Here is a 72,089-nt window from a genome sequence, read left to right as displayed (position 1 = left end):
AAAAGAAAGATGAAATGAACCTGATTATGCAGCAAGTTCTCCTCAAGCTTCTCAGAGCCTGTTGGAACATCGTCGATGTTCCGAACCACAAGTTTGATGAAATGTTGTCTATTCTTAAGGACCTGTTTAATCATATCAAAGCTCAGGCCCCCACTACTGAATGACACCTTAACCCTTCAACTCAACACCAGCTTTCAGAAGGTGTTTGATAAATTTTCTAATTTGAAGGAATCTCTAGTGCTTGCACCGGTTGCCAGGTTCACTGTTGCAAGAGGGGGAGAAGGTCCAAGTCAACCCTGGAAAATTGCCTCAGAATATAAGCTCCGAGATGAAGATGAAAATTTCGATGATGAAGTCCAAGTCCTTTCCGGACTTCTAGGAAATGATGATGATGATGATGGAAGTGATGAAGAGGAAGTGGAGTACGTCACCAGTGCTATAGTTGGACTCCAAGCTCCAACGAAATTTCCTGCCAAGGTGCTTACGGAGGAATAGCAACGAATTTGGTCTGCAGTCTCATGGCCATCCATTTTGCCGGATGTGTTTCAAAGAAGTATTCAAATGGCCAAAGCCAAAACCAAGAAAAACGGTTGACGCTTTACGGGCCACTCCATCCATGTTGCCACCAATTCCTGCTCCAAGGATTGCTCTGATTGATGAAGGTTCTCCCCTCCAGACTCCAGACGACATTTCGGAAGAACCTCGTCAAACTTCTCCTCCAAAATTCTCCATTGATGAGAATATGAAGCATGTCATCTCGGTTCTCAACAAAGACAAGGTCAAGAAGCCCATCACTGAAAGTCACCAAGCTCACTACTCCAGACCTCCACCAAAGCCTAAATTAGGATCGTCTCGGGAGGAAATCAATCAAGCTTTAAAGGATATCATCCGGATCCAAGCGCTTAAAGATAATCCCGATCTGATGTGTGGCATCTCTCCTCTATGCCAAAAAGGAATCCTCCATGATTCGGATATAGTACCCTTCATGTATTATGACATTCCCACAAACGATTCGGAACAACTCGATCTGCCTCTCTCTCTCCGACAACAAGTTCTACATCAAGTTTTCTCCTCTCCACCCCAATGACAATCCGGAGCTGATCATCCGGGCTGAGCGTGAAAGACTGAAAACATTATATTCCAAGAATGCACAACCTCAAAAGGAAGTGTGGACAACGAAGAGGATAACAAAGATCTCTGGATTCGGAAGGAAGATCTTGACAAAATTTGAACTTAACTGCACGATGTTCCGGTATCACATCATACGAAACAAACCAGCATACCCCACCATTACTGATGCTGATTTTCCTGCAATCAATCCAAACGACATTCTAACCATTGTTGCTCATCTCCGGAGCCGCCAAAAAGATGATATCAGCATGGGTGCTTATCATGCAGCCTTAGGTTTCCTTAAGGATTATGTTGCTGAATTTTGTCGATGCGACTATGAGCTGACACACCTGTTCGGAACTGAAAGCTTTATTGCCAAAATTGACTACGTTCTACCAGAAGTCGAACTGCTAGCAGAAGGACCCATTGATGATCCGGTTCTAGGGTTTGTTTAAAAAAAAAGGAAGACAAACAAGGACTTCTTTCGAGTCCTTGACAAACACCTAGTTCCTACTAGGGCTCTTCAAAAGTTCATCAGCCGCGCATCCAGTTCTGATGCTCCTGAACATGTGAAAGCAAAGTTCGCAAGTCAATTGCGGTGGTATATCGAAGTCATAGATTTGTTGTTCAGATCTTACATGTTTATCAATGAAGAATCAAACTGAGATGACCTGATTCTAAGTTCACTTAGGGGGAATTGTTGGAACCTGAAAGTGAACCTCTAGTAATCTCTAACCTTTTGCAGTTCTGAAGTCAGTCTCAGTTCCGAAATAGAAGTTGGTGCGAAGTAAGTGTGCAATCCGGAATAATAGATTATGTCCGGAAGAGAAGTGAAGATTGTGTGAATGTGTTCCGAACCAAATGAAGGCATTCCGGAATGGGTGTTATGTCCGGAATGTTAGCTTATCTGAATCAGTATTTTGTCTTGTTGTATTAATTGTATTTGTCACTTAGCTTGATTTAACTTGTCATAGGACTTAGTCTCTTTTGTCAAACACGGATAATCAGAGTGTTAGAAGTAACTCTATTATCCAATCCTATGTATGTAATCAATTAGTACGATGTATCTTGTTCTCCTATTTATAGGAGCATTCAATGTTGAATTAAGTGACGGATTATTCAAACATATTTAGCAATATTCTAGTTTACTTCACTTTCTAAATTATTCTCTCAAACATTCTCATTGTTCTTCATTTATTATCTTTACCTTCATCATTATCTTCTCTCTTCATCAATATCTTGAATACTTTGTTGATTGCATTAAATCAGACTTGATTGTTCTTGCCAGACTTGACTGGAACATTCCTTAGCAAGCAGACATTGATCTTAAGCATTAACTCAAGGTTTGAGTTTTCAAACCTTGTCCCTGTGCATCAGATCTTTTGTTCTCTCAATCACCATAATGTACTGCAATACCATAAAACATAATGATCAGGATGTCTATAGAGGGGATCCTCCCACACTGGTCCTCCTTAGAGCTTCCAGGTCTAGCATTGGTTCGGGTACAGATCATGTTCTTTCAGTAGTACGGGCCCAATACTACCTTCCACACCTACCTGTACCTTCCCCAGGGCTCTACCTGATAGCTCCAATTCATGCAAAAAAATCATATCCTACAGACTACCACATATCTCAAACCCTAGGCGACCCTAAGATTTGCTCTACCCATATCAATCATACCAATCATAACAGGTTGCCTTTATGCATGCAAATTATACACATAAAAGGATCAAATAGACTTTAGAATAATAGATTCTACCCTAGGACAACAACCAGACGAGGAATAGGAAATAAGGCCAAATCAATCATTCTAAGGCTATAAGCTCCTAACCGTATACAATTTTAAAAGCATACACACAGCAAGATCCATAAGATTATCATAGCTCAAGCATTAGTATAACATGGCTAACATATTGGGGAACGACTTACTTGGCTCGGCCGATCACGCGTGTTGCACTCTCCTCTTTTCCATTCTTTAAAAGTTTTAACTTTCATTTTTATTTTTGAAAGCAGTTTTACCATTTCCTTAGTTTGAGTCCCGCCACACCCGAGGGTGTGCCTGAATCCCTCAAACCAAGGCTCTGATACCAACTTGTAACAACCCAATTTTTCAAAAGAATTTTTTTTCATTTTTAAATAGTTAAACACTTTTCGATAAACCATGAAATCCCAATACAATTGTTTTCAAATTCATATCCTTAACAATATTATTTCCAAACATCAGAGTGTCCCATAAGAATGCCTGAGAGAGTGCACGCCGCACCATCAAGTCTTGCCGTTGCCCTTGGGCTCAGATGTACCTGAAACAAATCCAAAAATTGTAAGCTAATGCTTAGTGAGTCCCCAGAGCATATCCCCACACACAATCCACATAACACATATCATATTAGCTATAAAAGCTACATATATCACATAAGCCATGCATAATAACATATAAGGATGTCGTGGGCTCCTCCCACGGTCTTATACCTGCATGCCATGGGCTCCCCCATGGTCTTTACCTAGGAATGCCATGGGCTCCCCCGCATGTTCTTATATCCAACTGCCATGGGCTCCCACCGGGGTCTTCCATACAACAACATAATAATCAACTAGCATATAATATCGCAGAAGTATCTATCATACTACATAATGTTGGATTAGTGTCTAAGGCTGTAACTATATTTGGTAAGTACTTGACCCGATTGTGCATGGTCCTTTTGGGTTGCCTTCACCATAGCAACTTGACAGGATGATGTGTTAAGAGAGAAGAGATATTATTGTTAATATATTATGAGAATAATATATTAAAGAAATAGTAATGTTATTTAATTAATATAAGTCATATATTAATTGAGAATTAATTTGGTGACTTAAAGAGGTTAATTGAATAAAGGGGCATAAACTGTCAAATGTGTGATAGTTGTATTTTGGGCTATGTATCCTTATGGATATGAGGGTGGACGAATTTTAGGGTTTGGATACCATAAAATCGTCCAAGCCTATTATCTAGAAGGATCTTGGATTGCTTAGGGCCTAAGTCATTCAATTAGGGTTAAAGGTGAAACCCTAGTAGCTCATAGTATAAAATAGATCCCTTGGGGTGGGGAAATCGGCACTCATGCAAGGCAAGAAACCCTAGGGCCGATTTCTCTCCCTCTTATCTCTCTCAAGATCATCTTCTTGCTATTTAGTGTTTGTAAGCCATTAGAGGAGTGACAATTGTGACTCTAAGCTCCAAGAAGAAGAAGTATCAAGCAAGTAATTCAAGGTATTCTTTTAGATCTGATTTCATATGATTAGATTCAATTGTTTACATTAGATCTAGTATTGTAAGTCTTGGATACAATGCATGTTCAATTAGAGAAACCTAGATCCAAGCATTAGGGTTTGCATGTGCACATAGGAAAGTTCTTATGGCTCAAACCTATCAGTGGTATCAGAGCTTTGATTGATTTCTATTGAATTGTTGCATTGGTTGATTGCTTGTTGCTTGAAAAATTCGATTTTTGTGAGACTGCCTGATGAACTCGGCGAGTTCCACTGTGGACTCGGCGAGTAGCTCCAACTCGGCGAGTCCATAGAGGTACTCGGCGAGTTCGAGCGTCAGAAGGAGGAAGTTTCGGGATGTCTTGCTGTTTTACTTGAGGATACTTGCCTTAACTGTTTTGGGTCATTAAAATCCGATTTTAATCATATATATGAGTATATTCTTGACCAAATAAAAGGTAATCGTCAATTAGTTGAATAATAATTTCCTTATATGATTATAATTGATTATTTGAATTGAATTGGTAAATTGTCTTGCAAGTAATTCTAAATAAGATCAAATTGAGATAATCTAATTAGTTGATTTATATTATTTGCTATTTGATCTTTATGTTTTGAAAAGTTCTAAACTTGTCCTCAAGCTTTGAAATTTTATATTTTATGATTAAATGTTTAATTTGGATAATTTAAATTTCAATCCCTAGAATTTTACAAGTTTAAAATTCAACTCTATACTATTATATTATTACAAGCTTAATATATATATGTATAATTTAAAATGCTGGTCTTACCGTTAGTAGGCCTCATTCACGAAGCCGGTCTATAAGGTGGGTATAAGGTTGCTGCCTATAAAATGGCGCTTAATGGGTGTACATTCATACCCACCGCTTGCTTGACTGGTGGAGGGTCGTTAGCCGAACGGGTAGGATAGGGCAAACCTCCTCTCATTAATAAGTATAATGAATCTATATAAAGTAACTAAACATGTTTTATAAAATTCCCAATCTTAGTTACTTTAGGAAAAGTGAATTGATGCAATCCCATGAAATTACACTTTGTACCCTTGCTAAGACATTAATGGAGCGCGTGTGGTTAACCGGCACATTAATTGGGTTCTAAGCAAAGGTGGCAAAGGGTGACTCATTGTTTGTTATAGTTCAATGGAGCGTGTGTGGTTAACCAGCACATTGAATAGGTAACTGTAACAGCGGGGGCACCTTGTACATTTGCATGGTTATTCACACCCACTTTGTGATCCTCGGCATCCCAGTCACAAACGAGAGGGGCATATCGAGATTTAAACATGTCATTGAAAGGTTCAATGAATCTCAATGAAATCTAGGAATTCTCAATACATTTAAAACTTAAAGCTTATGTTTTTTCATGGTGAAGAATTAGTGAATCGTCATTCACTTACCTCCACATTATTTGCATGTTGGATTACGGCATCCCTTTTCTAATGTGTAAATAATGTTGTTGGGTCCTAGCCCTAATTTTCTTTTTGGGTGTTAATTAGGGGCTTAATTCTAATCAAACTTTGTTCCTTTCTATTTGTAGATGTCTAACGCAAACAACGCTACTGCTAGCTCATTCCCGCTAATGAGCCTTTGTCAAAAAGTGACTTTCGATGGAACGAACTTTAGCGAATGGATAAGATACATTCGCACGATCGCGCGTTACGAGGACAAAGAGTATGTTCTCGATGAGAAGCTCGAGAAGGTCAATCCGGAAACTGCTACTCCTGAAGAAATGGCTGTCTTTGAGAACCATGAGCGTGATGCAACGAAGGTCCATTGCATCATGATAGCCACAATGAACTCAGAATTCCAAAAATCCTATGAGGACATGTATCCTTATGAGATGCATCTAGACTTGATGGAGAGATATCACCAAAGCGCGAGGCAAGAACGCTATGAGATCATAACGAATATGATCACTGCTAAAATGGGAAGTGGAGAGTCTCTAACTGTGCATTTGCAAAAGATGCAAAGGTATGTTGATCGTCTTCGCAAGTTGAATGTCAACTTTGGGGAAGATTTGGCTATCGACATTGTTCTTCACTCCTTACCCTCATGCTACAACCAATTTAGGATGACCTATCACATGAACAAGGAAGAGGTCACCCTAAGCAAACTCCAAGGGCTCCTGAGGACTTCTGAGAGCAACCTCAAGGACAAGTCTGTTGCACCAACTCCCAATCCACCCGTTGCTCCTGTTTTGGCTATTGGACAGGGAAGGGGCAAGAAGAGGAAGGCTTTTTCAAAGAACCACCGCAAAGGAAAGTCCCAAGATGGTTCCTCTTCTATTGGGACCAAGGTTATCCTGCTAAGCCCAACCCAAACCTAAAGGAGGCAGAGTGCCACCATTGCCACAAAATAGGACATTGGAAGAGAAGCTGCCCGTAATATCTGCAAGCCATCAAGGATGGGAAGATCAAGCCATCTTTCGCAGGTATTTACACAATTAAATCTAATGATTCATCTCATGCTATTTCTTGGGTTCTTGATACAGGGTGTGGTTACCACATTTGTTCTGATTTGCAGGGACTAGGAAGAAATAGGGATGTGGAGCTTGGAAGAATAAATCTAATCATGGGAAACAGAAGAACGTCGCCTGTCACCAAGATTGGTGTGTATTCTTTAGTGCTTAGAAATGGATTAAATTTAGATTTAAATAATTGTTGCTACTCGCCAGATATGGCAAGAAACATCATTTCTTTTCATGGTTTATTTAGACAAGGATTTAGATATTCATTTAATAATGAGAATGGTTCGATTTATGCTTATCTAAATGGTGTTTTATATTTTGAAGAAATGCCTTGTAATGGAATTTATGAAACTGTTGTGGTTGTAGATAACCTAGGAAATGATGTGTTGTGTATGGATTCTTCCAATAGTATGGATAAAGCATCCTTGTGGCATTGTCGTCTTGGACATGTCAACAAGAAGCGCATAGCCCAACTCCAAAAGGATGGAGTGTTGGAGTCGTTCGACCTTAGGGAAGATGACACGTGCGAATCTTGTTTACTTGGAAAGATGACCAAGTCACCCTTCACTGGCACTTGTGCGAGGGGTGAGGGTTTATTAGATCTCATACATACAGATGTATGTGGACCCTTTAGATCCACCACAAGGGATGCAAATCGCTTCTATGTGACTTTCACAGATGATTATAGCAGATATGGGTATATCTACTTGATCAAGCACAAGTCAGAAACCTTTGAAAAATTCAAAGAGTTTAAACAAGAAGTGGAGAATCAATTGGGCAGGAAAATCAAGATGCTTCGATCTGATCGAGGTGGAGAGTACCTAAGTCTTGAATTCCACGACTACCTCAAGGAATGTGGAATAGTTTCACAATTGACGCCACCTAGGACACCACAACTGAATGGTGTAGCTGAGAGGCATAATCGAACCTTGCTAGACATGGTTCGTTCCATGATGAGTCGTGCTTCACTACCTATCTCATTCTGGGGGTATGCCTTAGAGACTGCCGCCCATATCCTCAATTTAGTACCTACAAAGAAGGTTGCCAAAACACCTCACGAGATGTGGACAGGGAAAGCTCCCTCGTTGGCACATATCAAGGTTTGGGGCTGTGAAGTTTTCGTAAGACGAGAAACTCACGACATGCTCGAACCTCATAGTGAGCGATGTATATTCATCGGCTGCCCACAGAAATCCTTTGTATATCTCTTTTATAGACCGAGTGACAATGTTGTCTTCGTTGCGAGGAGAGGGGTTTTCCGAGAGCGGGAACTCATAAGCCAAGGAGACAGTGGGAGGCAAGTCGATCTTGAAGAGATTCAAGAGTCGAGCGATGAAGGAACCTCTAACGCTGGCACTCAACCCGAGGAGGAAACTCCGGTTGAACCAATTGACGAGTCCTTACCTCTTAGACGTTCCGAAAGAGTTAGAGTTCATCCCCAGTTTTATGGTTTTCATATTACTACCAAAGGGGACACGTATATTAGTGATGGTACACTAATAAATCTAGATGAACCTAATAGCTATAAGGAAGCCATGGTAGGCCCAGAGTCTGTAAAATGGAAAGAGGCGATGGACAGCGAGATTCAGTCCATGTATGATAACCAAGTTTGGAATTTGGTTGATAATGTACCAGGTCGTAAGACGGTCGGGTGCAAGTGGATCTTCAAGAAGAAGACCGATGTGGATGGGAACGTGCACACTTATAAGGCGCGATTGGTTGCGAAGGGTTTCACTCAGACTCCTGGAGTTGACTACGACGAAACCTTCTCACCAGTTGTGAAGATAAAGTCTATTAGGGTGATGCTAGCCATTGCTGCATTTCATGACTATGAAATATGGCAAATGGATGTAACAACCGCTTTCCTTAATGGGAAGTTGACTGAGGATGTTTACATGGCTCAGGCAGAGGGTTTTGTCGATCCAAAGCATCCCAATAGAGTGTGTAGGCTTGAGAAGTCCATTTATGGGCTTAAGCAAGCGTCTCGCAGATGGAATCTTTGCTTCGATAAGAAAGTCAAAGAGTTTGGATTTGTACGAAGTAAAGATGAATCATGTGTATATGTCAAGGCCAGTGGGAGTATAGTTAGCTTTCTCGTTTTGTATGTCGATGACATACTGCTCATAGGAAACAATGTCCCGACTCTGCAGGAGGTTAAGTCCTGGCTCGGGAAGTGTTTCGCTATGAAGGACCTCGGAGAGGCTTCCTATATTTTAGGAATAAGGATAGTGAGAGAACGAAGTAAGAGACTAATAGGACTTAGTCAGAAACTTACTTGGATAAGGTACTAAAACGTTTTAGTATGGAAAACTCGAAAAAGGGAGAACTACCGATACAGAGTAATGCCAAATTGAGTAAGACTCAAAGCCCGAGTACAGAAGCTGAGATAGCTGAGATGAGCCGAATACTCTATGCTTCCGCAGTTGGCTCTATCATGTAAGCTATGACTTGTACTCGCCCTGATGTGGCCTTTGCTTTGAGCATGGTCAGTAGATATCAAGGGAACCCGGGCAGAGCTCATTGGATTGCGGTCAAGAATATACTTAAGTACCTTCGGAGGACCAAGGAATGGTTTTTAGTCCTCGGAGGGAGTGATGACTTAAAGGTGCGAGGGTATAGTGATGCCAGTTTTCAGACCGACAGGGACAACTACCGTTCGCAGTCGGGCTGGGTCTTTACCCTCAATGGAGGAGCAGTGACTTGGAAAAGTTCCAAGCAAGAAACTGTAGCTGATTCAACATGTGAATCAGAGTACATTGCAGCAAGCGAAGCGTCAAAAGAGGCAATGTGGCTGAAGAACTTCATTGGTGATCTTGGAGTTGTGCCTGCCATAAAGGAGCCTATGGAAATCTTCTGTGATAATGAAGGAGCGGTTGCCTTGACCAAGGAACCAAGGGATCATGGTAGATCTCGGCATATCGACAGAAAATATCACTTTATTAGACGTCGAGTAGAAGAAGGACACCTCGTGGTGAAGAGGGTATCGTCAGAGGATAACCCAGCAGATCCGCTTACGAAGGGACTGAGTAGGGTTAAGCATTTGCAGCACGCTAGGAGCATTGGGCTGAAGGACGATATTAGTTTAGATTAGATAGTTTGGAAACATGTAATAGATAAATGTATTTGACATTTGATGATTAAATAAAGGAGTATTATTTATAAGTAAAGCTACTGTCTTATGTTAATTGTTTAACTATTGTTTCATTTTGCATGTTTTGACTTCCTGAATAATTAAGTTATTTGATAATAATCGAATTATTCGAATAGTCCATAGTCGTTCATATGTTGGAAGTAGATATGAATGAAGACTGTCATGAATTGGTGTGTAGATTGTCTAAAGTGTATTAGACATAACAAAGGTTTGCTACAACGTTCATGAGTGCTTATGAACTTGATTTGAGCATTGGAATAAACCCACACTTGTTGGAATCACTTCATGGAATTTATCACGAGTGATCACAAGATGGTAATATCATATGGTCTTAAAACCTAGATATATGGTTTATTGTTTGTTAATTGGTTATGCATTGATAATGCGCAAACGCATCAGTAACTTGATGTTATAAAACGTATTGTTCTGTGTAATTTGATTAGTGGATAGTAAATGCATATAAGTCGAAGTTTATCTGTTCCTTTTATCCTAAGAGGGTAAAAGCGATATCAGGGCCCCTCGATGATTTGATTTGACTTATGTGTCGGGCCCGGTCAGGACTGAATTGATGTGTTCAATTAAGTTCTAAGTCAAGTAAATCTGAGATCGAGAAACAAATTGCAGGACAATAAGTATGACCATGTTCCATGTAATTGTCCGCACGGTATCTAGAACAGAGGATTATACGATCCCTTATCTGAAGGACAGGATACTGATAAGATCAGAGTTTGACAGCGTCTTTGAGAGCTACGATTGCTAATCGGATTATATTTGCATATATAGTTACTAGACTTATCCAAGTGGGAGACTGTTGGATTAGTGTCTAAGGCTGTAACTATATTTGGTAAGTACTTGACCCGATTGTGCATGGTCCTTTTGGGTTGCCTTCATCATAGCAACTTGACAGGATGATGTGTTAAGAGAGAAGAGATATTATTGTTAATATATTATGAGAATAATATATTAAAGAAATAGTAATGTTATTTAATTAATATAAGTCATATATTAATTGAGAATTAATTTGGTGACTTAAAGAGGTTAATTGAATAAAGGGGCATAAACTGTCAAATGTGTGATAGTTGTATTTTGGGCTATGTATCCTTATGGATATGAGGGTGGACGAATTTTAGGGTTTGGATACCATAAAATCGTCCAAGCCTATTATCTAGAAGGATCTTGGATTGCTTAGGGCCTAAGTCATTCAATTAGGGTTAAAGGTGAAACCCTAGTAGCTCATAGTATAAAATAGATCCCTTGGGGTGGGGAAATCGGCACTTATGCAAGGCAAGAAACCCTAGGGCCGATTTCTCTCCCTCCTATCTCTCTCAAGATCATCTTCTTGCTATTTGGTGTTTGTAAGCCATTAGATGAGTGACAATTGTGACTCTAAGCTCCAAGAAGAAGAAGTATCAAGCAAGTAATTCAAGGTATTCTTTTAGATCTGATTTCATATGATTAGATTCAATTGTTTACATTAGATCTAGTATTGTAAGTCTTGGATACAATGCATGTTCAATTAGAGAAACCTAGATCCAAGCATTAGGGTTTGCATGTGCACATAGGAAAGTTCTTATGGCTCAAACCCATCACATAACTCATACATAAACATATAGGGATACCGTAGGCTCCCCCCCCACGGTCTTATACCTTCATGCCATGGGCTCCCCCCATGGTCTTTACCTAGGAATGCCATGGGCTTCCCAACATGGTCTTATATCTGACTGCCACAGGCTCCCCCCGGGGTCTTCCATGCAAATATCATATAATCACTAGCATACCACTTAGCATATAGCTAACTATAATACCACATATCTCTACTTCAGCTAGTGTACCACATATCATAAAATGGGTCGGCCTTGGTGCCTTAGACCCATTGGTATGGTGAGGAGACTCACCTCTCGAATGCTGAGCTGAATAGCTAAGATCAGATGTATCCCACACACTGCTCCTCCTCAACTGCCTATAACCAACATGTGATTAACTTGTCATATTCCCATAATTACCCTCAAAGTCAACACTGGTCAACCCTGGTCAAAGTCAAGGTCAACAGTCCATGTTGACCTCAACTCGTCGAGTGCATCCCAGCAACTCGTCAAGTTCCTCCCGATTTCATTCCACTGAATCCCGCATCAACTCGCCGAGTCACCCTAGTATCTTGTCGAGTTCATCAAATGTCCAGAAAACTAAAGTCCGTTCAGACTAAAACCCTAATCCTTCATTGCACCTATCCAGAAACTCAAAAACGGGCAAACCCTACCCCGACTCGTCGAGTCAGCTAAGGGACTCAACGAGTTCCTTCAGTCTCTTTCAAATTCATCCCTTTCAGTGGGATCTAAGATCCCAAACTCCAGATCCAAACTCTCCTAGTGCAGATACCACGTAAAGTTGCAAACTTTACGTGCATGCAAGGCCCTTCAAGGCCATAACATCGAAACTAGGCTTCTTACAAGGTTTTTGTGCATGGAAAGGGGCTAAGCTATATAAAGTGAGCAACTTTATGTCATTGGGGACCTAAAGAGGTCTAGATCTGGAACCATATCCTTGTGATAAGTCCAGATCCAAGTTTGACTCCATTTTGCACCAAAAATGGTCATTTACTTCCAAGAAAAGGGATCTAATCAACTAGAGATCAAAGTGACAACTTTATACCTCAAGATGATGGCCAATACAGAGTATATGTCGGATCTACTGCTTCTCTCCTTGTTCCTTCCTCTTCAAGCTCTAGAGTCCTTCAAAAATACCCCAAAATTGCTAAAAAAATCTCTTACTCTCACTCAAGAAGGTACAAGGTCGAATTAGGGTTTTCTATGGCTAATAGGGTGATAAGGGAGGCCACAAGAGGCAGATTATGTTCTTTAAATAGAGTGCAAACCCTAAAAATTAGGGTTTCTCTTTACAACTCCTACTCGTCGAGTCGGGGCCTCCCGACTCGTCGAGGAGAACCCGAATCACGCGTCCTCATAATAGTCTCTACTCGACGAGTTGGAGTACCCCAACTTGCCGAGTCCATGCACAAAACCTTAAAAATCATATAAATTAATCAGTACCTGGAACAAGTGTTACATTTTATCAAAAAGAGCAACCACCATCTGAAAAGAAGGTCGATTTAGAGTCCATGCTTAATAGATTTATGGAGGCTTCGGAGAAACGACATGATGAGACCGATGCAGTGATAAGAGACCAACAAATTCTCATGAGAGACCAGCAAGCTTTTCTAAGGAATCATCAAGCATCGATTAGAAACATCGAATCTCAACTTGGACAATTAACTACATTGGTTAATGAGCGACTCTCTCCATAAATTCCTGATAAAAAGCCACAACCACATGTCATGGTCATCGATACTAAAGAAGATACTATCTCTGAGTTTCTAGAAGCCCTAGAAGTAGAGCCACGTCTGCCCAGAACACAATCGAAGAAGTCGAAGATCGAAGAAAAAATGGTTGATGAATCATCGATCTCACATCGTGAGGATCCCATTTTCACAACGTGGGGCCAGTCTGAACAGAAAAATTTGGCAAATATTAAAGCTTATCGTCCTCCGCTGCCGTTTCCTTCTCGAGCTAAGATTCATGCACTGGAGAAAGAACATTTAAAGTTCATGAAGCAAGTCAAGGGTATCCCTATAAATACTCATTTTATTGAATATTTGACACAAGTACCTGAATATGTGAAGTTTCTTCAAGACTTACTCGATACTCACCAACAACTAGAGAAGACTTCCAAAGTGATCCTTAGTGAGCAAAGTTCCTGGGTGATATTAGGAGAAATACCAAAGAAGATGGGATATCATGGACGCCTTACACTTCCTTGTGAATTCGAGAATCATATGAAGACTTATGCTTTAGCCGATTCTGGAACAAGCATAAATTTAATGCCTTATTCGTTCTATCAGAAGCTAAATCTTCCAGATTTGAAGGCTACAAGAATGACGATTCACATGGCTAATCGTTTAGTGACTCATCCTCGAGGTATAGTTAAGGAAATATTGGTGAAAATTGGGATATTTGTTTTTCCAATTGACATTGTCGTATTGGATATGAAAGAAGATAAAAATGTCCCAATAATCCTTGGACGACCTTTACTCAATACCGATCGAGCTTTGGTGGATATATGGGAGTCAAAACTTACATTGCGAGTGGGAGATGAAGAAATGCGTTTGGAGTGGGAGTTGGATTTAAAGAAGATTGTAACGACCCAAAAATCTCCTTGTTAACGATGTTAGTCTTCTATTATATTCAGGATTAAGTTGTTCGTGTGTTTTGCGTGGTATTATATACTTAATATATAATGAGATGAATAAAAAGAAGACTAATTAGAATTTTAAGGATTTAATTGAGATTTAAATTATTTATAGAATTTAATTAATAATCAAAATGTATTAAACATGTTTAATTAATTTTAGAATTTAATTAAGATAATAAATTAATGTTGATTATAGAAACTAAAATTGAAAGGATATAAGAGACGGGGGTTGTAATGAAGTTGGAGAACTTGTCAAGGACCAAAACAATAAATTTATCTTTAATCAATTCCAAGCGGTTAAGGAAACTGCCGCGTCTTTCCATCTCCTTCGTTTCTGTTACACACGACCCGTATACCAACCGCCTGCCCTAATTACTTTCGCATACGTTTCTCTAAGGATATATGATAGGGTTACACTAGACCTATGAGAAAAGATAAGAGGGATATAGAGAGAAATAGAGCGATAGAAGTACGCGAGAAAGAGTGTTGTACCTTCTGAAATCAAAGGAGGAAGAAACAGGGCCTTCTTTGCACCTGGTAAGTTTCCTTCATGAACTTGAAAGATCGTACACTTGCTAATGATTGTGAATGTATTAATCCGATATAGCAGTTGTCTAGTAAACGTTAGTTTCTGAAGCATATATTTGGCACCTTGTTGCTTTGCTGCCAAGTTGTAGCCCTTCCTTTCCTTCCCTGTTCTTGGAACTTTCTATCAACTCAATGCTCTTAATCCTTAAACGAGGTATGTATGACTTTCCTTTTGTTACCTGCTCATGGAAAAAATCCATATGGGATAATAGCCCAGGCGTGTACTGGTGTGTTTAGGATGTTCTTCATGAGCAACTGCTATTGAAGAAGGCTGATGTCAAAGCGTATATTTCTCTTTTTCTTCATTTTCTTCTGATTTCATGATGAGGGGCAGCCAATAAAGGATCTTGTTATTTTCTTCTTTTGCTTAAGGATCTTGTTACCTGAATTTAGCAGCCATGTGAAGTGGTAATCCTTCTTATTTTACTAATCTACTAATCTTGAAACTACAGACCAATCATATCCCTTTGTTTCTAGCCATAAAAAAAATAGTGTAGTCGTGGTATATATATATATATATATATATATATATATATATATATATATATATATATATATATATGGGAAAAGTCAATATACATTACAGCCCCACCTAAGTTTAGGTACTAAACCTCATGAAAATACATTGTTTTTTATATAAAGATTGAGATTAGGGGATTCGCGATTAACACTTCAAGATCTAAATTCATGATCTACGCAATACTTTTGATAAGGAAGCAAGAACATTGATTATCTATGACCTTCATGACGGTGGAAAACAATACTCTTCACTGGATTGAAATAATAAAGATAATGGAGGAAAGAAAACAACGGTGGTAAAACAATAATGTAGGAAAGAAATGTTATCAGGGACGATATATTTACCAAGTGAAAACCAAATCAAGTATAATTACTAAGTTAAAACGAAATATTTTAGAGGTTTAGTACCTAAGCTTAGGTGAGACTGTAATGTATATATATATATATATATATATATATATATATATATATATATATATATATATATATATATATATATATATATATATATACTAGCAGCATACCCGCGCGATGCAGCGGATGGCGAATAGTTCATTCGGTGATTAGTTAATTTTTCCTGGCTATCGAAATGTTAGTTTTTGATATATTTTTGGCGTTCTAGGCCACTCTTTTCTTGTACTGTTCTTTTTTACTCGTCTTTTATTTTCGATTTGGATTCCTTCTTGACCAGTTTGGATATCATCAGGGATCTCATCGTCGTCGGCGTTTAGGTCGATGTTAGTCCGTGCGTCCGACACGTTGATCGAGCTAGAATTGCGAGACCTTTTGGATTGAACCTCCGACGATGTAGGCGTTTTATTCCACTTTGGATCCGCTCGCAACAATTCCCATGATTTTTCAAAGTCGAAAACATGACCCATTTCAACCCGATATTGTTCCTTAGCAGATTTGAACAAATCGAATTCGTTGGTTCCGCTTTGTTGTTGCGCCTCAAGCCGGTTGTAAATACCGTTGAATTTGCTGCACCGCTTAGTTATTTGACCCCATTTGCTGCTCAACATGTCATTGTTGCGATACAGATTTTTCTTTAAAATAGCGTGAAACTTGTCGAGCACCGCCCCCCCCCAATAAGCTCTTTTTTTCATTCCATTTCCGCGAAGTTCGTTTTTTGAAGTACCACACCAAGCCGCCGTCAAAGCGTATTCCTCCTCCGGTGTCCACCATTGTGGAATGTCTGCATTTTCTGTTTCTACCACTATTGATTTCCCTTTCGATTTTTCTTTTCCTTTCCCTTTCCCTCTCATACTACCTCCCGCTTCCACTTCACCGGATTGTTGTGTCGTAGGCGATGGTTGGTTGGTTGTTTGTTGCATCGAAGCAAAAGAAGGGAAAAGATTTTGTTGTAAATTTGGGTTTTGACCAAATTGATTTTGTTGAAGGTAAGGTGAGTTGGGAAACTGTAGTGGCGGTGAAGCGGGATTGAAAGATGCGCCTTGGTATGGGATTTGTGGTGAGCCTTGAGACGATAAAATGTTGAAATAACTTTCATAACCTGCAAATCCGAGAGGCAAGGTTGTGTTTGGGTTTGATGATGGATGGGGGGTGTTTGGGTTTTGTTCCATTTTATAAAATTTTAAGAAAATATGTGTATAAGATATAGAGAGATTGAGAGAAAGGTTTAAAAAAATTGTTTAAAAGTAATATTTATAGGTAAAAAGATAAATTTTTTTTTGTTTGAATACTGACCGTTGCAAACGGTCATAAGTAACAAACGGTAACTTTTTTCCCGTTTCAATACGTCGCAACGCCCACAAGATTCGCCTCGACGAGATGCAACGAGTAAGGGGGGGGGGGGGGGGGGCGGTGTTCCCCCGTTAAGACGGCGTTGCGCCTTGCCACGTAAGTCGCGTCTCTTCTCGTTGAGGCCCATACCGAGTCGTCTTAACTTTTCACCTAGGCTGGAGCTTATTTAAATAACAATGGTGCAGCTACATAATAGACTTTAATTTTAAAAAGTTCTAGTATTTGGATCAATAATAACCCGTAAAAGATTTTTGAATAGCTACATAATAGACTTTAATTTTAAAAAGTTCTAGTATTTGGATCAATAATAACCCGTAAAAGATTTTTGAATAACTTTTTAAATTCTCTAAAAAAACCCTTGTTATATTTTTGAATAACTTTTTAAATTCTCCAAAAGGAACTCTTGTTATATCTAATTGACAGCAATATTCCAGATAAATTTTATATGGAAAAAATAATTTATGATGTTAGCATCTTTCACAATTTATAAAAGACATCAAAATACCATTATTCATTAAAACTATAAAAATAAAAAAAATAAATAAATATATCCCTTTAATTTGACGTTTATAGCAATTACTATATATATATATATATATATATATATATATATATATATATATATATATATATATATATATATATATATATATATATATATTATCGATTCCTAGAAGCATCTAGAAAATTGTGAAAGTTTACTGCGGTTCATAATTACCTTAGTTAATTTAATTTCTGTGGCTGTATATTCAAAGAATATTTGGTTCTTTCTATTATGAATTATTTTAAATTTTTGTCTTTATCAAAAATAAAAATAAAAAACTACATTTTCACCCTTACTAAATAATTTAACGAAATAGAAAGTCGCAACCTTTAAGTTTTGAAAAAAAATCAAACACTCTATTTAAATGTTGAATGAGACATGACATACAATTATGGAATAATCAATAATATAAAATTTAGTTAACAAAAAAATATTATTTAAAATTTTCTATAAATAAAAGCAAGTAAAACACTGATGTACCTACAAGTTGAAGCATGAGAATCACATACATATTTTAATTTCAGATGATGTAAACAGTTTTTACTTGCTAGATGCCAGCAACATACAAATCAGATCTAGTACGCAAAGTAAATAGACTGAAAATCAAATAAAAAAAGACTAATAAGAAATAGATATGTTGATTTTATTCGATATCTGTACAACACATTTCCTTTGTTACTTCGTTTTCTTCTATAGTCTTCATTGTAAGAGTTCTGCAAACCAAAGCAAAATAAGAACATAGTTGGTTAACATGCACATTTAAGACAAACAGTTTCTCGAGAGAGAGGCCTCGATAGTGGTTAGGCTAGAAGCGGCAACGGTGGTGGGTTACAGATATATCGGTGGCGTTAGTGTGTTTCAATAAATATGCTAGTGGATGTGAGTGGTGAGGTTAGAAGCAACAATGGTTAGCAGAGATTGTTTGGGTGTTTAGATCTTAGTTGTGGAGGCTGTAAACAGTGTTGTTCAACGTCAGGGCAATGCTGGTGGCGGCGGGTCTTGCGGGCGGTGGTTGGCCGAGATAGTGTTGGTGGCAACTAATAAAAGAGGCAAAGGTGCATTGGAAGATGGGGCTGACATTAGGTTTTTCAGAAAATGGAGATATTTTGGTTCTTAAATGTTCATTACAAAAGATATGTAAAAGACTTAAATAGTGGAGCAACAATTCAACAATTTCAAACAGTTTGTAAACGTGTGAGAGGGCTTTGTGTTTATTTAAGCATTAAAAGTGGTACATTAAGATGTAAAATTTATAAACTTAAGCTACTAATTTGATTAGCTAATTTTTTTTCACATGGATCACAGTCGATTGATCCATACCATCTAAAATTGATTCAAATGTTTTTATCTATTCTTCTTGTTTTTAAGACTTTGGTTTTAAAAACAATGGATGTATGCATTATAAATTAGTAAAATAATATATATATATATATATATATATATATATATATGAGAACGTTCAATCGAGAACATTTCTTATCGCGAGAACATTTGAGAACAAATTTGAAAAACACAATTTTTTTAATTAAAATTATAAAATAATATTCATATAAATCAAAAAAATAGTTACAAACAATTAAAAAACCCACTAACTAACACCACTCACCAACCAACCAACACCACCCACCACCACCACCGGCCACCACCACCAACTACCACCCACCACCCGCCACCACCACCACCCGCCACCACCATCACCACCCACCACCATCACCACCCAACCACCACCACCTGCCACCACCACCCACCTCCACCACCTGCCACCACCACCCACAACCCCTACCTACCACCCATCACCACCACCCGCCACCACCACCTATCACTACCCACCACCACCCACCACCACCACCCGCCACCACCACCCATCACTAACCAACACCACCAACCACCACTCACCACCCATTACTACCCACCACCACCAACCACCACCCGCCACCACCATCACCACCCAACGACAACCACCCGCCTCTACCTACCACCCATCACCACCACCCACCACCCATCACTACCCACCACCACCAACCACCGCCCACCACCACCACCCGCCACCGCACCCATCACTAACCACCACCACCAACTACCACCCACCACCCATCACTACCCACCACCATCCACCACCAACCACCAACCACCACCACTCGCCACCACCATCACCACCCACCTCTACCGCCTGCCACCACCACCCACAACCCCTACCTACCACCCATCACCACCACCCGCCACCACCACCCATCACTACCCACCACCACCAACCACCACCCACCACCACCACCAACAACCACTACCTACCACCCATCACCATCACCCCCCACCACCACCCACCTCCACCACCACCAACCACCACCTGCCACCACCACCCATCACTACCCACCACCACCAACCACCACCCACCACCCATCACTACCTACCACCAACCACCACCCGCCACCACCACCACCCATCACTACCCACCACTCACCACCAACCCCTACCCACCACCCACCACCCATCACTACCCACCACCACTAACCACCACCCATCACTAACCACCACCACCAACCACCACCCACCACCCATCACTACCCACCACCACCAACCACCACTCGCCACCACCATCACCACCCACCACCATCACCACCCAACCACCACCACTCGTCACTACCCACCACCCACCACCACCCGCCACCACCATCCCCAACCAATCACCACACACCATCACCACCAATCACCACCACCCCACCTCCACCACCACCCGCCGCCACCACCCCCACCCCCACCTATAAAGATTTGTTATTGCGTTTTTGATTCATTAGGTTTTCTCTTGTATATAATCACATGTGATTATATGTATCGAGTCACATGTGGTTATATATATATCGAATCATATATGATTTATATGTTATTAAATACATATAATCACATGTGATTAAATACACGTGAAAAACTAGTGAATCGAGAATGCAAAAATGAATATTGTCCACGTAAATCATATGTGATTAGATACATATAGCTACATGTGATTATATGTATTTAATAAAATATTATTTACGTGGGCCGTATTTATTTTCGTGTTTTCGATTTAATAATTGGCATCGTGTATTAAATCACATGTGATTATATGTATTTAATCACATATGATTTACATGGACAATATTTGTTTTCATGTGTTGATTCAATAGTTGTTCTTGTGTATTTAATCGCATGTGATTATATATATTTAATCACATATGATTCGTATGGAAAATATTTATTCTTGCGTCGATTCAATAATTGTTCTAATATATTTAATCACATGTGATTATATGTATTTAATCACATATGATTTATGTGGACAAGATTCATTATTTCTTTATCAATTCAATAGTTGTACTTATGTACTTAAGCACATGTGATTATATGCATCAAATCGCATATGATTTATATTGATAATATTCATGAGTCAATATTTTTTCTTATGTATTTAATCATATGTGATTGTATGTATTAATCACATATGATTAATGTGGAAAAAGAAAAACTATTTAATCAAAAACGCGAAAATGAATCTTGTGTACAGAAATCATATGTGACTAAATGTACAAGAACAACTATTGAACAAGAATGTGAAAATGAATATTGTCCATAATTAGATACATATAATATCATGTAATTAAGCACACAAGAACAACAACTGAATCGAGAACGCGAAAATAAACATTTTCCACATAAATTCTTTGTGATTAGATACGTATAATCACATGTAATTATATGCATTTAATCACATATTATATATGTGGACAATATTTATCTTTGTCTTCTCGATTCAATAGTTTTTCTTGTGTGTATAATCATATGTGATGATATGTATCTAATCACATATGATTTATATAGACATCATTATTTTTTGTCTGTATAAATCATATGTGATTAGATACATATAATCACATATGATTATATGTATTTAATCACATATGATTACAGTGGACAAAGAACAATTATTGAATCGAGAATGTGACAATGAATCTCATCTACATAAATCATATATGATTGGATACATATAATCACATGTGATTATATGTATATAAACATATATGATTTGAGGTGGACAAGATGCATTTTTTCCTTCTCGACTCAATAGTTGTGCTCATGTACTTAATCACATACGATTATACATATAATCACATGTGATAAAATACATGAGAACAACTATTGAATCGACAAAGCAAAAATGAATTATGTCCACATAAATCATATGTGATTAGATTCATATAATCACATGTGATTATATGTATTTAATCATATGTGATTAGATTCATATAATAACAAAGCAAAAATGAATTACCTCCACCACCCACACCCACCCACCACCCACCAAAACCACCACCCGTCACTATCACCACCACTTGCAACCACCCACCCACCACAACTGTCACCCACCACCCACCACCACCACTCGTTACTACCATCACCACCCACCATCATCACCACCAAACCACCCCCACCCGCCACCCCCACCCAACTCCACCACCCATCACCACCACCACCTACATCCACCCACTACCCACCAAAACCACCACCCATCACTATCACCACCACTCGCAACCACACACCCACCACCACCACCCGTCACCACCTATCACCACCACCCTGCCTCCACCACCCGCCGCCACCACCCCCACCCCCACCTACAAAAACCACCACCAACCACCGCCTTCCACCACCACCACCAAACATCACCACACGCCACTACTACCCATCACCACCACCCTTCACCATCACCCCATTCACCATCCACTACCATCACCACTATCCGCCACCACCATCTCTACCACCAACTAAAACCCACCACCACCCACCAACATCATCCCCACCTACCATAATCACCTACCACCACCGTCACCACCAAGCATTACCGCACACCACCACCACGCGCTATCACCCATCCATCAACACCACCACCACCCACCATAACGACCACCCAACACCCCACTTATCACCCCCACCACCTTTTACCACTACCACCCATCACCACCTACCACCCCACCTGTCACCACCACCACCTTTTACCACTACCACCCACCACTCACAACCACCTCAAACCAATTATCACCCACGACCCTCATCATCCATGACCTACCACCACCACTACACTCCTACCTTCACTACCCATCGCCACCACACGACCACCACCCACTACCTATAACCACTAACATTGTATGTGATTAAATACATATAATGACATAAATAATGTATGATTATATGTACTTTTTTATATGTATTTAATCACATAAATCACATGTGATTAAATACATATAATCACGTGTGATTGTATGTGTCTAATCACATATGATTCATATAAAGAAGATTCGTGAAAACAAATCTTTTCCAGATAAATCACATATGATTAAATACATATAATCACATTCGATTAAATCATATGTGATTAGATACACATGATCACATGTGATTAGATTTATTTAGTCACATATGATTCAATTTAACAAAGAACAATTATTGAATCACATATGACTAAATATATATAATAACATTCGATTTAATCATATGTGATTAGATACATATAATTACAAGTGATTAGATTTATTTAGTCACATATGATTAAATTTGAGAAAAAAACATTTATTGAATCGAAAACGTGACAATGAATCTTCTCCACAAAAATCATATGTGATTGGATGCATATAACCACATGTAATTATATGTATAATCACATGTGATTATATGCATTTAATCACATATGATTATATGTATTTAATCACATATGATTTTTCGCTTCAAAACATTTTATGTGATTAAATCATATAAGATATATGATTAAATACATATAATGGCATAAATCATGTATGATTATATCTACTATTTTTATATGTATTTAATCACATAAATCACAAATAATTAAATACATATACTTACATGTGATTATATGTGTCTAATCACATATGATTTATATAAAGAAGATTCGTTAAAACAAATCTTTTCCAAATAAATCACATATGATTAGATATATATAATCACATTCGATTAAATCATATGTGATTATATTTATTTAATCTCATATGATTAAATTTGACAAAGAACAATTATTGATTCGAGAACGTGACAATGAATCTTCTCCACAAGAATCATATGTGATTGGATGTATATAACAACATTTGATTATATGTATTTAATCACATATGATTATATGTATTTAATCACATATGATTTTTCACTTCAAAAAAAAATCATATTAATTTTCCTCATAATCATAACAGATTTTTGAAGTATTTCTAGATTTGAGACTAGAATAAAACAATGATTCAAATCGGTTCCCAGATGAAATATTTGCGAGATTGAAGCTTGAATATCAAAAAAAAAATTCAATCTCATGTTCAAATTATCAAATCAAGCAAGCTCTGATAAGAATCGTTATCTCCGAGTTTTCAGAAATTGAAAAAATGACAGTCAAGTAAATCGATATAATCGAAGAAAATCATACCAAATCATATAGAAATTTCACAAATATGTTCGAGATTAACATTTCTCCCACACTGTATGAGTAGATGAGAGAGAGAGAGAATGAGAGAGAGAGAGAGACAGGATTTACTTTCTTAGGGCATCCGATGATTTGGGAGACGACTTTGGCGGCTTCGCAGAAGATCCGATCGATGTTAACGTCGTCAAGGCAAACGTCGCTGGAGATCTGGACACAGGGCGTCTTACGTGAGTGTATATGGTTCTTCTATCTTTCTCTCAACTATGGTTCTTATCGGAAGAAATACACAAAACCAGTAATCGAAATGAAGAAATTAACAGAAGCAAAAATCGATCGAGCTTTAGAGAATCTATTTACAATCAGAAATTTCGGACTCGACAATATTTGCTCTCGAGAAAGGGAGAAGGTCGATCGACTTGATTTGGTTCTTCTGGGGAAGCAATCGGCGTTGGTTTCTATAATTGCTAAATCTACTAAAAACCAGATCTGAGAAAGTGGAGAGGAAATGTTTAGTGATTCCGACGCCATTCTGGTTATTCCGACGGCACTGCTGTGCTCCGACGGTGGTGCGGTAGTCTGAGTGGTGGTGCAGCTTCAAACAAGAAAGGGACATTCAACAATTGATTTCATATGGTAGGGTGGGGCACGTGGGGGTGGTAGTGGGTTGGGTTTTTTTTTTGTAAATATGTAAGATTGAAAATTAGCGTTTTGTTCTCAAATGTTCTCATTTTAGAAAATGTTCTCATTTGAACATACCTCTATATATATATATATATATATATATATATATATATATATATATATATATATATATATATATATATATATATATATATATATATATATATATATATATATATATATATATATATATATATTGATTAATTAACTTATAGACAAGTTACGGCTACCAAAGCTTCACTGGATAAGGTCTTTAATTAGATTATGTGTGTATATTATTATTAGAATATGACCAGTGATCGTAAGGCATGAAATTTTGAATTTGTTAGGTCAAGATGAAGTTTATGTCGTGGCTTATAATTTTGGCAATATCATGAGCTTTGTTAGTAAAGATAAAAAAAAATTGCATGCTAATTTTAAAGTGTTAAAAATAATCTAATTTGTTAGCACGTATTAAAAGTTATGCTTATAAACTTGTGATTCACATAATGATATGATGGTATATGTGTTAATAAGGAATTTTGTAAATGAACGTGTATAATTCATAAAAGAGTTTTAATCTAATCACAAATTATATGTTAAGGTGCATGACATGGAATAGTTAATGAAAAGCACAAGTTGATTCCAGATTAGTGTCAACGACTTTGTAATATAAGCTTCATTGTGGTTAGTTAACATTGAAGGATACTAACATATAGTTTAATTAAATAATAAACCAAATCGAGGTAATCGTAATTTATAAACAACAATAGACTAGTCTAAAAAAGTAATATGAGATAAGCTAAATATACGTTTAGTGTTAATCATGTTTATCTTCGCCTAAACTAAATAAATATATACTTTTTGTTTAGGTATTTGTTGAGTAAAAGAGCTACGAATTCTCGTTTTGAAGTGATTTCACTACCGAACGAAAGGTGAGTCGGTAGACTTTTCATAAACCTTGTACATAGTCGAAAACTACTTTCCGGAAACGGATCGATTAGTCAAATTAGGGTATTTTTAATTGTTGATTATGCCAATACATGCTATATGAGATATGTTATTATTTTCCCTTTTTGTGACAATCGTATGCTTTTGAAATTTGGTTGGTATACATATCTTGGTACTTGATACAATTATTTGCAGCTATGTTATGCCATATGAAATGCTTGATATTTGACTATGATCTTGTTTAGTATCTTCTTGTATACATGTTAGGAATCTTGATTATGATTAAACAAATCTTGCATGATTTTACTTTATTTACGATCGATTATGCAGGGTTATGCATAGAGGGCAAGGGTAGAACCTAACACTTAGCATGAAACCTTATCCGGATACCTTCGAGCCTGGTTGGTTGAAAAATACCTTCTAGGTAAAGAGCTTAAGCCATTTACAAGTTGCTCGGTCTTTCTAGATGCTCGTGCGACACATAGTACGCGTACACTTCGGTGTTTGCAGACTGGAGTGATGTTGGTCATTCGAACGAGGCTTGTACAAACATCACGTAGGTGTTGGGAGGTGTCAGATGAATGTCACCGCTTGTACCAACACCAGAACGACACCGCAATGTACTTGTACATTGCATAATCGGAGTAGTGAAAGTGGAGTCTTGGGGTCGGTGTGACGGGTGGGAGTCGCGAACCACCTAAAGCATTTGGCTGGCCAGGCACACAAGTAGCGAACAGATTTTTCCTTTGGGTTTAGGTATTACTACAAGACTACCTATGCCTATACGGTTATGATACATTCCTTTGATATGACGATATATGATTATGATATGACTGTGCATGAAATATGATCGATCTTACACAAATGAAAGATATGTCAATGGATGATACACAATTGAATGATTGAATTTTATGTGAACGATGATTGATATGTGACTTTGTTTATATGATTATAATTTGAATGATTGGCATGTTAGGGGATGATATGTTTTCCCTTTGATTGTGTACAAACCTATTGGATCACGAAGCATTTGCTGACACTTTTTTCTTTGCTTTGTGCCTTTATGATTCGTACAGGTAGCTTAGGAGCTTGGCTTGGTGAGATGGGGTCACTTTTGGGTAGTTTATCCTTAGAATAAAGATTCCACTTGGACACGTTATTTACATTTTTGATACTAAAGCTTCCGCTACAATTAAATACTTTTGATATTTTGGTTTTAAATTGAACGTAATGTTGTGGTTTGAAATGTTTTTGAAATAAACAATGTTTATAGTCTTCCGCTGCATTTTTCGTTAAAAGGTTTTTAAAATAACAAAGAAAAAAAATGAGTAAAAATCACGACGTTACAAAGACTATGCTCCAAATGAAGTTTTCAACATGGATGGTCGAAACGAGCTTGAGGAATTGGAGAAATTGGTGGAAGAAGAGATTCCAGCCATTCAAGAAGTTAAGCGTACTAAGCCAAGAGCATCCATTCCAACGGTTTTCGAAGTGTTTGCATACAAAACTCCAAGTTCTTTAGTGAGAGGGGAAAGTGACGAATATTTGGTATCGAGTAATGAGGAAGAAGTCTTGGAACCACCGGCCTTTGTCAATGAGAAGATTGCCACTATGAAACGGAAAAGTGAAGAAAAAGCAGGTAGCAAACACGAGCTTATTGTGAAGAATAAGGGAGTAAAAAGGAAGCTTGAAGAAGGTGATGCGAAGGTTAAAAAAGAGAATTCTAAAAAGGCTTACCTTAGACGAGTTCAAGCATACAAAAGAAAATGCAAAGAACAGAAGGTGCAGTTGGTGATTGACACTCCGAGCGATTCAACATGAACTGGCACGGAGTCCGGCTCATGACTCCTACAAAAAGAAGCGCTTATGGGGAGGCAACCCGAGCTCTGTTTGCATTTTCCTATTCATTTTTTTTAATATTATTACTAGTTTAGTTATAGGATAATTAATCATTCGAGTCATCTTGATTTTTATATTACCGCAAAAATCAAGTGTGGGGTTTAGAATTGATTGAGTGGTAAATATTTAGAAAAAAAATTAGAAAAGAAATAAAATCCTCGACATCATGTCGTGGAGACCATCACCACGTCATGGTCAGGATTTATTGCGCGTTATATAGTAAAGGGTTTTAAAATACACTACGTGAATGTATATATTCACGGCGTGGAATAAAGTTCACGGAGGAGGGGACCAGTTACAGAGATGACTTCATGTTTCTTGACCGTCACTTTCAAAACACCACTCACGCACAAACGTTCATTAACCCCACATTCTAATTTTCTGTCGGATTTATCAACTATTTTTCTTGAATCCTGCTTGGTCTCCTGCCTTGGTAAGATCTCTTTACTTTAGTTGTACTCATTTTCTTCTAGATTTAGACATTTAGGTTTAGGGTTGTTATTTGAAGTTACAATGTCAAAATTAGGTCTATTAGTTAGTCAATTTTGGTTGCCTGTGTGTTACAAGGCCTTAGAATAGCATATTAGACAAACCCCAAGTGGTAATTTCAGTTCGTTTTGACTTTAGAATGACCGACCAAAAACCACGACACGAACTGGATTCACGACATGGACATCAAGTCCACGATGTGAAAACTAGGCACACAGTTTTCTGTTTTCTTAATGACTTAATTCCTTGGTGGTTTGTTTGTTTTGCTTGCTTGTTTTTTTTTCAGGTATAATGGGGCCTCATCGAGTAGTTCCAAAGGAGCAGGATCACATTGATGTATCAAGCATCCATCCACTTTACCGATTCCCGCAAAACATTTCACAAGAAATTCTCAACAATTATATGAACAGATTAGGGTGGTTGTACAACCGAGAGTTTGCAATTGCTCCATTGGTGGACTGGGCATGGTTGCATGGGGTTGGCATGGTCACGAAAGTGGAGAGACATTGGACGAAGTTATTTATTGGAGAGGGGTTTTCATTTCCATGCAACGGGTGGAGGAATCTTTTCCCTATTCAAGAACCCGTTTATCGGGAATTGTCAGTCGAATTCTTTGCCATGATGAACTTTGAAGAGAGAACTACTGACCCAAACTACAATCGGGCTCTTGCATTCCGTCTGGGAGGTGTATACCGCAAATGTAGCCTTCGTGAGTTTGCATGGAGAATGGGGATATATATTGAAGAAGAGACGTAATCACCCCATTTTATTTTATTCCTACAAAGCTGTGTTCGGGACTTTACGTCGGGATTGCTAGATGTATAATTTTGGAGGAACATTTCAAATCACAAGTACAATTCTTGTGATGATTGTGAAGGCCAAACTCAGTCTCCCATTTACTGGTTTCTACATCGTCTTATCACTTTCTCCATTAACCATAAGCAACACAAGGATAAGGTGCCAACACAAAATCTGTTTTATCTTTGGAGCATTATTACACCCGGAGTTTTTTGTGACCTACCATACATGCTTGCACGATTTTTGGGGAAGAAGGCGGCTAGTTCTCGGCCCGGTAGTCCCATTACGGGTAGACATTTGGTCACTCGGCTCGCTTGTTCTTATGGTATTTTGAGTCCTAATTTTATTAGGAACCTTACACGGTTCAAGGATAATGACTTGTCAGTTCAATTCTTGAGTGTTATACGGGTAGTGGTGAATATGGGTGGGGGATTTATGATACCTCCGGAAGATGTTGAGCAACCCATTTGTTAACAAGAAGAACAACTACGACAAAGGCGTAGGCGAAATGTTAGAGCCCGTGCGGAAAGGAGCCAACCACAACGCCCACCTCAAAGATTATAGGGTGGGGTACCAACCGACCCATTTCAAAGTCGGGTTGGTACTTATTTAGACAATCTCTGTGGGTGTGTCAATTACCACAATCAAGCTATTGATGTCTTGTTTACTCATCTTAATGTGGAGCGACCTCCAACAATGCCGCCTCATTACCCATACATTCCAACCCGGGAATAGTTGTGGACAAGGCAAGGAGACGGAGCTGGACCAAGTGGGGCGCAAGAGGACGAGGATGATTATTAATCCTTTATTTAGTTTTTATTGTTTGTTTTTTTTAGTTTTAAGTTTTTATTTGGGTTGTTTTGAACTTGTAGCCAACTATGGGATGGATGTTTTCTTTTTTCCACAATCTGTTTACTGTGTTGAAGAGTTGGTGAGCTTCAGTGAAACATCCCAAAAATACAGTCCAAAAATTTCATTTTAAATCATTAAGAAATCCATAAGTCATCAAACATCATATAAAAATCATAATTAGTGTATCTCAAAATATCATAACATCTGTCAAAATATATCAGAGCATAAATATCCCAGGCTAACAAATGGTGTGTGCACTGCAATCATCCCGAGCTCTTCCCCTTGCTACCGGAAGTACCTGAAATCAAAACTGAAAATTGTAAGCACGAAGCTTAGTGAGCCTCCCCAAACTACCACATATCATACACATAATCACATAATAACATACATTAGGCCTTGCCCACTACATCGAGCCCTCGCCCGACATCGGACCGAAGTCCGGCATCGAGCCCCGCCCGCCATCGGACTGAAGTCCGGTATACATATCACATATCATCAAGCATATAACATAAACATATAACATAAATATATAAAACATTCCTTGGGCTTGCCCCGACATTGGACCAAAGCCCGGAACATATAAACATAACATATAAGCTAAACATTCCTCGGGCTTGTCCCGACATCAGACCGAATTCTGGAACATATAAACAAACACATGCAAGAATCATGAAGACATCAAGCATACAAACATTCCTCGGGCTTTCCCCGACATCGGACCGAAGTCCGGAAACATATAATCTACATCGGGCTAACCCCAGCATCAGACCTAAATCCGGCAAATGCTACATAAATAAACGGGTCGGCGTTGGTGCCTTCGACCCATTCCTACTGGAGGAAAACTCACCTCACAAAGTTGGCTGCTGAACCTCTCGGTAAGGAATCTCTATCGGCTGCTCCCGCGACTCCCCGACTATCATTATCAACAACACTTAGTCAAAATCCAATAGTTCTTCTTAGGGTAAAATGACCATTATACCCCCTGATCTAATTTAGACCATAACCTAGGCCCAATTCCTTCTAATCTTTTGAAGCTCACTAATGGCCCACTAATGGTCCAATTTTCTAAATTGGGCCCAACTCCTCAAATGGGCCTTCCTTTAAGCCTAAACATGTCTGTGGTCCGTTATCTGACTTCTGATGGCCCATTAAGGCCCAATAACTACTAAGTCCAAAGATTGGCCTAAACCGAGGCCCAAACGTCACAATGCCCAAATCCTGAGAGTACGTTGGGCGTACTCCTCTGTATGCTAAGCGTACTGCTGCATGGCTTGTATGCTGCGCATACTAGCTTGCACGCCCTACGTGTTACCCTGTTAAGCCATCAACTTCAAAAATGCTTATTGCATTAAGACCTTAATCCCATATTACAAATCTGAGTCGCTTAGCATGTCTTAACTCATAAAGTCGACTACTTGGTGGCTTGCAACCCACCAAATGAACCCAAACTTGGAATATAGCAAGTAACTTCCATGGAAATGGCTAGATCTCATGCATGGTCACAAATGGACCTTAAAGATCGAAACTTTACTGCTTAAGGGGCTCATGTAAGTTCCAAAACTATGAATCTTATGCAATATCAATCTTAATTTCTCAAAGAATGCGGAATGTTAATTAAGCAACTATTCAAGAACACACAAATTCACTTCAAATGCACACGATTCTATTAGGAATAAATCGTATGGTACATATGAAATCTAAAGCAGTCGTGAACTAGAGAATTGAACAACTAAACTCCTATACGGCTGTATACACCTACATATATGTGAGCCAAATACAATGCCATAAAAAGGTCCAAGCCCATCATGACCGAAATCACCATAGTGATTTTGGTCCTTACAACTGAAAACATAATAAACCCAATAATAAAATACTAATCTAAGCCCAAGAACAATTAACAAGATAAGCCCAACATAAACCACAAAAATATGACCCAACAATCTCCCCCTTGGTTTATTGCTGGTTTGCTTTATGGTTTCTCCACAAGATGAACATCAGAACTAGCTAAAGCTCCCGCCCACAACCTCTGATCAATAATCTTTGTAATCATGCCGGTAAATTCTTTCGCAGCAGCCTCGAACATTTCATTTTCCACCATAAGTTGATTCCTGGATAAAGTGTGCATGTCACGCTCACCAAGTCTCAGCAAATCCCTAGGATCAACAAGACGGAACTGGACCTTTTTAGTCTTGATCACCACAGTGGTTGTTGCCTCATCATATGCCCAATATTCAAGATCATTTAAAGAGCCATCAAGTATAGGCTGAGAGAGAGGAATCTTTTTCGATTTCTTTGTAGGCGGCCACATAACGTTTAGCATGGTTTTGTTGGTGCGCGGACCGATGACACCCTTAACCTTTCTAACGAATGAGGACGTTGTCGACACGCCTACAAAGTGATGCCTCGATTTGTCTTCTAGAAAATTTTTAAACGCCCAGGCATGTGGATCATTTGTAGGATTGTGAAATGGAGCATAGACGAGCTCTGCAAGATCAACTTTTGTCCAAGATAAAGAATCAACCTTCTTCTCATAGTATTCAATGTTTCCGCTCCTCCGTTTCACAACCCACATATTCTTGTCAGCTTCAAATCCCCACATGCGAATACCTGAACGATCTCCGTATCTATCAACAAATTTTCTTTTCCCAACTTCTTTAATGAACATCTGAGGTTGATCACTGATGCGTGCAAATAGCTACACCTAGTTTTAAATTTATAACCTAACTAACTTAACTAATTATATTACACCTAGGTAGTGTACCTAGTCAAATTATAGAATAGTTGGGTAAGTCGGGTGTCGATCACAGGGAACGGTTTTGACTAATTAACCTATCTACTATTAAATTAACCTAATTTTATAGCAAAGATGGGGGTTTTATCTAATTTTTCAATTTTAGATGAACTTAATATCTTAACACAAAATTCAATCAGTAAACAAAACACTTATGTTAGTTCGAATCCACTTTCCCTCAATGGTTTGTAAATTAGCTATGACAATTACCGTTGGTTACCAATTAAGATAGCATTAGCAATTTAGTTCTAAATCTACTAACTTTAATTAATTCATGTAAACATATGTATGGTCACACAGTAGCTAACACAAAATCAATTATTAAATGGAATTGGAGCCATGTAAGATTGATTTGAAAAACACGCTTATGGTCATAATATGAGTTCTCTAGCACAACCTAATTTTAATAATTAATTACTTTTCTAAGATTGGTTTGATCTTATCTCTAATAACCTAGTGTTCACTGAATTATTAGGTATTCAAATTCATGCAGATTCATATTCACTAACTACACAGAACAAGAATTTAAACAATCAAATACTAAATCAAACATGCTAGGTTCAATCAATCAAACACAAGTCATAACCAACAAGTAAATCAAAACTACGTTATTGAAACCATGAGTTCCAGCTTCATCTAGCTAACAGAAGCAGCTAGATTTAGCTGGACATACTAGCAAACAAACTCAAATAACTCATACTCAAAAACATAATTATAGTACCAAAACTAGAATCCAATTATGAACTTCTCTTCTCCTTTGGTGTTGAAAGCCAATTCCAGAACACTTCTACTTCTGCAATTCATCTCCAGGAACTTCCTCAATTAGCCAAAAGTCCCTCAAGTCGTAATGAGCAAGAGTATATATAGTTCATGATTTTTCCGCACTCACGTCGTGAATGTATATGTCTCACGACGTGAATAGTATATATACGTGTTGGACAAGGACTTCTCTTCGCGTTGTTTATCTTCTGGAAGGTTCGTGCTCACGTCGTGATCTATAAATCTCACGACGTGAATATAGGAGATTACGTAAGCTTCCTTCTATTTTATTCTCCAAGCCTCCAAAGTTCCATGTTCTGACGTTTTTAGTCCCTTTTCTTCAAAATGTCTTCTATTTGGCTGCAAAGTACAATTTAACCTTATAAGTATCATTATTCTATGCAAATAACCAAAATATTAATAAAAATGTACTTAAATATTTCCTAAAAACATGTATAAATATCGTAATATCAATCACAGCTGCATTCTGATCAGAATTCTTCATCAGAAGCATTTTATTTTTCCTCAACACACTTACTTTCTTCTGTTTCTCCCTTCTCTCTTCTGTTGTAGCAGGGCCAGAAGATAAATATTGATCAATGTTGGAATCTGGGTTAGGTCTAATCACCACCCTCTCAGAAGTCTCAGGTGCTTTTCCACTCTAAGAACTAGATGACTTGAACTCATCACCAAACTTTCCAATCAGTTTTTCTTTGAGATCAAAGTAGAAAGCTGTTAGTCCACCAAGATTAGCTTGGAGTTCTGAGATCTGTTTATTATTTTCAGAATTTTCCTTTTCTAGGTCCGAAACTCTCACATCCAACTTCCCGATTAGCAGATCCTTTTCAATGGAATCCTGCTTCAAAATCAGTATCTTTTGTCTAAGCTCAGAGATAGTGTGTTGTGAGTCCTCATCATCTCCTTGTCCAGAACCAATACATATACCCTTTCCTCTCGACTGAGGAATAGAGTCTTGAAAAGCAAGAATCTTGGCCAGCTTAATGTACAACATCGTGCTCTGGAGGTGGTGGAGCAGAAGAACTTCTTGAAGCAAATGTTTCCTCATTTGCTACGAAATTAAAGTCATTGTCAAAATTGGGGCTCTAAGCATCTTGATGAACTTGTGATGATTCATCAATTTGACCTTGAACATCTTCTTGGACCGGGGCTGGTTCAATGATTGGGCTTTGAACATCTGCTAGAACCTGGGCTGGTTCAACTATAAAAACTGATTGTTGTACTGGCTCAGTAATAAGCACTCACGACCTTGGATCTCTCAGTCTTCGCTTCTTTGGCAGCATGGAGGCATTTGATTCATCTTTATCACTCTTAGATGGAGATTCAATAGTAATAGAAACTGCTTGGGGAGGCTTCTTTGCAGTAGACTGTAGTTCTTTGATAAGTGCATCCATCTGTTCGGGTGTTGGAATATCCGGTTTCCTGAAAATATTGATTTCAGTCTCAGTCTCAGCTGGAGTAATCACAGCTTTATTGACTGGCTCATTTGGTGGAACAGACAAACGAAAAATCATATCACCAATATCACCGGAGTCATCATCATCATCATCATCATCATCATCATCATCATCATGGTCATCATCATCATCATCATCATCATCATCATCATCATCATCATCATCATCATCATCATCATCAGAGACTTCAACCGAACTACTGATATTTGACCTTGACGGTGTCATATGTTCTTCTGCTACTATAGCAATAGGAGTACTAGAAACTTGGACACCTTCTGTCTCTGCAAATTTTCCAAATTTAACCAACTCCTTCAATCCTTGAAAAGCGACTTTGGCTGATTTTCTTGACTGCTTCATGAGCCCAAAGGTATGAGGACCCAAAGCTTTCATATCCAAAGTGTCAGATGAACTCTCAATTTGGGAGTATTTTTCATTGAAGATCATTTAAAAGAACCTAGGATACATCAAGAACAGGTCCTTCTTCTTTCCTTGAAGATTGATTTTCATTTCTTCAAAGACAAACTTCGAAAAGTTGTAATCCCAGTCCATTGCAAGAGCCACAGCGGCAGAGGTTGCAGTCTGACTAATTTCATCAGTTCCTCTCTTCCTTCCAGAAGTGCAGATCACAAAGCAATGTGCCAGAAACCTCCAGAAAGGTGGCAACAGTTTCTTGATGGTGGGAGGATAAGTTCCTTCATAACACATCTTTTCAAGGGCTCCCTTTACTTGATTAACAGTATACTTAATTGGAAATGCAGATACATCACTAAACTGAAGCACCTTTCGGAAAATTTGCTTGGAAACAATTACTTGAGTTCCCTTCACCATTGATTCAACAGAACCAACTCCATCTGCTCCATGCTTGTTGATGGAGGCATTCTTCCAAAACTCAGTAACTAGGTCCTTGTAGATGACTGGATTAGAACACAAGTCATGGGAAATCCTGCAATTATTCAAACCCACGATCATGGATTTGAATTCATTATGCGCGACGGGTGGATCCAAAAGATATCCTGTGATGTTGTGAGTATCAACAAATCTCAACTGCTCCGCCATTTATCTACACCAAACAAATTAAGTGAGAACAATAAATTTTAAATAAAATTAAAATTAAAAAAATTTATTTAACTTTAAATTTTTTTTTAAAACTTTAAAGTTCGGTCAACTATGGTGATTTCGGTCAAGATTATTCCTTTACGAGTTTTCGGTCAAGGTCATTCTCCCTTTTTTTATTAATTTTATCGGTTTCGGTAAAATTACTTTTGACCAAACGTTTTCTGTCAAACATGTTGTTTTCGGTCAGATGGAACGATTTCGGCCAAAACAAATGGTTTTATGTCGGATCCGAATCAAACTGAAAACCCGAGAAAACCCGACGAGACATATCCTTGACAGTTACGCCGGAAAACACCGTCAATACACCGGAAAACGCCATTAATCACCTGCAAATACTTCAAAACACAGTAGAATGTGAAGCATGATGTTCGAATTATATATACCTTGAGAAAATTTCAAGAAACCAAAAGAGATTTGATGATATTTAAACTGAAGATGAAAGAGTATTTTTCCGATAAACAACAACAATTTGCTTAGGGTTTTGAGAGAAGAATTGATTTTGGGAATTTGAAAATCTGAGATGGAAAGAAAAGCTTTTATATCCCAAAAAAATGGGTTTTTGGCCTTTTGGGCCACCGAAAACATTGGGCTTAATAACTTCAATTAATTTCGAAGATAAACAAAACAAATCTGAAATAAAATCGAATGATAGCTGGAATAAAATAAATTTGAAGATAAGTGTCAAACAAAAATTAAAATGAAATAAAATAAAATTTAAAATTTCCATAATCTAAAATGAAAACAAATAAAAAGCCAAATAAGAAAAAAATAAAATAAAAAATAAAAATTTAAAATAAAACAAACACACTTAAAAAATTCAAACATTTTGGGATCAAGAGTTCTCGAGCAATTTAATAAGTTTTATCAGCACACACCAGTATGAATAGCTCTGGTCAATCACTAGTATTGTGGTCCACTTAAACACACAGGATATTGACAAATTTGACAGATAATAAATGACAAGACATTGCGATTATATTTCTAAATAATATTCCTAAATAAACCATTTTGCTGACGACGACCAATGATATTGTTGTCCACTTAAATTCAGCAGCGAGATCTACAAACAACCTTTAGTTAATTCAATTTTAAGTGCACTAGAACGTGTTCCCCAGTTCACGACATACCCTAGCAATCAAGGAATTCCAAAAAAAACTCTTTACTTTAGGTGGGTGCTCAATTATTTGAGAGAGGATAGAAATAGAGATGTATATGTTGTGCCCCAGGTCGGATCTCTTCCAATCACACAGAGGGGACAACATATGACTAACACATATAGAGGAATAGAGAAATAGAAAGTTGTATATGTTGTGTCCCAGGTCGGATCTTCCGATCACGTAAAGAGGACAACATATGACTGACATAGATAGATAGAGAGAATCATAGATAGAGATGCATGGAAATAGAGTGCATATGTTGCGTCCCAGGTCGGATCTTCCGATCACGCAAAGGGGGCAACATATGACTGACAGAGAGGATAAGAAAGAAAAACAATTTCACACCGACATACATTATCAGAACCCCCAGTCACCCTATCAGCACTAGAATTAAGGACATAAGTTCGTACATCGAAGAAATGTTGAGCCACAGTTCTAGATGATAAGTAACTTTAATGTATCTTGTAGGCTCCCTTGTTTATCTCACTGCTTAATCTATCCAACCGTCATATGGTCAGTCCAAATGTAACTATCTAAGTCTAGATGAGATAACATTTTCAAGTCCTTTCATTTTCAATTGTGTCTAGTCCTTTAATTTGAATCCTTCATGCCTACCAGCACATTGAACACAGAGTCTAAATAATCCAGCTTCAATGCATTGCACGCCTCTCAAATTGCCCTTTAGCACTAAACTTCATATCACTTCCCAAGAATACTTACGAAAGAAAATATATTTTTGTATTTTTTATGTTTTTTTTATTTTTTTTAATTTTAAATTTTTTAAATTTTTTGTATTTTTGATTTCTCCCCTAAATTTGTGCATGGAGAAGAAATTAAATAAAGAAATGCGCAAATTTAAACACACAAGAAAAAAAATAAAAATAAAAAATGGAATTTTAATCTTCGAAATGAATAATTTTTAGAAAGCCCACAAGCACATCGAAACGAGCTTTACTAAAGGGTTTGGTAAACAAATCCGCCACGTTGTTATCAGTGTGAATTTGTTCGAAACGAATGAGTTTACGCTCATAACAGTCTCGAATAAAATGAATTTTAATGTCAATGTGCTTGGTTTTGGAATTTTGTACCGGATTTTTAGCAATTTGAATGGCCGCATCATTATCAAAAAAAATGGAAGTGTCAAGAAAGTTGAAACCGTAATCCAGCAATTGGTGTTTAATCCATATAACTTGAGAGCAGCAGGCTAAGGCGGCAACGTATTCAGCCTCTGCCGTGGAGGTCGACACTATTTGTTGTTTCTTGCATTGCCATGACACTAATCGGTCCCCTAAAAACAGACATCCACCCGATGTAGATTTCCTGTCAAGATCACACGCTCCATAATTGTTGTCAGAAAAAGCATATAAATCGAAATCGGGATTTTTTGGATACCAAAGACCCAGTTTAGGACTACCTTTAAGGTACCTAAAAATCCTTTTAACAGCAATTAAATGGGAAAGTTTAGGATTAGCCTGATAACGAGCGTATTGACAGACGGAAAACATGATGTCAGGTCTGCAGGCAGTCAGATACATCATAGATCCGATCATCGATCGATATTCAGTTTGATCTACGGATTCCCCATCTAGATCTGGAGTCAACAGTGGTCTTTCTGCCATTGGACTTGAAGCAATTTTTGAATCTTTAAAACCGAACTTTTCTAGTATGTCTTCCATATATTTGCCTTGATGCAATAGAATTTCGGTCGAATCCTGTCGAACCTGTAACCCTAGGAATATTGTCATCTCACCCAGCGAGCTCATCTTAAATCGTTTCTTCATTACATCCTCGAACTCTTTGAATAGCTCGGTGCTGGTCGACCCGAAGATGATGTCGTCTACGTAGATCTGTACGACAATAAAATATGCATCCAATTTCTTGATGAATAATGTCTGATCGATTATTCCCCTTGTGTATCCGTGCTCAAGCAGATGTTCAGTTAGAGTAGCATACCAAGCTCTAGGAGCCTGATGCAAACCATATAGGGCCTTTTCCAGCTTGTAAACATGATTAGGAAACTTTGGATTGACAAACCCTAGGGGTTGATCAACATAAATCTGCTCCTTCACGACTCCGTACAAGAAGGCTGTTGTCACACCCCGAACCGTCAGAACGGACGGCGGAAATGTCCGGGGGCGGCTGACGTCATGCGTAGTATCACAACAATCGAATCATAGCAATCAAAGTAAACACAACCATTACATTACTATATGAATATTTACATCTGTTTGAAAGCATAGTTTGTACATGTCAGCATGTAACAAAAGTAAAAGATAAAGACGAGACTCCAAGATGCTCCGTCTTCTCCAAAAGCTGGCAAGGGTACCTGTCTATTGTTGTCCTGAGAATACAAGCGGTTTTGAAACGTATCAGCATAAAGCTGGTGAGTTCATAAACATGTTTTTATATTGAAAACTAGTCACTGAATTTGTACAAATGATTTCTTTTCATTATAAGTAAAATATCGTTTGTATCGAAAACCTTTGTTATCAAGTTCTGAATTATGTATGCATGCTTTCCAAGCAAATCCAATATTTTCTAACATGTTTGTTGATTACCGTATGAAAAGTATGTTCCGTTTGAAAACCCTGGCTACCACCAGTAAGTAAGGTATGTTCTGTTTGAAAACCCTGGCTAACACCAGTAAGTAAGGTATGTTCTGTTTGAAAACCCTGGCTAACACCAGTAAGTAAGGTATGTTTCATTCGAACACTCTGGCTACCGCCAGTAAGTAAGGTACGACTCGTTTGAAAGCCTTGGCTACCGCCAGTAAGTGAGGTAGTTTTATTACTTAAAATAAAACTATTGAAGAAAGAAATCTCGTAAACAATGGTTAGTTTATACTTATTGTGAGTCGTATAACCATGCTAATATGACCGGTGACCTCCTTGACGTTCTTCAGGCGTCGTACGATTTCAAAATTTGTCACCCCAGGCGTGCCCGCCTAACTGTAGCTAGCAGTTCAGGTGTGGGATTGTCGGTCCTGAATAGATCTATTCACAAATTCCACGCTCTCCCTCCAAGAGACTCTGGTTATACTTAACGGTGAGGATTTATTGGTACCCCGAAGGGCATAACGAAGATAGGTCTCACAATCCTGTATTAACTAGTTTACGTGTAGTTCGGTTGTTCTCGAGTTCGAAATCGTTGTAAACGGTGTAGAGTATAAATAATTATACACAAAATAATTATTTAGCAAGATACTCTAGTTATCTGTATGGATAAACTAAACCTGTCATAGTTTATATGTTTGAATCTGTAAAACCGGTAAATAATTTCCCCAAACTATACCTATTATAGTTTGACTGATAGGTTGTGTTCATGTACTGTTCTGAAAACTATGCAATTATGTTTAGAAAACGTCCCTTATGCTCTGCATATTACAAAGGGATAAAGTATCTAGATGTTTGGTAAAACCGTTGTAATTGCATCAGTTTTTAAGTTATGAAAACCTTTATGTTTAGCTTGTATCCCCCCTGAAAACGTTTTAAAAACTCTAAAAGCATAGGGGTATGAACTCACAGTTGGTCGGATGCGAAGGATTGAACTGGACGATCCTTGAGTTGGTGTACGTTTCACTTAACGGAATCCTAATATCAAATAAATACATATATGTATCTAAATTAGCGATTTCGTTAGATGAAGTGTTAGATAAACACTTGCGTTTGGTTAAGGAATGTTACCGGGACTTGGTTGAAATGAGAAAACAGGCTTTTCCCCACGAAAGAGCTGTTTACGGTTGTGACTGGAGTTTACGGTCAACAGACCGTGAACAGGGTGTATGGTCAATAGACCGTGAACAGAGTTTACGGTCTATGAAGATTGCTGAGTATACGATCTATGAAGATTGATGAGTTTACGGTCAAAACGGGTTTATGGTCTATGAAGATTGACCGTAAACTCAAGAACAAGAGTGTTTGTTTTCGACGAAAAGTGTTCCAGAAGCTCCCAAACGGCCCCAATTGACGATTTCCGGTGTTTTTCTGGTGAAAAGAGGGCTTTTTGGGTGTTTACGGTCAAGAGGCTTAGAGAGAGAAAGGGGGTGTTTCCGGTCAAGAACGTTCAAATGAGGGTGGGGGTCCAGTATTTATAGGCTGGGGGGTTGGTCGATGGTAGGGTCCACCTGGCACCGACCGTAAACGGGTTTACGGTCCGACCGTGAACTCGGAGATTTTTCGAGATAGTTTCGATTTTTTCGCATGATTCCCGGGTTATTCCGACTCGTATAAAATACATATTATTTATTTAAAACGTATAGCCTTTCTCAAAATAAAATTTTTCGCGTGATTCCCGGGTTATTCCGGCTCGTATAAAATACATATTATTTATTTAAAATGTATAGCCTTTCTCAAACTAAGAAATTTGATGGAATTTAATAAAAATTGGGTTTTTTATCAATGGAAACTGGGTAAGGATAACGGAAAAAGTTTTGGGTTGTCACATCATCCCCCGTTAGAGGGAATTTCGTCCCGAAATTCCCTCTAAAATACAAATCATGAATTAGGAAAGAGATGCAGATACTTCTGTTTCATCTGATCTTCGCGCTCCCAAGTGAATTCATGTCCCCGCTTGGCATTCCAGCGAACCTTCACTATCGGGATGCGACTTTGTTTCGTTCATTTGATCTCTCTATCCATGATTTCGACAGGTTCTTCCACAAAGTTGAGATTCTCGTTGATTTCAATCTCCTCGAGGGGGATCACAAGGGTCTCGTCGGATAAGCATTTCTTAAGATTCGAGACGTGGAAGACGGGATGAATGTTGCTAAGCTCTTGAGGTAAACGAAGTTTATAGGCTACGGGACCGATCCTAGCGAGGATCTCGAGGGGTCCTATGTATCTCGGGTTTAGCTTTCCACGCTTTCCAAAGCGTATCATGCCTTTCCAAGGTGAGACCTTTAACAGGGCATGGTCTCCAACTTGGAACTCCAAGGGTTTTCGTCGTTTATCGGCGTAGCTCTTTTGTCTATCTCGTGAGGCCTTTAGTCGTTCTCGGATTTGTACGATCTTTTCTGTGGTTTCGCGGATGATTTCTGGACCAGTGAGAGTGCTGTCGGGGACTTTCCCCTTGGCTAGTTGCGTGTCGCCCACCTCAGCCCAACACAGAGGGGATCTGCACTTGCGGCCATAGAGGGCTTCGAAAGGCGCATCCTTGATGCTGGTATGGTAACTGTTGTTGTAGGAAAACTCAACCAAGGGAAAATGGGTGTCCCATGACTTTCCGAAGTCAATGACACATGCTCTCAACATGTCTTCCAAGGTCTGGATGGTTCTCTCACTCTGCCCATCTATCTGAGGATGGTAGGCTATGCTCATATCCGACTTAGTTCCAAGAGCTTTCTGCAGTGACTGCCAGAACCTCGAAGTGAACCTGCTATCTCGATCGGAGATAATGGACACAGGCACACCGTGCAGTCGGACTATCTCTTGGATGTAGATTCGTGTGAGTCTCTCCATCTTGAAGTTTTCCTTGATCGACAGGAAGTGTGCGGATTTAGTCAGTCGGTCGACAATTACCCAGATGGCGTCGTGCCCACTCATAGATTTTGGTAATTTGGTGATAAAATCCATAGTAATTCTCTCCCACTTCCACTAAGGTATCTCCGGCTGGTGGAGCAGACCTGAGGGATTCTGATATTCGACCTTCACCTTGACGCAAGTCAGGCACTTGCCCACGAAGGTAGCAATCTCTGCTTTCATATTTGGCCACCAGTACAATTTCTTGAGATCGAGGTACATCTTGTCTGAACCTGGATGAACGGAGTACCTAGTCTTATGAGCTTCTTTCATGATAACCTCCCTGTAACCACCGAACTTTGGGGTCCAGATCCGGTCCATGAAATGATAGACTCCATCTCCCTTGATCTCTAGGTTCTTTTCCATTCCTCTCAAGGCTTGATCCGACATGTTCTCTGGTTTTAAGGCTTCTAGCTGAGCCTCCTTGATTTGCACGGATAAGTGGGAATGGATAGTCATGGTCAGTCCCTTCACTCCACGTCCTGAGTGTTCCTTCTGGCTGAGGGCATCTGCCACCACATTGGCCTTGTCGGTAAGGTAGCGGATTTCACACTCGTAATCGCTGAGTAGCTCAACCCATCGCCGTTGTCTCATGTTCAACTCCTTCTGGTCGAAGATATACTACAGGATTTTATGGTCAGTGAAGATAGTACACTTTGTTCCGTAGAGATAATGTCTCCATATCTTCAATAGAAAGACCACTGCTCCCAATTCCAGGTCGTGCGTTGTGTAGTTGACTTCGTGTGCCTTCAACTGCCTCGAGGCATATGCGATAACCTTTCCTCGTTGCATGAGCACACCGCCTAGGCCCTGATTAGATGCATCACAGTAGACAATGAAGTCCTCCGTCCCTTCGGGCAGGGACAAGATAGGTGCGCTGCATAGGGCCTGGTTCAACGTTTGGAACACAGTGTCTTGCTTTTCACTCCAACAAAAGGGTATGCCTTTCTGAGTCAGAGTGGTTAAGGGTTTGGCAATTCTGGAAAAATTCTTGATAAATCTGCGATAATAGCCAGCGAGGCCCAAGAATTGACGGATTTTTATGGGCGTCTTCGGTGCTGACCAGTTCTCTATCGCTTTGATTTTGGAGGGGTCCACGCGTATGACTTCCTCGCTTACCACGTGGCCTAGAAAGGTTACTTTTCGAATACAGAATTCACACTTGGAAAATTTTTCGTACAGCTTCTCCGTCCTTAGGGTTTCCAGCACCGATCTCAAGTGTTGTCGATGATCTTCCTCGCTTCTGGAATAGACAAGTATATCGTCGATGAACACGATTACGAACTTGTCCAAGAAATAACGGCACACCCGATTCATCAGGTCCATGAATACCACCGGTGCATTGGTTAGACCGAAGGGCATTACTACAAACTCGTAGTGACCATACCGAGTCTGAAATGCTGTCTTAGGAACATCACTCTCATGGACTCGCAGCTGATGGTACCCTGATCTTAGGTCTATTTTGGAGAAGTAACTGGCTCCCTGAAGTTGATCGAAGAGGTCGTCGATTCGAGGAAGAGGGTAACGGTTTTTTGACATTGAGCTTGTTCAGTTCGCGATAATCGATGCACATCCGAAATGATCCATCCTTCTTTTTCACAAATAAGATCGGGGCTCCCCAGGGTGAGGAACTCGGTCTTATGAATCCCTTGCTGAGCAGCTCATTGAGCTGACTGGATAACTCCTGCATCTCTGCTGGCGTTAGGCGATATGGGGATTTGGCTACGGGGGTAGCTCCGAGGATTAAGTCGATGCGAAACTCGACTTGACGCTCGGGAGGAATTACCGAAAGCTCTTCGGGAAAGACATCAGGGAAGTTGCAGACTTCGGGGATTCTCTCGAGGTCTTTAACTTCCTGCTTCTCGTTAATGACATGGGCTAGGAATGCATGACACTCCTTTCGCAAAAGTTTCTGGGCTTTGATGCACGAAATGATGCGAAGGTTCGAGCTGAGTTTATCGCCGTAAATCATGAGGGCTTCGCCAGAGGGAAGATTGAGACGAATGGCTTTTTCGTAACAAAGGATATCAGCACGATTGGGGCTCAACCAATCCATGCCAACGATGACATCGAAGCTTTTTATGGAAACTGGCATAAGATCGATCAGAAAGGAATGATCGTTTAGGGTAAGGGTACATCCTACAAATATGTCGTTAGTGCTCTCTTTCTCGCCGTTAGCCATCTCAACGGTAAATCTTTCGGTTAGGGTTTGGGGTTTACGTTTGAGAAGATGTTTGAATGCATGACTAACAAAACTTCTCTCCGCACCAGAATCGAATAGAATGCATGCATAAGAGTTATCGAGGAGGAACGTACCCGAAACAACGGTGGGATCTGCAACGGCTTCCTCTTGGTCCATCGCTAGCACTCTCCCCGTGCTACCAGCTGTTGTTTCCTTGGGGAAGTTTCTCTTGTAATGCACGACTTCCCCACAACCATAACAGGCTTGACCGATGCCTGCTCCAGGGGTCTGGTTAGTGGGTTGGAGTTGTGTTCTGCAGTTTCGAGCCATGTGACCCTTCTTGCCACAGTTGTTGCAGAGCATTTCACGACATGGGCCGGGGATGCGGTGATGATAGCTGCACTTGCTGCACCAAGGGAGGGTACCAGTATATCCACTGGTAGGTGCTTGAGTTGCAGGAGCAGCGGTAGGAGTAGTAGCAGCGTGAACTGCCACCGTATGTTGTTTCTTGGAAGGCTCCTGCGAAGACTGGCCCTTTCGCTGCTTCCAGAACTTTCTTTTCTCACCACTCCCCTTTGCTGGTTCGGGAGCGGCTGTTACATTATCAATATCAACTCCGTGATCTATAAGAGTCTACGCCAGACACTTAGCGCTGTCGAAGGTGTTTGGCCTAGCAGCCAAGACATTTCCTTTGGTGGGTTGTGTCAATCCCCAAATGTATCTCTCAATCTTTTTGCTTTCCGGGGTGACCATTCCCGGGAAAAGAAGTGCTAGGTCTTCAAACCTAGAAGTATAGGAAGCAATGTCGAAATCTTTCATCTTCAAGTTCCATAGCTCTTGCTCTAGTTTCAGCATCTCGCCCCGTGGGCAGTATTCAGCAAGCATGAGCTCTTTCAAGCTCTCCCACCCCATAGCATTGGCTATCGATAGGGTTAGGGATTTGACTCGACCATTCCACCAGGTCAGTGCTCTGTTGGCGAAATTACAAGCGACGAATTTCACCTTGTTGGCTTCGGAACATGAACAAATTTCGAAAACGGACTCGATCTTCTCGAACCATTGAGTCAGGGCAATAACACCTCCTTTGCCGTCGAAAGATGTGGGTTTCGCGTTCATGATGTCCTTATAGGAGCACTCCTTCTGGTGTCCCTGACTACTTTCATGATTTTGGGGATGAGTACCACCTCCCGGCCTGCCAGATCCGCCAGGACTAATCTATGGCATCGCGGCAGCCACAGCAGCAGTAACAGCTGCCTGGAACATAGCGGGATCGAACTGAGGAGGTGGCGGAGTTGGATTTGTTGGGGGATTGTTGTTCTTTTTGCTGGGTCTTTTCTTTGGAGGCATCTTGTTCTAAAATAATCAGGAAGGAGAGGATGGTAAGTCCTCTGGAATCGAATCAAGAGATATAAAGCAAGATATATCTCAATATGATAGCTAGAGTGTTCTACTAAGCGATAAGCAAGGAAAAGCTACCAATGCAAATAAGTTATCGCTAAAAGGAATGAGTAGCAACACTTGGAAATGAATTCCTACAATGAGTTTGACTCTAGATAAATACTCCTATAGTATTTTAGGTTGTCTGTTTTGTTCTATCGACGTGTTGTTGTATGGATACTTGGTAAGTTTTAGGCCTGTTGCAACACCACAGCCACTCCCAAGCACATGTTGGTCATGTCTCAAATGCATATAGTTGATCAGGCTATATTGACCCTAGACATGATTACATAACTGCCCAGGTTTAACCGCAGTATCCAACATCCAAATACTTTTGTTTTGTTCTACTCATGATACTGTTTCTGGTATGTAGGTATACTTGTATACTTTTTGTAAAAATACTTGTATTTTAAAAGTATACTTTTAGTTCAGAGCACTTCGGCCCCTTTGTGTTTATAGTTATATACCATGTAAGGTTCGGTATACTTAGTTCACTATAAACAATAGCTCTGATACCAATCTGTCACACCCCGAACCGTTAGAACGGACGGCTGAAATGTCCGGGGGCGGCTGACGTCATGCGTAGTATCATAACAATCGAATCATAGCAATCACAGTAAACACAACCATTACATTACTATATGAATATTTACATCTGTTTGAAAGCATAGTTTGTACATGTCAGCATGTAACAAAAGTAAAAGATAAAGACGAGACTCCAAGATGCTCTGTCTTCTCCAAAAGCTGGCAAGGGTACCTGTCTATTGCTGTCCTGAGAATACAAGAAGTTTTGAAACGTATCAACATAAAACTGGTGAGTTCATAAGCATGTTTTTGTATTGAAAACTAGTCACTGAATTTGTACAAATGATTTCTTTTCATTATAAGTAAAATATCGTTTGTATCGAAAACCTTTGTTATCAAGTTCTGAATTATGTATGCATGCTTTCCAAGAAAATCCAATATTTTCTAACATGTTTGTTGATTACCGTATGAAAAGTATGTTCCATTTGAAAACCCTGGCTACCACCAGTAAGTAAGGTATGTTCTGTTTGAAAACCCTGGCTAACACCAGTAAGTAAGGTATGTTCTGTTTGAAAACCCTGGCTAACACCAGTAAGTAAGGTATGTTTCATTCGAACACTCTGGCTACCGCCAGTAAGTAAGGTACGACTCGTTTGAAAGCCTTGGCTACCGCCAGTAAGTAAGGTAGTTTTATTACTTAAAATAAAACTATTGAAGAAAGAAATCTCGTAAACAATGGTTAGTTTATACTTATTGTGAGTCGTATAACCATGCTAATATGACCGGTGACCTCCTTGACGTTCTTCAGGCGTCGTACGATTTCAAAATTTGTCACCCCAGGCGTGCCCGCCTAACTGTAGCTAGCAGTTCAGGTGTGGGATTGTCGGTCCTGAATAGATCTATTCACAAATTCCACGCTCTCCCTCCAGGAGACTCTGGTTATACTTAACGGTGAGGATTTATTGGTACCCCGAAGGGCATAACGAAGATAGGTCTCACAATCCTGTATTAACTAGTTTACGTGTAGTTCGGTTGTTCTCGAGTTCGAAATCGTTGTAAACAGTGTAGAGTATAAATAATTATACACAAAATAATTATTTAGCAAGATACTCTAGTTATCTGTATGGATAAACTAAACCTGTCATAGTTTATATGTTTGAATCTGTAAAACCGGTAAAGAATTTCCCCAAACTATACCTATTATAGTTTGACTGATAATTTGTGTTCATGTACTGTTCTGAAAACTATGCAATTATGTTTAGAAAACGTCCCTTATGCTCTGCATATTACAAAGGGATAAAGTATCTAGATGTTTGGTAAAACCGTTGTAATTGCATCAGTTTTTAAGTTATGAAAACCTTTATGTTTAGCTTGTATCCCCAACTGAAAACGTTTTAAAAACTCTAAAAGCATAGGGGTATGAACTCACAGTTGGTCGGATGCGAAGGATTGAATTGGACGATCCTTGAGTTGGTGTACGTTTCACTTAATGGAATCCTAATATCAAATAAATGCATATATGTATCTAAATTAGCGATTTCGTTAGATGAAGTGTTAGATAAACACTTTCGTTTGGTTAAGGAATGTTACCAGGACTTGGTTGAAATGAGAAAACAGGCTTTTCCCCACGAAAGAGCTGTTTACGGTTGTGACTGGAGTTTACGGTCAACAGACCGTGAATAGGGTGTACGGTCGACAGACCGTGAACAGGGTGTACGGTCGACAGACCGTGAACAGGGTGTACGGTCGACAGACCGTGAACAGAGTTTACGGTCTATGAAGATTGACGAGTTTACGGTCACAACGGGTTTACGGTCTATGAAGATTGACCGTAAACTCATGAACAAGAGTGTTTGTTTTCGACAAAAAAGTGTTCCAGAAGCTCCCAAACGGCCCCAAATGCCGATTTCCGGTGTTTTTCTGGTGAAAAGAGGGCTTTTTGGGTGTTTACGGTCAAGAGGTTTAGAGAGAGAAAGGGGGTGTTTCCGGTCAAGAACGTTCAAATGAGGGTGGGGGTCCAGTATTTATAGGCTGGGGGGTTGGTCGGTGGTGGGGTCCACCTAGCACCGACCGTAAACGGGTTTACGGTCCGACCGTGAACTCGGAGATTTTTCGAGATAGTTTTGAGTTTTTCGCGTGATTCCCGGGTTATTCTGACTCGTATAAATTACATATTATTTATTTAAAATGTATAGCCTTTCTCAAACTAAGATTTTTCGCGTGATTCCCAGGTTATTTCGACTCGTATAAAATACATATTATTTATTTAAAACGTATAGCCTTTCTCAAACTAAGAAATTTGACAGAATTTAATAAAAATTGGGGTTTTATCAACGGAAACTGGGTAAGGATAATGGAAAAAGTTTCGGGTTGTCATAGCTGTCTTGACATCCATTTGGTAAACTGTAAATCCCATGTAAGAAGCATATGCTAGGAATATACGAATGGCTTCCAAACGTGCTACATGAGCATATACTTTTGTGTATTCAAGACCCTCTATCCGCCTGAATCCGTGAACGACCAAACGAGCTTTATTGCACACAATAAACCTGTTATCATCTTGCTTATTTCTGAAGACCCAACGCGTGTCCAAATACTTCTTGCCCTTTGGTAGCTCTACCATCTTCCATACTCTCAACTTCTCAAACTGATTTCGTTCTTCATGCATTGCATCTACCCAACATGGTTCGTTTAATGCCATGGCCACACTCTTTGGTTTAATTTGGGATATGAAGCACGAATAGAGACATTCATCGACGTCTCCACTTTGACTTATGGTCTGAACCCCGCTTTCTAGTGTACCAATAATGTTGTGGATAGGATGATCGCGTTGAACTCTTGTTGGGATGGGATGGTTGATATCATTTACTGTGACCGGAAGATTTGTGATATTGTCAAATTTTCCCGCTGCCGAATCACCTCCATCTGACTGTTTGTGACCATGAGAAGTACTTTCCACAAATTCATTTGCGAATGGCTCTGGAAAGAGAAACTCCATGAAGGTTTGAGTGGCAGATCCATTTTCCCTTGAGAGGACCTCAGCTTCTTCGGGAGTAGGGGAAGTGGCTTCGATGTCGGATATAGACTTTTGGACAGGTGAAGAAGACGATGTATTTGGTGTGGCTGCATTCACCGTAGGAGATTTAGGAACTACCATAGATGGTTTGAATGAGCCAATGACAACATCTTACCCATGATCTCCAACAGTTGCACTCGAACCTAAGTATGTACCTGAAATATCATCTGAAAACACATTAAAAGATTTAAACAAAGAAGTGTAATCAAATAACCAATCTGGTCCAACTCGAGCGTCCCTTGTGTTTTCTTCCAGCCAGCGCACATCAAATGACTCCACGATCTGTTTGGTGGATTTGTTGTAGACTCGATAAGCAGTGCGTCCAACATATCCCACAAAATAGCAGTCATCATCCTTTGAGTTAAATTTAGGAGTTGATTCCAGGTGAAGTGGTGTGAAAGGGCATCCAAAGATCCTGAAGTGAGCAACCGTTAGCTTATGACCATATAGAATTTCATATGGAGTCTTCATCTGTTGTTTGTTGATCAAAACACGATTCTGAACATAACACGTCGTGTTAATGGCTTCAGCCCAGAAGAAGACCGGTAATTTAGAGTCATAAAGCATGGTCCTTGCTGCATCAATCAGAGTTCGATTTCACCGCTCCGCTACACCGTTTTGTTGAGGTGTCCGAGCAGCACTGTACTAATGCAGTATACCCTTTTCAGCACAAAAATGATCCATGACAGCATTCTTGAATTCTATGCCATTATTACTTCGAATCCCCTTCACCTTCTCATTGGTCTGATTTTCAATGAGAACTATAAACCTTTTGATAAGTTCAGTAGTTTCGCTGTTATTAAAAAAGAAGAAGACCCAGGTGAAACGTAAGTAGTCATCGGTTATCACCAAGCAATAAGAATTCCTATTGATGCTTAGAACGTTGATGGGACCAAACAAATCCATATGTTTGCCTTGACTACAGGTGTTGAAACATAAAAGTGACCCTCTTAAACTTGACAAATCTGAAGCCATCTCCGATCCGCAGTCAAGATCCCCACCGCAATCTAGAACCGCATCCGCAGTCGACGTCATCAATCTTAGTCTTTAGTTTTATCTGTTATCTTATGTCTTTACATTAATTTACCCAATGTGCCTTGCATGGCCACCTTAGACAGATTTAACGTTGTAATCTTCGAGTCTCTATAAATATAGCTCTCTTATTCTAAATGAAAACACCTCACTCGATTATCTCTATCTTGAATATCGTGTTCTATTTATTCTCTTACTTTCTCATCTCCAAAGATCCTCATAATTTAAACTGATATATTAAAATCGTAATCTCTCTCTTCTGAGAAAGTCAGTCTTGACTTAATCACTCTAGGTCTGATCTCATTTACTAACTTGGTTTGATTGCAATCCTTGTTAAGAATCAGCTTAAGTGTATACTTGATATAACACTTGTTGTCATTTATATTTCCTTACATTTCCGCAGCTAACTATCTATCTATCTAACTCTAACTTATTATTATTGTTGAGCTTAATGATCCACTGATTTAAACTTCATTCCACATTATTACTTGTTCTAACGTTTGTTCAAGTGTGTTACTCAAGTTTTTCTCTCAACAATTGGTATCAGAGCCAAAGTGGTTGCTTTTTAAACAAGAACTCTTATTTTAAAAGGCCTTCTATACCACTGGAGCTCATTTCTTAAAAAAACAAAAAAAAAACAAATATTTTCAAAAACAAGGAAATATGGCACAAGCATTATCTCTAAATGTTTCCAACAGTGTTGGAGGTTCGAATAGAGCTCCAATACTGGTGGCAAACGAATATCATCACTGGTCTCAAAGAATGGAGAGGTACCTACGAGGACTTGGAAGAGATGTATGGAGATCTGTAGAAGAAGGACCTCATATCCCTGTTCTTACTCCAGTTCAAAACGATGGCACTCAAGCTAGACTGAGAGGAGGTCAACCAGCCATGAACCGTCCCACCAAAGATGATCTTGATAAGATGGAAAATGATGTTGTTGCCTTTTATGAGATATCTTGTGGAGTTGCTCCTGACAACTTGGACATCATCATAAATTGCAAGTCAGCCAAAGAAATCTGGGATGTACTCAAGAATTTGTATGAAGGCTCAGAATAGGCTCAAGATAAGAAGCTTACAACCGCACTTAATGAATTCAACAACTTCAAAGCTCATGCTGGTGAAAGTCTGGAAGATTTCGTCAAGAGGTTCAATTTAATTGTCACAAAGCTATCAAATGCTGGCACCATCCGAAGTAACCATGAAACCAATCTTCAGTTTCTCAATGGTTTGGGTAGACATTGGACTACGGCTAAGATGATCGTCCAAGGAGATAGAAAAATTCATTCTTTATCTCTTTACAAGCTTTATGGTGAACTATAAGCACAAGAATCAATCGTACTCAAAGGCTGTGCTGATTTCGGAGGACCACTCGCTCTCGTAGCACAAGCACCTCACAATCAATCTTACTCTCCCTCGTATGAAAACCCTCCGCAGTCATACGAATCTGACTCAGAATACGATGATGAAGAGGAATTCCAAAACTCCATTGCTCTAGTTAGCCAACAATTCAACAGGCTACCACCCTCATCTTTCTGCAAAAATCAGCAGTTTACTAAACCTCCCTTCAACCGCAACTTCAATCCTTAGAATAATCATTCTTGATATCCCAAAAACCCTCACCCATCATTGCAACCTCAAAACACATAATCCAAAGAGGCACCGCAGCCTGTCAAGACAAGCGACTCTGGTACCTCAGCAGAAAACAAAGCTGATGTTGTAATTTGTCACAAGTGCAACAAGGAAAACCACTTTGCAAAAGATTGCAAAGCCAATATAGTGAAAGACAGAGCTTTCTACCTTTGAATGGCTCAAGAAATGGAAGAAAAAGAGAAAGTAAGGGCATACGTAGCCCAAGTTAAGAGAGACCATCAAGTGTGGTCATCCGGAGATGAGGATGAAGATATCAACAACATCAAGGGTAAAGGCAAAATCTGCATGATGGCAACTGCGGATGAGGATGGGTCAACCAAGCTGACAAAGAATTACTGCTACATGGCAAAGGATGGAACTCTGAGCATCGTTGAGCAGGTAAAACTCATGATCCAAACTCTTAATTATAGCATGCATGATTGTCAACCATTCCTTGACAACCCTAATGACACCTGTGTTGCCGTCCTTTCAGACTATAACAAAGCCCTAGATGAGAAGAACATTGCGTCCCAAGAAATGTTCCATGTTAGAGGACGTCTAGAAGACAAAAGACTCAAAGTTTCCATGCTAGAAAAAGACTTAGGATTAGAGAAGGATGCAAGAATGGTGTGTGAAAACCAATTAGGCATAGCATTAGATCAGAGATATTTAGCTCAAAATGAAATTGTACGTTTAAATCTTCTTATAGAAAAACTGTTCAATGAAAGTGAAGCTATTGAGAATCTGGTGAACAATGGAACCGTAGATAACACATATAATTGGGGTTGGTCCAATGGGTACTCCACCGCAAAGGATTCATCACCCCGATTTAACAAAATCGTCCCTATGTCCCTCCGGACCGAGAGTTCCATTTTCCAGTCAATGACAAAACCTTTCTCGAGGACATCAAAACTCATTTTGGTCGACTTCATAATCTGAGTAATAGTTGTGTTATTGAGGAAATTCTTCCTGAATTTTCGGATCACTCAAGTGATCAAATTCCTATCTCTGGCACAATTTATCCCAACTCTCAGACTTCATCAGTTGTTGATGAAGAAATTCTTATGGAATCTGAAGTTCACATGAACTTCCCATCACTGCCTTCAGACTGCAGCACCGCTCACTGCAATTCTGAACCGCAGTCTGACCAACTGCCTCTGATCAAATGTCCCACAAAGAAGTCAACTCAGACTTATGCTGCGGTAGTCAAATCATCCTTACCGCAGACCACAGTTAAGAGTCCAGTGACCATTCAGCCAATTCATCATGAGCTGCATATAGAAAACTTCGAGTATGGTCAATGTTCCCAGAATCCTGAACCTTCTAGTTCAGATGAATCAAGTCCTCGTGTTCAAAAGCAATTTAGTGGATCTAAGAAACCGCAGTTAAATCTCAATGATTGCGGTTCTCCAAAAACTCAGGCAAAAATGGCCTTTATAGAGGAACTTCAATCTCGTGGTAAAAAGCGGGAAATTGTTTCAAAAAACAAATGACAAATCAAAATTTCAAAACCCAAGAATCCAGTAAACTGTTCCCACACCCTTCAGACCGCTAACCAAGCAGAATGTCAGGGTAAATGACAAAATTTTTTCATGTAAATGTCATTGTCAAAAGGGATCACATCAAGTCAAATCTCGCACTTTTCAAAAACCTCGTAACATTTCTAAACCTCGCAACACTTCAAAAGTTTACAAACACCCAGGTCTAGGTCTCAAGATTGACATCAAACCTGTCCCTGCAACCTCGGTTCATGTATATTTTAAAAACCACTAGTCGCCTCGGGCTCCAAACTTGTTTGGATGCCCAAACTAACCGCGTAATATTCAGGCAATGTGCAAGGAGGATCAAGAAGAGGAGTGGTTAATAGATAGTGCCTGCTCCTGGCACATGATCGGAACGTTAGAATACCATCGGGATTTCAGGCCTATTTGCAATGGTGGAAACGTCACATTCGGCAACAATGCGAATGGAATAATACGAGGTTACGGTGTGCTTACTACAGGGAACTTCTCTATTCAAAATGTAGCTTATGTAGAAGGTCTTAAACACAATCTCATCAGTGTAGGTCAACTGTGTAAAGCCGGCCACATGGTTGAATTTGATAACGAATACTGCTACATAATGACAAGTGATAGAAGCGCCTGCTTGATCAAATCCAAGTCCGAAGGGACCATGTATCCTTTGGACATTTCTCTGATCATTGGGAAACCGCAACTGTGCCTTCTGTCCAAAGCAGTATCCGAAGCCAGCTGGCTATGGAACCGAAAGCTAGCCCATCTTAACTTCAGATATATCAACAATCTTGTCACCGGAGAACTCGTCCGAGGTCTTCCCATTCTTAAATTCAATAATGATACCCTCTGCTCAGCCTGTGAATGTGGAAAACAATCAAAAGCAAGCCATCCTATGGTGATTGATTCTTCAATTTCTGAACCACTGGAACTCTTACATATTGACCTCTGCGATCCATCTACCGTAGCCAGTCTCCACCACAAAAAAATACATACTGGTTATAGTTGATGACTTCACTCGTTTCACTTGGGTCTTCTTTCTGAGACTTAAATCCGAATCTCCGCAGTTGCTGATCAATTTTATCAAAGAAATTGAACTTCAGATCAAATTACCAGTACGCCGCATCCGAAGTGATAATGGAATCGAGTTCACTAATCATCTTCTGAACAGTTTCTTGGTTTCAAAAGCCATCAGTCACAATTTATCAGCTCCTTACACACCGCAACAGAATGGCGTAGTAGAGAGAAGAAATTAAACTCTGGTGGAAGCAGCCAGATCTATGCTTAACTTCGCGAACCTTCCTCTCTATTACTGGGCCGAAGCAGTGGCCACATCATGCTTTGTTCAAAACCGAAGCATTGTCTGCAAGCGTCTCAACAAAAACCCGTATGAGGGCCTTAACAACTGCAAGCCAAATGTTAGATTCTTTCACAACTTTGGGTGTAGATGTTTTGTGATCAACAAGGATCATCTTAACAAATTTGCACCAAAGTCAGATGAAGGCATTTTCCTTGGTTACTCAACAAACAAGGTAGCCTATATGGTTCTCATCAGACGCATGAGACTAATAGTTGAAAGCTTCGACGTCAAGTTTGATGACTATTACATCCGCAACACTGGTCCTTCAAATGAAACAAAAGCAATCCTGGAAGGTGATATCCAACCTCCTCGGGTCCCCTAAACATAGTTGAAATAAACTATGATGATCTTTTCGACCCCGTAGAGACTGCTCAACTCTCCGAAGTTCTTGTGTCTCCGGAAGCTCAACAACAACATGCCAAAGTTTCCGGTCCTACTTTATCCGATGATGTATCACTCAATACTTCCACCTCGCCGGTTGAGGGGGAAAGCTCCACTCCGGATCAAGTGATAACCATTGAGGTTCCAGTACCTGAGGAAGCAGCTCTGGTCCGTATCCGCAGAATTACTCTTCCCTCAAATGTCACTTCAGATTCAGACTATGAAGATATAGAGAACATTGACACGGAAACCGATCCAAGGGTTATCACTCTCTCAACAATCCAGGGGGAGCCTTCTCAGGTTCAGGGGCAACTCCCATCCGCAATCCAAGGGGAACCTCTTTCACTTGCTCAAGAAAATACTAATCCCACTTTCCCAGTCCAAGGCAGTTTGGCGGGCTGCTCACAAATCCAGGGGGAACTGCCTTCTTCTGCCGCAGGATCCTCAGATATTGAAGACATTCCATCCACCGAAGCCGCTGATCATCTGCAACCCCGTCTACATGTATGGACGAAGGACCATCTACCGGGTCAAATCATCGGCAACCCGTCCGTAGGTATTTAAACTCGATCCTCAAGAGATTTATCTGATCATTGTCACTATGCAACATTATGTCTTCGGTCGAGCCTAAAACCATCAAAGAAGCACTAATGGAGCCCGACTGGATTGTTGCGATGCAAGAGGAACTGGAAGAGTTTAAAAGAAACAAAGTGTGGCAACTCGTTCCAAAGCCAAAAGGTCACACTATTGTTGGTACCAGATGGGTGTACAAGAATAAGTTTGATGAATCCGGTGCAGTCGTCAGAAACAAAGCGAGACTAGTCGCTAAGGGGTATAGTCAACTTGAAGGTGTTGATTATGATGAAACATACGCCCCCGTAGCCAGGATGGAGGCCATACACATCTTTTTGGTGTATGCTGCTCACAAGAACATCAGAGTTCATCAAATGGATGTAAAGAGTGCCTTCCTGAATGGTGAATTGAAAGACGAGGTTTATCTTCAACAACCTCCGGGCTTCGAATGTCTTGAATTCCCAGATCACTGTTACAAGCTTGAGAAAGCAGTTTATGGTCTAAATCAAGCAGCTAGAGCGTGGTATGAGACTCTCTCAGAATTCCTTGTCTCATCCGGTTACAAAAGATGAGTGATTGACCCCACTTTATTTAGAAAGGCAAACGGTAATCACCTTATGCTTGTACAAATCTATGTGGATGATATCATCTTTGGATCAACGGATCAGGGGATGGTGGTTGAATTTGCAAAGCTCATGACAAACAAGTTCCAAATGAGCATGAATAAAGAGATTAATTTCTTTCTAGGACTTCAAGTGAAACAGGTCCCTCAAGGGATATTCATCCATCAAGAGAAATACACCTCTAAACTACTGAAGAAATACTCAATGGACAACTGTTCCTCTGCCAAGGTCCCTATGGCCTTCGGATATATGATTTATGCTAATCCTTCCGGAGAATCAGTAGACCACAAAACTTATAGAGGAATGATTGGTTCGTTGATGTACCTCACCGCAAGCCGACCAGACATTATCTTTGCAACAAGTGTATGCGCAAGAAACCAAGCCAATCCGAAAGTATCTCACATGACAACAGTTAAGCAAATTCTCAGATATTTAAAGGGCAGCAAGGCTCTAGGCCTCTGGTATCCCACAGGGAATGACTTCAGTCTACAAGCATTCACAGATGCAGATCATGCTGGATGTAGATTGGATAGAAAAAGCACTTCCGGTGGCTGTCAATTTCTCGGTGGAAGACTCGTCAGCTGGTCATCAAGGAAAAAAAATTGTGTCTCATTGTCAACCGCAGAAGCTGAATATGTGGCCGCAGCCAGCTGTTGTTCACAAGTCTTGTGGATGAAAACGCAACTTATGGACTACGGATACAGGATGTTGCGGATACCGATTTACTGTGACTCGGAGAGTGCGATAGCGATTTCCCACAATCCTATTCATCACTCTAAGACAAAGCATATTGAACTACGGTATCATTTCATCAAAGACCACATTCTGAAAGGCAACATTGAACTTGTTTTAGTTAACACTCATGAAGAGATTGCTGATGTATTCACAAAAGCACTTGACTCTACAAAATTCAACAGTTTCTTACAAATGTTAGGAATAATGAATCCGGACCCGCAATTATTTTTGAATTGATAGGTACCGTAGACCATCTCTGGTCCCCGTTCTAACAAAATATATCTATCATACATGGTTTCAGTATACTTTGTGTACCACAGTATACCTGGTGTACCGCAACCATATATCATACCTATATTTCTACGGTCCTTATCGTTTGTTATTTCTGATCTTGTTCAAGTGTTTATCTCAGTTCCTTCTACTATAATCTTAGAACCATCCACCACTATAACAAATCTCTCCACAATGATGTATCAATCTGCAATGACTAATCAATCCGCATTCACATTGAATGAACCTTCAACTACTTCATAAATTCCAAAGAACTTTGTGTGCTATTTAATGATCATTCATTAAATTATAAAAAAAACATTCTCAAAAACATTCTTTGTGTAGCACTTCACCGTTTCAGTTCTTCTTTTTCAAATAATCTTTTGTCAGACCTATTTTGGGTTTGAAACCAAATAAAACAGTTTCCCAATAAAAGAAATCTTTAAGAAATTTTTTTCATTAAACTGTCTAATCCCCCTTGCCCCAAGTTTTCAAATCCGTTCAAATTCCACCTTTATTCAACGAACTTAAGTCCCTCACCACACGATCCTCAAACATGTGATAATGGGCCTGACACTTCATTAAATGCTACATCTATGGAAAATCAAAAACATTTACACTTTTCTTTTTTCAATCGTTTTTGTGGCTGAAATTCATCTTTTCTTAAAAAAAAACTCAAGGGTTTTTATCTTTAACCGCCACATATAGGGTAAAAACAATAAACCTTTGAGATCCGCCCTTATAAAAACGTTTTTTTCTCATCCAAGAAAGTTTTACGCTTTCTGAACTCTCTTTGACGATCTTCATCTTCTTCACCCTCTTGCACTCAAGGTTTTCTGCAAGTTCTTCAAACCTTTTTCTTAAAATGGTGAAGTCTGGCATTTCAAAGAAGCAATCCAAAGCTTCTGGTTTCGCTCAACCTGCTGGTTCTGATTCCGCCACAAGGAACCAATTGCCATCCATTGCCTCGAGCAAATTTAGGGCAATCTTTGAAGATCATTCAGCCTACAATGAATCTATTCGACTCATGATCAAGTTCATCTCTAATCACCCACTGTTTGGACCATTTGATTCCTTCACTGATGTGCTTCCTATTTCAACACTCTTCAAGTGTGCATTCTCGGCGTACCGACCCCTCAACAACCTGGTAGAAGTTCATCTGAACTTAATGGATGATTCCCTGGTCATCTTGACCAAAGACAAGTTTCTGAATGCAATTAATCTACTGGTTCATCCCTCTACAAAGTTCATCTCTCCAAGCGTGACGGACATCATCACTTTACTCTATCAAATGGGATACCAGAAGAAGCTCAAGGGGATAGGACAGTTCAAGAAAAATCAACTCCCTGTAGTCTGGCAGTTCGTCTATCACTTCGTGATCCGCAGTCTGTCAGGAAGAACCGGAGGCACTGATAATATGGGTCTCAAGCTATTGGAGCTCATCTGGAGTATCTTCACAAGTCACGACGTCAACTACGGTCAGATCCTATGGGATGAATTCCTTCTGTACATCCCTAAGGAGAATCCGAGGGCAAATCCTACAGAGCTCACTTATGCAAGGTTTTGGTCCTTATGCATCTCAGACCTCCACCGCGATGCAAAGATCAGCATGGGCAGCGACATCAACTTCTTCGTCACTTGTGATCTCAAAAGGTACCCTCCCTCTAAAGATCAATCTGTCTTTGGACCTTTAAGACGCTTACCCATACATATCTTGACCACTGTTGGACTTGAGAGAAAAGATGTCACTAATCACATTGAGGCTACGGAAGGCATTGCCCCATACCTTTCTACCCCGCTTCCACCCAGTCAGAATATACTAGACTCTACATCACCCCGTGATCCAGAGCATACTGTAGCCCCATATTCCACTACACTGTCTAATATTCCTTTGGCAAGACGGCTTAAGAAACTTTCTTCAAGAAAAACTTCCCGTGGAAAGTCCAAGAAAGGTAATCCTTCCAAAGAAGTCGAACCATCCAAAAAACGCAAACTCAGGCTTATTGTCTCTTCGGATGAAGACTCCGATCCAATTCCTACTCCCGCAGTAAATGTCGAAGATGAGTCTGATGATGACTCTGTCCCAATTCTCATCCTCAAGAAACGCAAAACCAACCCAAGTTCTAGCCAACTGCTTGACCAGACTGATACCGTAGTCTCTCAAAAGACTCCGGTAGTCCTTGGGGTCCCCGAATACCCATTTGTCTCAACCCTCCCCATCCACTCAGACACAGTAAGTGTGTATGCTTCATCCAAACATGGAGACTCTCCCTCAGCTAAATCCCAAGAGGATTTAATTGGTTCTTCTCGCCCTAAGGTCTCCAGGGCATCCAAACTTCATTTCTTTCAGGAACAGGAGTTGCGCTCCATACTTGACTTTGTAATCCAAACACTTGATACACCTTCCCAACCGCAGGACAACTCTTCAGTCCTTGCCAGAACTGAGCCGAGGCCAAACTTGACTACGAGTCAAGGAGACCGAGGAAGCTCAGGAAATCCTACTCTACTTACCTTAGATATAGGTGGTTTAGGCACGGTGAGCACAAATGTGCAAGGATCCGTGAACCTGAGGGACACCTCGGTGTGTAATCAAGGTTTTGACGGCTATGACTCTGATGATACCTTCACTCGGGATCATCCCACTACCGAGTCTGGTATCAAGAAATATAAAGCTTTTCGCAGGGCATTTCAGGCTCGAAAAGATAGGCAAACACAGCAACTTCAGCAAAAAGAGAAAGAAATTCAAATGGTGGCTAAGTACTGGGCAGATGCAATCAACAACGCCAACACCGTCACCAATATTCTCAAGGTTTAAGAATGGATAACCGCAATGGCAGAGACCATCCGCAAAGCTCAGTCTATTCCTGATGGTGCAGGTCCATCCCAGCCCCCTCCAACAAAAGTTGTTCATGACTCACAAGATGACGGAACCGCAATCGAAGTCATTTCCGGGCCTACATTTGGTTTTGATGACTTTGACATGAATGAAGTCACCCAACCGGAACGCTCAGATGATATGGTGATGATCTTCGACGAAGAAGAAGAATCAAGCGGATCCCAGCACTCTACTTCAAAACCCAAGGAAAAGAAAAAGAAGAAGAAAATGGTTGTCTCAAGAAAAGAATTTCTAACCCTGCAAAATAAAATTGATCAGATTTTAGCTGCAGTGAAATCCAGCCAACCACAACCGGAAGATGTTCCTGGACCGCAATCCCTGATTGACAGAATAGAACGATTGGAAGCAAGAGAACGCCTTGCTGCTGAGAGAATCTCTATCAAGGTTGAAATGGGTATCCGAGCCCTGGATACAAGCCGGAAGGCGGAACATCAACAATTCATCACCACTACGGAGCGACTCATCACTGAGGTGACCGCAATCAAAGCTGAACTTCAAGCAGCCATTGCGGGTCAGGATGCTCATTCAAAGAAGCTTGTTGAGGAAACTCACAATGCTTATGAGTTCGCTATCTCGGTCTTACAAACAACCATCAATAACCTCAGACGCTCCTTATCCTCAAACATCCATGGCCAGGAGATTCTTAGATTTACCCAGGAGATCCACAAACTACTATTCAACACCGCAACCCCCACCAATCAGCAACTTAGTGAGGCTATCAAAGCTCAGTTTAATGAGGTCTGTGCTAAGATTGACGGTCTTAAGCAATGGCTTGAGGAGGAACTCGGTGTTCCTTCCTCAAGAGGGGGAAGTGAGGACCACAATTCAGACCAAATTTCTCATCAACACTCTCATCCGCATCAGCACTTACAAACTCACATCCACTTCGGTTAGCATCCAATCTTATCTGAACTCATCACTCAACAAAAGGTTCCTACTCCGCAACCTTCCCGGCAAACATCTCCACAAAAGAAAACTCATGTGCCCTCTCCTCAGAAAAGTCCAATTCAATCCCCTCATCAGTCTCCAGTTCAACAAGTCCAAGATATTCAACATCCCTCTTCCCAGCATCCAGAGACTCCCCCTCATCTCAGAAACCTAGCCCCAGATATGTCATCCGAAAACTCCTTCGATTCTCCCAAAACCAAACAAAGGAAAGCTAACTGGAAAGCAGCTAAGTTTGCAGAGTTAATATGGAGAGATCACGGTTTCAAAATCACTATGGATGAATCCCTCATCAATTCTTGGGTTAATCCCATCCGAAGATTACTTGATGATGACTACAAGCCTTATCTCACCTATGTGGAACCCCCTTCTGACGGTTATTGGGACATTCCCATCTATCCCAATGCAAAATTCTTCACCATCTTCGAGTCGTTTGACAGCAGCCTCCCCGATGATCAGAGGTTGCCAGTAGAGTTTGAAAGACTTAACAGATTCCATGCCAAGCATGGATATGCAATTGAAAACATCTGGTCAAACGACAGACCCACCGCAGTCAAGAACTACAAGCCCAGAAAGTTTATGAAAGCAGAATTCATCCAGTATACTCTCACAAGAAGAAATTCAGACTATGTCTGAACACAATCTGATTTTCCATGCATGAACCCGAAGGAAATATTTTTGATTGCTAAAGTATTTCAGAACAAGTGTGAGAAGCATCCAAAGATGAAGACTGCGTATGAAAGGGCCTGTACATTTCTAAAAGAAAATGTCTGTGACTTTGCTAAGATTGACGCGGACATCCACCCAGTTATTGCTCAGAAGTTCAACCTCCCTCCTCTTGAACCAACTCCGGTACTGACCGAAGGTTTTCAAGAAAGATCCCTTGGAGCAATTAACTTCCCAGATCTTGGAGTCATTTTCAAACGTATAAATGATGATACAAAATATTTCATTCCAATGACTGCCATGAACCGCATGACCCGGAAGCAACTAGAGATCACTCAAGCTGCAGTCAACAGGTCAAAACACACAACTGCTGAAGTAAAGTTTGAAATCTACCGGAGAATCGTTTGGCTCAGGGAAGTCCGGAAGTTCTGGTGGATTCTCATCAAATTTATGAAGCTTGACAAATGATAGGAAAGTTGACGAGGTCACTTAGGGGGATATTGTTGAAACATAAAAGTGACCCTCTTAAACTTGACAAATACGAAGCCATCTCCGATCCGCAGTCAAGATCCCCACCGCAATCTAGAACCGCATCCGCAGTCGACGTCATCAATCTTAGTCTTTAGTTTTATCTGTTATCTTATGTCTTTGCATTACTTTACCTAGTGTGCCTTGCATGGCCACCTTAGACAAATTTAACTTTGTAACCTTCGAGTCTCTATAAATAGAGCTCTCTTATTCTGAATGAAAACACCTCACTCGATTATCTCTATCTTGAATATCATGCTCTATTTATTCTCTTACTTTCTCATCTCCAAAGATCCTCAGAACTTAAACTGATATATTAAGATCGTAATCTCTCTCTTCTAAGCAATTCAGTCTTGACTTAATTACTCTAAGTCTGATCTCATTTACTAACTTCGTTTGATTGCAATCCTTGTTAATAATCAGCTTAAGTGTATACTTGATATAACACTTGTTGTCATTTATATTTCCTTACATTTCCGCACCTAACTATCTAACTCTAACTTATTATTATTGTTGAGCTTAATGATCCACTGAGTTAAACTTCATTCCACATTATTACTTGTTCTAACGTTTGTTCAAGTGTGTTACTCAAGTTTTTCTCTCAACAACAGGCCACACATTTCTCAAAGGTTATGAAATCCTTTATCGGAAGATCTCGGACAATGTTATTTTAGCAAGACGATTGAGGTTCTTAGCGTTTGCATGACCGAGATGACGATGCAAGAGCATAGCATTCTGTTATGATACTTTTAAGAATAGACATGTTACTTGCTCCGGAACATTGTGGTTCATGTCGATGATGTATGCATTCCCTTCACGCTCAGATCTCACCAAAATCCAATCCTATGGTATGATGATACCAGGCTTCAAAATTAAGCATTCCTTGTTTGTGAAATGAGTTGAAAAACCTTTGTCACAGATTTGAGATACACTCAGCAAACTGTGTTTCAACTCTGGAGCATAATTAACATTTTCAAAGCTCAAAACTCCGTTAGTAATCGTGCCCTTTTGAGTGATTTTTCATCCTTCTCCTCCTGCAAAGGAAACATACCCTCCATTAAAGTTTTGAATGTCATGCAGCTGAGAGATGTCTCCTGTCATGTGTCTGGAACAGCCACTATCAACATACCAAGGTCTGATGATATTCCTCCATAGCTGTTCCTGCACAACGTGCGAGATTAGTTAGATTTGGGAACCCAGTCCATAGTGACAATGGGTTGACCATTTTCATTTATACACGAAACTTCTTGCCATACCATATCATTTGAATCGAATAATGTACTTGACGAATTTAAAGGACGGTGAGGTGATTGGGCCGCATGACCTTTGGGCACCATCTATAATCAGGTTTAAGAATTTTATAGCTGGCATAGATGGGGGCTTTAACATTTGATTTTGAAGTCTTTTTTGTCCTTTGTGTTTGACCTTTTGGGTATCCATCTTTGGTTATATGATGACCCATGAGATGACTGTGTAGACACTGATCTCAGTTTGACTAATTTCGGTTTCGCCAAAGTATCTCTTGAATTTTGTTTCAAAATCTTCTTGTCTTTATTTTATTTGATAGTCTGATTTCGGTCCTTATTTGCATTCCAATCACAATAACTGGAACGTGACCTCTAGGAATTTATTTTGAGAGATCTTCCTCGTGATATGTTCTACCTACCTTGTGCATAGTATGGAACATATACACGATTTGGGCAGTTTCTGGCAATATGTCCTGGTGTTCAATAGTGGAAACGTCTGCTTCTTCATGAAAAAGTTGTTACTGCTTGTTCCTAGTTTCATGTCCAGATTGTGTCCACAAGTACACAAGAAGTTTGCAGTCTGTTTGACTTGTTTTGGTGGATTATATTTACTAACAGCAGGTCCATTAGTATTAGAATTCACAACCACATCATCAAAAATATTTGAAACACAAGAAGTATCACTCTTTAAAGCAACATTGTTTGAACAATCAACCGAATTCACGAAAATAGCAGTATCAACTTTTAAAGTTTTATTTTTAAAAGTAGTGTCATTTTTCAAAATAAAAACACTTTCTCCATCCTCTTTCCTGTCTTGCACTAGGGATTCATCTGCATGTGAGGTAGAAACGTTAGTATCATTCGCCCTATTATTATTTAGTGGCATAACTACAGTAGGTTTTCCATACTGTAGGTGTGCTTCTCTTGCTATTTCTTCCTCAGTCAGAGAATTAAAAGTGTATTTGTCATTGAATGAAGGAGGAACACTATCATAGCCAAGACCTACATTCTATTTAATTTCCCATTTAAGTTGTTTTTCAATCATGGTCTCAACTTTCTTACTTGACACATCAAATTTTTTGAAATTAAAATCTGCATTTTCAAACTTATTTTTCAATGTGTCAAGCTTGGTAGTTAGACTGGTAATCTTTTCTTGAGCATGATCGTAGCGTTCACATTTAGTGCTATATTCTTCTTGAAGTTTTCTAAAATCCTTGGTTTTGGCCTCTAATTTTTATTTTAAAGGTTTTTGGGCCGTTCTGAGAGTATAGCCTTCATATTTAAGGTCCTTAATTTCCCTATTTAATATTTCATTTTGATAATGATAATGTTTAATTTTTTCACTACAGGCTTGAGAACATGGAGTTTCACTAACCTCTTTTGTGGCAGGTGTAGTAGAGACCATGAAGGCGAATTACAGTTCCATCATCTCTTCTTCGACTTCTTCCACCCTTTAATTCTCACTGATTTGTGCCAAGTTTGCTGCTTCATGTCCTGTCAGATTCAGCGCCTGCATTTGATCCTCCCAGATGAAGCTTTGTGCCACCATTGCCAAGTTAGTTGTTTCATTGTTGGCTGCAGCTCCTCTGTTGTTTCCTGCAGGCACCAGAGTCCTATCGGGATTGTTCCTGGTGTCTGGCTTGGTACATTCACGAGCAAAATGACCCGGCTCGTGACAGTTGAAGCACCAGAGCTTGCTCTTGTTGAACCCTACCTTCTTTTCCATGTTCATTCCCCAAATGTTCTTCCCTGTGCGCTGGGTAAATTTCTTTGCCCTGAATACAGCCATAGCAATTTGCCACATGATTTCCATCTCTTCCACGTCCTCAGGGTGAATCTGATCCAGTTCTCTAACTATGATTGGAGGGGCCAAGTCTCCTGCCAATAGTGCGTTATAGCAGTTCATAAACCCAGCCATCAGAGCCATGTTTTCCTCAGCTTCTTTTGGAATTGATGAAGGCTGAGTTGTGGTTGTGGTTTTAGAGTTTGAGCCAGAAGAACTTGAGGGTGCCAGATGTTGATGAGGAACAACGGGATGAGCAAAATAAGTTTGTTGAGTAGAGAAGGCATTGTTTGATGAGATTCCTAGATTGGCAGTAGAGTAAGAAGTCACATGGTTGATTTCACGCTGCTTATCATATATGTCACAAGCCTTGATTATGGCCATCACTTCAGCAAGGCTAAGCTTGCTCAGATCCCTAGTCTTCTTGATTACGGCCATATTCATGTCCCAACTGCGTGGAAGAGAATTCAACAACTTCTTGTTGATCTCAGTGCGTGGTAGACTTATCCCAGCCGTGCTTATCTCTGTGGTGAGAGTAATAAATCTTTGCAGCTAAGCTTCAAGAGACTCCCCTAAAACAAGATTAAAGATGTTGAACCTCTGTCGGAGCAGGTCCTGTCTACTTTGCTCATGTCCTCATTCCCTTCATAAACCTCAATTAAGGCCTCCCATAGATCCTTTGCAGACTCATATTGCCAAAAGCCTTGGGCAATTTCAGGAGATAGGGCCATTGTAAGAGTGGCAAGAACTCTGTCATGTTCTTCAACCTTTTCAAAATCCTCATCCGGGGAATTTTTTTATCTTCTTATCAATAACCGTCGGATCTTCATCACTCAAGGTAGTGGTAATCCGGACTGGACCTCTGAGAATGCTCCTCTATATTCTGGTATCCTTCATTTTAATGTTTTTCTCAATTCTGAATTTGCATTCCGGAGAAATCCATCAGCCGACAAAAGTCGAGGAATACGAGTGGTAGTCCCCATAATAGAGTCCAACTCTTGATGCATTGAACTGGTGTATTCCATTTTAATTAAAAGGAACCGAAAATGTCAAAAGAAACTCAAAGTTTAACCAAAAACTAGAAAAAGTCAACAATGAGTTGACCGAAAACTCCATGAATTATTGACCGAATACGGATGATTTCGATCAAGAATCAACAGCGAAAAGATTAAATTTCTCGAACAGATTTTGGTCTAAGCGTTGACCGAAAATTCAGGCTTTGACCAGATGGACACCGTAAACTCAGGCTTTGACCAGATAAACACCGTAAACCCTTTAGAATGATGCAACCGAAAACCTTGATTTATTATTTAAATAGAATACCGCAATCCCTTAAATTTCATGAACTAGCTGATAACAATCCAAAATCAATCCCGATAAATCAGAAGAATATGCCCCTAAAATCCCGATGAACACGAAGAACACCAAGAACAGTTTCACAAAGAACACAGGAAGAATAATCAATGAAAATCTAAAATTTTAGATTTTTCTATTAAACCAATGCTCCCAAAAATAGCCAAAAACGTTTCCAAAGTCCTTGAATACGATTGATACTTGTTCTCGCTTTGATACCAATCCTATAAACGAATTTGAGTCATAAAGATCCATTCTTGGGACTAAAAAGGTCCAAAACATCACTACACTAGATCTAAGCATACTTGAGGAAAGTTGTGAACTCTATACCTTCAAAGAGTCCCAAATGATGATGTTATCCCGAATCTATGAGCTCAAGATACTCAAGTTCATCTTCACTAGCTTCTCCTTCCTTCTTTCAAGCTTCTATGCACCAAAACAAGCTTCACAAGGCCAAACACACACAAGAATGAGGAAATGGAGGCTATCTAGGGTTTCTGAGGTTGAGGGGCTGGTAAGGAGGCTAGGGTTTGAGTCATAATGTTGTATTTATATGGCTTAAACCCTAAAAATTAGGGTTTCAAGTCTGCTCACGTACGTTGCGCGTACTTCTTGGTACGCTGCGCGTACATGTATGCGCCCCCAAATCCAAAGCTCCTCTACTCCCCACGTACACAAGATTACGCCCATCGTACGTCTTCTTTGCAGCCCAACTACACGACCCACTTACTAACAGTCCACTCAATAGTCCATCAAATAAATTCTTAGCCCAACAATTAATTAAAGAAATATTAAATAATTATTACCTCAAGTGACGGATGTTACAATTCTCCCCCACTTGAATCAGACTTCGTCCTCGAAGTCCGCTGTATCCGAAAATAACTCCGGGTAGTGCTCCCTCATCTCCTCATCGGGCTCCCAAGTCCACTCTAAGCCCTTGTGGTGCTGCCACTACACCTTCACCAGCTCAACCCTCTTGTTCCTCAGCTCCTTCGTCTTTTTGTTGAGAATAGCTACTGGTCTCTCGATGTGGTTCAGGTTGTAATCAACTTGTATATCCTTTAGAGGCACAACTGCGGAGTCATCCATTAAGCGCTTCCGCAGCTGGGAAACATGAAAAGTGTTGTGGATCTAGCTGAGCTCTGCTGGAAGATCCAATCGATATGCCACCTTGCTCACCTGGGCTATAACCCTGAAAGGACCGATGTACCTGGGGCCCAGCTTGCCCCGCTTCCTGAACCGGATGACACCTTTCCAAGGTGACACCTTCAGGAGAATCATGTCGCCCACCTAAAACTCCAAGTCTGAATGGCGCTTGTCGGCATAGCTTTTCTGCCGACTCTGAGCAGTCTGGAGCCTGCTCCGCACCTGCTGGATCCTCTCAGTGGTCTTGAGTACTACCTCAGTACTCCCCATGACCCTCTAACCAACCTCGCCCAAACAGATTGGGGTCCTACACTTTCTCCTATAGAGCATCTCGAAGGGAGGTCGGTCTATGCTAGTGTGGTAGCTGTTGTTATACAAAAATTCTGCTAACGGAAGATACGTATCCTAACTGCCACCGAAATACAATACACATGCGCATAGCATGTCCTCGAGAGTATGAATCGTCCTCTCGCTCTGCCCATCCGTTTGAGGGTGGAAAGCGGTGCTGAAGTGGAGATGAGTACCCATCTCGTGAAACCGCTTCCAAAATCGGGAAGTGAAACGAACATCCCGGTCTGACACCACCGAGACAGGCACTCCATGTCATGCCACTACCTCACGTACGTAGATCTCAGCTAGCTTCTTGGCCGATATGCTCTCCTGGATCGAGATAAAATGAGCACTCTTGGTCAACCGATCCACGATGAGCCATATCGAATCTACTCCACGTGTGGTCCTGGGAAGCTTGGTGATGAAATCCATAGTAATGTCTTCCCATTTCCACACGGGAATGACTAACGACTGCATCTTGCCATGTGGTCTCTGGTGCTCGGCCTTGACCTTCCTACAGGTCAAACACCGCTCTACATACCATGCTACGTCCCGCTTCATCCAGGGCCACCAGTAATCAGGGCGAAGATCCCGATACATCTTCGTCGACCCGGGATGGATGGAGAACCTCGACTTGTGGGCCTCATCAATAAAAACCTGTCGTACTCTGCCCCAGTATGGAACCCAGATCCTCCCATGCAGGGTCAAAAACCCACGGCTGTCATAATCAAATGAGGCCACCTGGCCCACGATCCGCTCGCACTTCCGGCGCTCTTCAGGCCCTCAACCTACGCCTCTGTAATCCGCTCCAGCAATGGAGTAATCACCGTCATCCTCAGACATATGTCTCGAATCAGAGCCGCCATTGCTTTGCGGCTCAGAGCATCGGCCACCACATTGGCCTCGCCTGGGTGGTAAAGGATCTCACAGTCATATTCCTTCAGCACATCTAACCACCGACGTTGCCTCATGTTCAGATTCGGCTGGTCCATGAGGTACATCAAACTCTTTTGGTCAGTGTAAATGGTACAACGAACCCCATATCCGTAATGTCGCCAAATCTTGAGGGCGAAAACCACAACCCCCAGCTCTAAATCATGTGTTGGATAGTTCGCCTCGTGAGGCTTCAACTGCCTTGAAGCGTAAGCTATCACGTGAACCCGCTGCATCAATATCGCACCCATGCCCGTGATCGAAGCGTCAAAATAAACCACAAAGTCGTCGACGCCCTCTGGAAAAGTCAGAATCGGTGCCTCGCATAACTGCTGTCTGAGAGTCTCGAAGGCTGCCTGTTGCTTAGGCCCCCAATGGAATGTCACCGACTTCTTGGTCAGTTGGGTCAAAGGAACAGCGATCTTGGAGAAATCCTAGATGAATCTCCGGTAATAACCCGCTAGACCAAGAAAACTCCGAATCTCAGTTTGAGACCTCGGAACCTCCCACTGCATCACAGCCTCTATCTTGGCTGGATCGACCAGAATGCCCTTATGGTTGAAAAGGTGCCCCAGAAATTCCAGCCAGCGCAACCAGAACTCACACTTGGAGAACTTTGCGAAAAGTATCTCCCTCCTCAGTATCTCCAACACCTCCCTCAAGTGCTCCTCGTGCTGCTCCTGAGTCTTGGAATAAACCAAGATGTCATCAATGAAGACTATCACAGACCGGTCCAACATCGTCCTGCACACGTGCTTCATGAGATCCATGAACGTGGCTGGAGCGTTGGTGAGCCCAAACGGCATCACCACGAACTCATAGTGACCATAGCGAGTCCGAAAGGCTGTTTTTGGCACATCGCCGTCCCTGACTCGCATCTGGTGATAACCCGATCACAGATCAATCTTGGAGAACCAAGATGCACCCTGTAGCCGGTCAAACAAAACATCAATCCTCGGTAGGGGATAACGGTTCTTCACCATTACCTTATTCAGCTCCCGATAGTCTATGCACATCCGATGTGACCCGTCCTTCTTCTTCACAAACAGGATCGGGGCTCCCCATGGCGAACTGCTCGGCCTGATAAATCCCTTGTCTAACAGCTCTTACAGCTGTGTAGACAACTCCTGCATCTCGGGAGGAGCCAACCGATATGGTTCCTTGGCTATCGGAGACGCACCAGGGACTAGGTCAATCTTGAACTCAACCTGTCTCTTCGGAGGTATCCCAGGCAAATCCTCCGGGAATACATCCGGGTACTCTCGCATAATCGGTACATCATCCACTGTCGCCTTACCCTTGTCCTGGGTATCCATAACATAGGCAACATAACCTACGCAACCCTGCTAAAGGTAGCGCCTCGCTCTCGCTGCTGAACATAGAGTTGGTCCACCCTGCGGCCTTTCGCCCTGAATCAATAACCCTCCCCCACTAGGAGTCTGAACTCTCACTAGATGCTGCTCACAGTCGATCACTGCCCCATTGGGGCTCAACAGTCCATACCAACTATAACCTTATTCCCTCGCAGGGGAATAGGGACTAGATCCACATAAAACTGCTCATCGAACAACTGCAGTGTACATCCTCGGTGAACCCTCGCGACCCTAACGGTACTGTCATCTGTTATTTCCACGTCAAGTGGGCAATCCAACTCCCATGGAGCCCCTACGAATCGGTTGCTGAGCGTGAGCGACACAAAAGATCGGGTAGCCCCCGAATCAAACAATTCCAGAGCAGATATACCATTCACAAGGAACGATCTTATAATGAAACACATAAACATAAGCAATAATCAACATAAGTAAAGAGATAAGGAGAAGATACATACCCGTCACCACGTCGGGAGCTGCACGTGCCTCCTCAGCTGTCAACTGAAAGGCCCTGGTCTTCGCCACAGGCGCCTCTGTCCGGCCCTGACGGCCGTCTGTAATCCTCAACCTAGCAGGAGCGGGTGCTGCCACCTATCCTGCTGCGGATAAACTCGGGCACTGGGACCGCTTGTGTCCCCTCTAATTGCACTAAAAGCAAATCAGATCTGATATTGTCATGGTGGTGGTAGTAGTTTTACAATCTCTACTCACATGACCAGTTCGGTCGCACTTGAAGCAGCCTGAACTCCCTGCCTTGCACGTCCCCTCGTGCAACTTGCCGCATTTGCCACAACGGCTGTGGCCCCACTGACTCCTCGGTCGGTGGTCTGATACCTTGGGCTTCTTGCCCGCACTCCCTGACTGAACCCCCTCGGGTTTCCTCTTTTTCTCCATCTCCAAATCCAACTCTCTCTGTCTCTCTCTTCTCTCTCTCTCTCTCTCTCTCTCTCTCTCTCTCTCTCTCTCGCCCTAGCAATCATATCG

The sequence above is a fragment of the Lactuca virosa genome, chromosome 8, assembly GCF_052849685.1.
Source record: "Lactuca virosa cultivar CGN04683 chromosome 8, Lactuca_virosa_CGN04683_v6, whole genome shotgun sequence".
NCBI lineage: Eukaryota > Viridiplantae > Streptophyta > Magnoliopsida > Asterales > Asteraceae > Lactuca > Lactuca virosa.
This window is presented reverse-complemented; position numbering follows the sequence as displayed.